The 67,969-nt window shown below is 45.0% G+C and overlaps 9 protein-coding genes and 3 non-coding genes across 13 annotated transcripts; 7 read left to right on the top strand and 5 right to left on the bottom strand.

The window, feature by feature from the left end:
* Positions 1–440: 440 nt before the first annotated feature.
* Positions 441–10,315, bottom strand: LOC101780561 (coatomer subunit beta'-2). Of its 2 annotated transcripts, none has more exons than XR_214432.4 (26): positions 10,073–10,315; positions 9,801–9,821; positions 9,620–9,681; positions 9,464–9,518; positions 8,853–8,889; positions 8,450–8,775; positions 8,209–8,340; positions 7,987–8,135; positions 6,837–6,905; positions 6,353–6,503; positions 6,203–6,268; positions 5,485–5,673; positions 4,859–4,999; positions 4,688–4,762; positions 4,320–4,496; positions 4,118–4,209; positions 3,912–4,028; positions 3,702–3,816; positions 3,556–3,627; positions 3,271–3,467; positions 3,090–3,183; positions 2,609–2,715; positions 2,276–2,408; positions 1,490–1,703; positions 909–974; positions 441–826 (listed from the first exon to the last, which is right to left on the bottom strand). XR_214432.4 is itself a non-coding variant. In XM_004951428.4 (26 exons), the coding sequence occupies exons 1-25, from the start codon at positions 10,073–10,075 to the stop codon at positions 955–957; spliced, it is 2,766 nt and encodes a 921-aa protein (XP_004951485.1). In that variant the 5' UTR covers positions 10,076–10,315; the 3' UTR covers positions 441–826; positions 909–954. The 2 variants fall into 2 exon arrangements, 1 of the variants encoding a protein (XP_004951485.1); XM_004951428.4 differs by having other exon boundaries at positions 1,538–1,703.
* Positions 10,316–15,070: 4,755 nt separating this feature from the next.
* On the top strand, positions 15,071–16,040 carry LOC101760602. The gene has a single exon (XM_004954599.4). It carries the CDS (start codon positions 15,071–15,073, stop codon positions 15,644–15,646), a length of 576 nt encoding a protein of 191 aa, XP_004954656.1. The 3' UTR covers positions 15,647–16,040.
* A 486-nt stretch (positions 16,041–16,526) lies between these two features.
* Positions 16,527–17,181, bottom strand: LOC111255838. The gene is made up of 2 exons (XM_022823273.1): positions 16,924–17,181; positions 16,527–16,810 (listed from the first exon to the last, which is right to left on the bottom strand). Exons 1-2 carry the CDS (start codon positions 17,152–17,154, stop codon positions 16,760–16,762), a joined length of 282 nt encoding a protein of 93 aa, XP_022679008.1. The 5' UTR covers positions 17,155–17,181; the 3' UTR covers positions 16,527–16,759.
* A 1,034-nt stretch (positions 17,182–18,215) lies between these two features.
* On the top strand, positions 18,216–18,286 carry TRNAG-GCC. Its single transcript has one exon. It is a non-coding gene; the product is annotated as a tRNA-Gly (tRNA).
* Positions 18,287–26,470: 8,184 nt separating this feature from the next.
* Positions 26,471–26,541, bottom strand: TRNAG-GCC. Its single transcript has one exon. It is a non-coding gene; the product is annotated as a tRNA-Gly (tRNA).
* A 4,931-nt stretch (positions 26,542–31,472) lies between these two features.
* On the bottom strand, positions 31,473–31,543 carry TRNAG-GCC. Its single transcript has one exon. It is a non-coding gene; the product is annotated as a tRNA-Gly (tRNA).
* A 476-nt stretch (positions 31,544–32,019) lies between these two features.
* LOC101779368 (syntaxin-124-like) lies at positions 32,020–33,547 on the bottom strand. Its single transcript, XM_022823724.1, is given in 3 exon segments — positions 32,020–32,571; positions 32,574–32,775; positions 32,862–33,547. Coding segments are annotated over 3 exon segments (942 nt in total). The 5' UTR covers positions 33,306–33,547; the 3' UTR covers positions 32,020–32,275.
* A 2,044-nt stretch (positions 33,548–35,591) lies between these two features.
* Positions 35,592–40,781, top strand: LOC101778824 (sterol 3-beta-glucosyltransferase UGT80B1). The gene is made up of 15 exons (XM_004951424.3): positions 35,592–35,698; positions 35,869–35,940; positions 36,019–36,112; positions 36,205–36,365; positions 36,635–36,705; positions 36,862–36,943; positions 37,426–37,527; positions 37,631–37,686; positions 37,915–37,949; positions 38,057–38,267; positions 38,853–39,068; positions 39,140–39,199; positions 39,309–39,348; positions 40,198–40,419; positions 40,533–40,781. Exons 1-15 carry the CDS (start codon positions 35,609–35,611, stop codon positions 40,593–40,595), a joined length of 1,575 nt encoding a protein of 524 aa, XP_004951481.1. The 5' UTR covers positions 35,592–35,608; the 3' UTR covers positions 40,596–40,781.
* A 241-nt stretch (positions 40,782–41,022) lies between these two features.
* On the top strand, positions 41,023–42,277 carry LOC111257993. The gene has a single exon (XM_022828668.1). It carries the CDS (start codon positions 41,304–41,306, stop codon positions 41,991–41,993), a length of 690 nt encoding a protein of 229 aa, XP_022684403.1. The 5' UTR covers positions 41,023–41,303; the 3' UTR covers positions 41,994–42,277.
* A 691-nt stretch (positions 42,278–42,968) lies between these two features.
* LOC101778425 (ABC transporter A family member 10) lies at positions 42,969–49,467 on the top strand. The gene is made up of 18 exons (XM_012846419.2): positions 42,969–43,069; positions 43,302–43,671; positions 43,783–43,868; positions 43,943–44,045; positions 44,312–44,431; positions 44,521–44,690; positions 44,973–45,134; positions 45,278–45,440; positions 45,846–45,971; positions 46,080–46,163; positions 46,264–46,631; positions 47,057–47,257; positions 47,472–47,581; positions 47,689–47,773; positions 48,171–48,299; positions 48,386–48,491; positions 48,735–48,823; positions 48,906–49,467. The coding sequence occupies exons 1-18, from the start codon at positions 43,010–43,012 to the stop codon at positions 49,200–49,202; spliced, it is 2,829 nt and encodes a 942-aa protein (XP_012701873.1). The 5' UTR covers positions 42,969–43,009; the 3' UTR covers positions 49,203–49,467.
* A 3,060-nt stretch (positions 49,468–52,527) lies between these two features.
* Positions 52,528–58,874, top strand: LOC101758979 (ABC transporter A family member 8). The gene is made up of 18 exons (XM_022826262.1): positions 52,528–52,593; positions 52,695–53,133; positions 53,233–53,312; positions 53,406–53,547; positions 53,926–54,054; positions 54,136–54,236; positions 54,407–54,565; positions 54,905–55,067; positions 55,375–55,500; positions 55,590–55,673; positions 55,758–56,116; positions 56,654–56,854; positions 57,182–57,291; positions 57,411–57,495; positions 57,920–58,048; positions 58,167–58,272; positions 58,401–58,489; positions 58,581–58,874. Exons 1-18 carry the CDS (start codon positions 52,528–52,530, stop codon positions 58,872–58,874), a joined length of 2,862 nt encoding a protein of 953 aa, XP_022681997.1.
* Positions 58,875–60,470: 1,596 nt separating this feature from the next.
* Positions 60,471–66,745, top strand: LOC101758572 (ABC transporter A family member 8). Its single transcript, XM_022825676.1, has 18 exons — positions 60,471–60,611; positions 60,943–61,309; positions 61,417–61,499; positions 61,587–61,740; positions 62,017–62,130; positions 62,233–62,384; positions 62,645–62,800; positions 62,910–63,072; positions 63,340–63,465; positions 63,554–63,637; positions 63,739–64,103; positions 64,358–64,558; positions 64,815–64,924; positions 65,050–65,134; positions 65,470–65,598; positions 65,713–65,818; positions 65,942–66,030; positions 66,127–66,745. The coding sequence occupies exons 1-18, from the start codon at positions 60,549–60,551 to the stop codon at positions 66,418–66,420; spliced, it is 2,841 nt and encodes a 946-aa protein (XP_022681411.1). The 5' UTR covers positions 60,471–60,548; the 3' UTR covers positions 66,421–66,745.
* The last annotated feature ends 1,224 nt before the right edge of the window (positions 66,746–67,969 follow it).

The following is a 67,969-nucleotide window of genomic DNA, read 5'->3' as shown; positions in this document are numbered from 1 at the left end:
AGAGGGCGGTAAGCAAGCGCTGTGTCACCTGACGGTACCTTCTCTTACCGCCGGTTGAGACGACGGTAGCCCGTTACCGCCGGTTGATCCGACGGCAAAAGTCTATTTATCCAAATTTTTGGATCGCCTATTTATTTATGTAAATACGTAAAATAAAAAATAAAAAATTGATAGCCCATGTATGCCCAAATCGGCTCCAAGCAAAATTTGATAGCCCATATCGGCCCAATTTGCAACAATTGTAGCACTGCTCGTCCTTAGTCCAATTCCGCTGTCCAAACCCCACTTTGCATCTTTCTACACAATACAATTCAACCGAAACACTTTTCTGGGGAGACTAGGAGTAAGCCGCACGACTATGAGCATGACGATGGGCACAAAATTCTGAAAGCTCACAGACAAAGCGCGATTATTTAACTAAGACAACTATAAACACAGGCTACCAGAAAACCACCAGGTGTAAACTTATTCGCTACCATTGCAGAGGTAAAACACAATGATACACAGCTCCCAAGTCCAATATACATCACAGATAAAACATTCTCAATTCGACAAGCTACTACCCTATGTACCTTGTAAAATATCACTCCTCCGATTGCCACTCATCAAATCTCGGTGAAACAGAATATCAGTCGGTACGCTATAAAACATCTGCAAAACCTAAAGATCTGATCTATATGTAAAAAAGGAAGCACAAAATTTCCTATCGGGCACAACGATGAAGTGCTGATTAATTGTGGTCCAACTTGGTAAGGGGACAAGCCAATCCTAGGGTGTGTCCAGTGCTTGGAGAAAAATGGCTTTCATGTCGGTAACAGTCAGCAACCTACAACCAAAAATTATAGATTTAACAACTCAAAAGGGTTCTGTGCTAAATGACTCACTGTATACTTGGAATACTATTTCACCTTTACAACTAAACCATTGAAGCAAAGTTGCTGTCCCATTGATCCACTATTGCTCAGGTGTCAGCACTGCAACAAGAAGACATCCATTAGAAACATTTTTATCGAATTGTACTGTTAGCAAACACAAATGCTAACAAAAATGACCTGACAACCAAATTAACACCACTACAAGAATATGCACTACCTCTACCACTTCGGTTGAAAAAAAACAAATTCTATCTCATTATAGTTTGCCTATCAAAGACTCATAGTTCATTTACTATATATGTGTATACATATTTCACACAATCAATCAGGTTAAAGGTAGCAAGAAATTAGCCACTAGTTACAGAAACAGGACCATTTTAAGTACAACACTCCAAGGGAAGACAAATGCAGGACATTTTTCTAAAAAGTTTGACCTAATCCCATAATAAAATTAATGGAATTTTATCTTGATCAAAACTCCCTGAACTGCCATACTGCTAAGGACAAGGGCAACTGAAGGATACATCCAGAACAGATCACCCAGCAGGAGTTTCCTAAGATCACTGGTGCACTGGGAGGGAAGACCAGGAAAAATAAGGTATTTAGGACTGTACACTTGCTCAACTACAGCTTTTATGCTGATGGTTCTTCATTTTTCGTACCCCACTGTTCCTCACTACTATTTCCATTCACAAGGACAGCACCATCAGTTGAACCCTCAGCCTCAACCTCAACGCCATCGTCTTGACTCTCTTCTACTACGTCATCCTCAGCATCAACCTCAACAGCATCTTCTTGACTCTCTTCTACTCCACCATCCTCAACTACCTGTAGAACAAGGATTAGTGTTCTCAGTTTTGCAAGAATAGTAGCAATTGAAGCAAGTAGTTGCAGCAAAATAACCAAAAACCTGAACGAATGAAAAATAGTTAAAGTTTTGAGCTCACACAGAACTTTAGAAATATAGATCAACTAACTGGTACTGAACTCAAACATACACCTTAACCACACTAACAGGAGAGTAGTCTTACAGTGTAAGAAGCTTGGAGTTTTTCAGATTGATAAAATTCAAAAACTCTGCTTGCTGATTTTTAAGCATAAAAGGAAACCATGTAGAATGTTCCACTAGCAAGCAATGATGTGAAACTCCACAAGTTCCAAAACAAACAGGTTCAGTTACAACTATAATATGCACACGAGTACTTGGTCTATTTTCAATATCAAACTAGTATTGCATTATTGGTATTCGTCATGTTATACAACAGATAAATAGACATTAAACAAGATGCAAAGTAACATCACAAAACCATCTAACCTCTCAACTAATAATAATAGTTGAATCAACCAGTCAATAATTGAATGAAAAACATAACCTATTTCGGTAAGAGTCATGGTAGTACCTCATGAACAGTATCTTCATTATCATCTGGCAGCACCTCTTCATCTACATGCATATTTTTGAAAGCTTCCACTAGACTCTCATTTGACCTTTCAGCATAATTCATGTATTCCTCTGCCGGTGGATAGATACCCCTATTCAAACATTTTTTTTGAGTGAGATCATCGATAAAAATGATAGCTTGGGAAAAGATACGAGTATTGGCATCAATTCCGATTTTCATCAAATGAACCCAATTAAAGCCAAATCTAAACCCTCATCCGATGCATGGAAGAGGTACCAGGGACAACTTGACAAAAGGATAGAGCTATATGAAGATAGAAATAACAAAAACCTTTTGGGTGCAACAGTAGCTTCTACGTTGAGAGCAATTTGCCAGTCATCAAATAAGTTCGGGTACTCGTTAGGATCAGCCAATGACTCTGCTGCTTTTGGGTTTACCTAAAAAGCAAATGGAACAAATAGTAAGCCCCTGCAATTTGAAGACTGAGGTAAATATAATACATGATTTTAGTTATTTTCTAGCATAATACATAACCATCCTGAATTTAGTGTATTAAGATTATCTGGCACATTTTGCTTGTCAAATTCGAAAGCACCCTTTATGAGTGAATTAAGAATAAACACCACAAGTACACTGTACCATAGTTATGCTAAAACATTATAATACTTGAATGTGTAACATAAGAAAAAGTGACAGTTTATGCTAAGGAGATACACGCACTAAGATCAAGTTAACATAATGAAGATCTGCTGAAAGATTTAGCATAAAACTGCGTAGAACGAAAGCAAAGGAGATTCGTAGGATAGAAGACCTTTTGGAGATCTTTTTTCCATAATGCCACAATCTCAGGGACTTTGCTAGGAAGATAAGATCTTGCCATCAATGCTGCTTCCGGAATACGGTTGCTGTACAAGGGATGGTAGATGATCAATATAAAATAAGGGCTAAGCATTATATCAAGCAGGACAGTCTTGCCCACTGCCTAGCTATACCTTTCTATTAACAGTTGAAGGCATTCTTCCAATTTTCCTAGCATGAAGAAACAAAGGAAAGAAACATTGTTCTTTCCTTGTTCTTTAGCTACAGATGCCAATTTTGTAATACCGTCAGCATCCCCAAGAGATGAGTACAAAAGCAACAAACCACTGAGATCCATAGCATGTAGCAGACACTCTTCTGCCATATCAAGCTGCAAAAAGATGTATGACATGTAAGACGAGTGGGCAAGCAGTGGGCTAAGCATTGTATCAAACAGGACACACACACACTAGCTGTACCTTTCCAGTTGACATAGCTAACTCCCCTAGCTGCTTCCACTTGGACTCACTTTGAACCTCAGTAGCAATCGCCTGCAAAGCAACTATTATAAGAAAAATGGAAAATGATACTTTCTAAAAAAATTGAACATAGAAAGCAACTATGCCTTCGCAATTTCAAGTTGACCAAGCTGCACAGCCAGGTCAAATCTGTAATTAGTGTCTGTTGCAATCTCAAGGGCTTCCTCCAACATTCCCCGTGATTCCAAGAAACGTGCCACACTGCCAAAATAAAAGGAGAGAGAAAGAAATAAATGATTATGTTTATGTGCTAAACCTAAATTGACGAGTACAACAGTTAGTTGAACATTGGTCACCTGTCATATTGCTCCTTTGGTATAGAAGATAAAACATCATTTGCACGGTCAAAATCCCCACGCATTACAAGTGTTTTATACTCGATCAAACTAAGGAGTAAGGTATACCCAACAACACTGCAATAAAAATTACATTAGCCACAGAAATTGTGCATGGAAAGTTGGAAACTGCAAGAGAATATTAGAGAACACAACGATGAACTCACTTAAATTGCTTATCGATAAGATAAACACGGCTTTGGTTTGCAAGATATCCTAATAAATACATTGGCCGATCCAAGTGAAATAAGGTTGTGACCTGTAACACACGAAATGGTTATGACATGATATAGCTTTTAGCTCTAACAACAAATGATCTAACTAAAAAGATATTTAAGAATTGTCTTTCCACGTGATGGAAACACTCACCTCTCCTCCTACACAGTAATTAAGCCTCCATGAAGAATTATTGTAGATGAAACAATCACCAACCCATAGCCCAGTCCGGACACGTTCATTGATCTCATGAAGCAGTTCAAAGGCATCTTCGACACCTTCCTCACCAACTGAACCCCCTCCATCCAAATGAGATGAAACTACATCCCTCTAGAAGCCAAAAAGTTACTTCTGTGTTAGTACATTTACATTTAACAAAATAATACAATTGTTTTGTAACTTCAAATTCAAATGTAGAGTTTCTGTTGCTAATAATTTTATGTTTAAAAAGAGTATATAAGCTGAGAACATAACAGAAAGAACAACTGAACGTAGGCAATTAAGTTAATAGCAGAACTCACATTATACTTCAGAATGTAGAATGATGTGTCACTTGCAATTGTTACTAAATCGCCACTGTCAGCCCAGTAAAGATTCTACAACAAAGAAAACAGATATTTTCAGTTGCATAACATTCCAATGGCATACATGTAACAACAGGTTTGAATCCATGAGGCAACAAATTGAGTTACCTTCACATTGACATCAATCCGGCGTATTAACCTGCATTCCGCCCAGTCATAGAAGCAAATGAAGTCATTTGTACACATAGCAAGTAACACTCCGCCAAATATGCGTTCTGCGGAAAATGACGGCCTTATACTTTTCTTCTCCTGAAATGGCCAGCTCCAGTTATCAGACTATGTTTCAGGAAACCATAGCAGAAGAGAATGATGCACTGAGCATAGTATGCTGGTTAGCAAATGTTCATTAAGCAACTTGATCTGAAGCAGTACAGTAAATACATATTAAATACCTTCTTACATTGCACATTACTTAACAAAAAGGGAGCTACCACAAACTATAGTACAGTTTATTTTATTTTAGTAAAAGACAATTAATTTAAAACTTCTATAATTCATTGTAGCAAATACTAGGCCACAGATTGAATATGAGGGCCGATTGGGCAAACATTTCAAGATTATCTTTCATGGTTATGATTCACCAGTGAACCCACAATCATAACATGGATGTTAGACATGGTGTAATATCCACCTCAGTGGGTGGTTGTCAGAGATAAACTTATGTCAGTGTAGAGAACTAGAGTAACTAAACAAAGTAGAGGAGAAAAGTGAAACAAGTTATATAGAGAAAAAACCTGGAAATTTTTACTGTATATCTTTATCCTGGAGGTGCTTTCTCTGACTGCATATTCTCCATCAGTTGACCAAACAAATTCAAGTGCAGACCCAAAAGATCTGTTTCTCCATGCTAATGCTGTGTATATTATGTACTCTCCATCTCCACATACAACAACAAATCTCCCATTTGGATTGTGCCTTAAGGTCTGAAACAAATATCAATATAAGTAACTTGCAAATGTAAACCAGCTCAAAAAGATATGTATCACATGTTCCAACAAGAAAACAAATCCATGATAGTTCAAACATTTAGCATTGTTCAAAAGAATCTGCCGTAACCCATAGGCATTTTTGTGATCCCACCAAGTTCAAAACAAAAACATCAGTTCCCCAAATGAGTTACCACTATGAACCACGTGCATTCCATTTTTGCATTTGAGCTTAATTTAATTATATTGAAACAAATGAAGGTAACAGAATCTCCATACATATAAATATACACATGGGAAGCATAAACATAAATATTTGGATGCACTACTTCAAAGTATAAATATTTTGGATGCATGATGAAATGATGTATTACCATAACATGATTATTACAATGATGATGCATTACCAAGTCTTCAGTATAAAGATTGCAAAGAAAATTAGAATTAATTTTCAAGCATCTAGTTGACTAGTGATCAAATAATATCACGATGAAGTATGCTTTCATTCTATAAAAAGTAAACATACTTGTGGGTACAGGTCACAGCTTCCCAACTCCTTCACGGCCAATGGTAACCGATCACCGTCCGCTATCTGAAGAATGAAACAGCTAAGGACCACAGAGAAAGCTTATAATGAACTTAAGAAGTTTACAGCACAATAGCATGGTGAACAAACCTCATTGTCCGCACCAACACTCTTGATATTAACTGTTTGGATTTCATTATGCTTTGCCCATATGATTTTTCCACTGCTGTCCATGCTAGCAACAGGAACTTCACGGCCAATTTTTATCATTATTGTCCCTTCATCATATCCGATTACGACCCTACACAAATTAAAACACTCCATATCATGAACTCAACATTTTGAAGGGGAAAAAACAAGTTAAATGAAAGGGTCACAATGTTTCATTGAGAGAAAATTCTCAAACAAACAGTTACGCAGACAAATAATTTTATTGTCACAACATATGGGTACGGGATACAGAAAAAAAAAGTATGCTAAATACTTATTTCCAGCAGACAATTGAGAAGGAAATGTGAAAAATACAACGTATGCAGCATGACTGGGACATGTGGTTTGAGTGGAGCTTTGATAATATATTATAAGACATGATGCTCAGTATCATCATGACAGTTCAGGGAGGGAGGGAGCATACCTTCTTGACCCCTTCATGTATCCTAAAGCCCAAACTCGTTCAAGGCCATAGTTAAGAGTGTTCTCAAGCCTGTAAAAGTATCAAGCAAATTGTTATTCCTTGTTCATAAGGGGAAAAATGCACTAGATGCTTCACAAAGCATAGAAACAGGATTGTGTTTGATATTCAATTCCACCTATGAATATGCATATACAGTAGCTAATTTACAACATTACTATTAATCTAAATCATAAGCAGAAAGCAGTTATTTTCCATATATGTTCTGAGTTTTGGCGTCAAATAGCAGTACCATAATTCGATATGAGAAACTGAGAATTCAAGGGATTTTATAATTACACCAATTCAGCAGAAAATGGTAAATCTAAGAGTTCCTTTTCTCAACACTGCAGGAGGAAGCACAGCTCCAAAAATCTCTTTTCTCAACACTTCTTTGTTAAATGAGCTAAAAGTTTTTGGATAAAATATTCTTGTCGTACATGTCATGATTGTTTAAAGCTCAACCACTACAACAAGCTCTGCTACCAATCAAGACAGGGCTAATATCACGCAACTCTATCATTCGCCCCTACTTCTAGTTGCATTGTTTTATCTGTATGTATCCCATTCCAACTGGTAGAGGACTACATTGTAATAGAAAACTAACATGTGTAAGTGTAACCTGGCACTAAACATTTTTCTACATTTATTTAAACATACAAGGCTGTGATAATTGAAGGTATACCACAGAAGAAATAAATCAATCTTCAAGTACATATGCAGGACAACAAAATCACAACTTAGTCTGGTCAGTACAGGATGTGACTACATAGAGCCAAACATAGATATTAGTTTAAGCCCATGAATTCAATCTGAAGTAACAAAATCTGCTGCTGCTGTAATCAACAAATCAAGAATTAAGCTCTAACCCTCTAGAACCTAGTGATGTGATGTCAGTATGTCACAAGTTTAAACCTCAGACGAACAATAACAAATTTTAGTGCCTTTTGTCCCAACCAAGTTCAGCCTCAAATTAAACAACATAAGAAAGTCTTATCATTAAAATTGCCGATAAACTTTAGCGACTGCCAGATTTGGACTCAAAACAACGGCACACTTGCATTTATAGGCAAGTGGCAGGCATCTGGGGCATTAACTAGATGAGAAGCAATACCTGTAGGTGGTAGAGTGCCACATTCGAACCGTCCCATCCTCTGAGCCGGTAATTATTATAGGTAGCTCCGGATGGAAACATACAGCAGACACATTATGTGCATGTCCTTCAAGTGTTTGAACGCAGCTCTTTGTTTGGTAATCCCAAACCTGATTTGACCAATAACATCACCACAATGTACATACACGCTCATAGGAGTACAATTCAGTGCATATAACAAACCTTTGCAGTCTGATCATCAGAGCCAGTAATTAAGTACGGTCGATCACCACCAGTGAAGTAATCAACACAGTTCACACCTTTTGAATGGCCATCTAGTGTAAAGTTAGGGTCAGGGGAACCAAGACTCCATATCTGAAATTAAAAAGAGATTAGGATATCGTGATCAAGCAAAGAAAAAGATAGAGACAATAATACACAGATTTTGGCCAACCAAAATTTACGAAAGGGAGATAAGACAAACCTTTATTGTGCGATCAAGGGAAGCACTAGCAAAAGTGTTGGTATCTTTTGGGTTAAATGTGACTTGCATCACATAGTGAGAATGCCCCTCAAAGATTTGAGTGCACACCCAGCCTTTATCCCAATCCCATAGCTTAATCAGCATGTCATCGGAAGATGACAGAACAAAAGGCTGGGTGGGATGAACAGCCACACACCTAATGTAGTCAGTATGAGCTTCAAAAACCTTGACCTTATCCATTGTATTGTAATTGTACACACGGATGAACATATCATCGGCACCAGCAACTACCCATTGCTTTCGTGCAATGAATTTGGCTGATCGAACTGAAATTAGCATGGGTATATTAGCATGATGCAGAATATCAGGGAAGAGAAGCAAGCAGAAAGTTGGGCGAGCATACCTGGTAAATCCGTGACTTCAAATGATTTCACCATTGTCTGCGGATAAATTAATACAAATTCATCATCTCAAGTTTAACGACAAAACTACAGGTAATACTTCTAATTTTAAAAAGTAGTTGCATTTCACTTGTCTTTTTTCTCCCTTCCAAATAATAAACCTACAAAGTGCATGCTTCTCTTTTCTACATTCCAATACTGGTGCCTATTCTTGTGTTTACCTTTTTCTTATTTACCATATGTAATCTGTCAACCCTTTACAAGTTAGTTATAAGCTTGTCGTATGCAACTAACACCTGTCCATCTCAGAAACCGTCAGGCAGGTGCTAGTTACTTTTGCCTTGAGAACATTAGACTTTCTTTTTTCAGATGCCAATAAATCTTTCCTTTATGGGTTTTATGTAATCAGTTATCCCTCCCTTCCTCTCTATCGCTAGCATATTGCAAAGTTCATTATTGCATACACCCTAAATGCCTGTGCCTTGATTTCTATAGTGAACGCAATATACAAGTAATGGATAGTCATCATCATAGCATAAAACGTTCATCTCCCGACCAGATTTAGTAGAAAAGCAGAGACATAAGCTACTGTGAAGCATGAACAACCACCTACCTGCGTTTGGTAGTTCCAGATGCAAACGCTCCCGGAGTACAGACTTGACAAAATCCTGCATTACACCACATAATAACAATAATGCGATTAGCTGTGGCTTGGTCGAAGCACTCATAATTCACACAGTATTTCTGTACACGGGAACCAGACACTCACCATGGCTCTGTCGGATGCAGATCCACGGACTTGACCCTCTCCGACCTCTGCGCGAGCTTCCTCTGATCCAACGAAACCGACAACCACCATCAGCGAAACGACCCAAAAACGCATTTACCGCCGAGACAAACCGCGAAGCAGAAAACCAAACGGATCCGAGAGAGAAGTGTCGCGACATTACCTTGATATCCAACCGGAGCGGCTGCCGCAGCACGCCCATCACCCGCCCACCACCACCACAGGTAGAAAAAAAAGGCAATAACGTCAGTACGCAACGCCGGAAACCGCCAGATCCACGCGGATTCCGACCAGCCCCGCCGCGGATCTCGCCGCCGCGCCGACACGAACGGCCCACAGCCCAACGTGCGCGATCTCGCGCTCGCGGCGGCGGAGAAGCGAGGCGGGAGCTGGTGACGAGGGTGAGAAGGACGAGAGAGAGGCACGTGCACGTACCATGGTGGCGCCCGCGACGGCTACGGCGGGGGCGGCGACGCGAGGAGGGCGGCGTGCGGAGGCGCAGCCGTGGGAGGCGGTGCTTCTAGGGTTCGCGGAGCGGGGGAGCTGGGTGGGAGCGCGAGGAGCGGCGCTGCGCGGGCGGTGGCCTCTCGCCGCCGGACCGGGGGGAGGTGCAGGCGCCGCGCGGGGAGAGGTGGGGAGATTTGCGAATGCGGGCCTGCAGGGGCGACGAGGCGGAGAGGGGGAGTGGAGAGGTAGCAAAGCGGGTTAACGGGTCTCCGAGGTAGGGTGGATTGGATCTGAAGGCCGTGTGTTTTCCGGTTGGCTTTCTGGATCGTGGGATGTTGACTTGTACTCCTGACGTGGTTAAGCAAAGCAGGGTTGTTCCGGTAAAGCTCAAGAGCACTCGTGCTAAGGGCTGTTTGGTTTGCCAAGCTTGCTTATTTCGAGGATTTAACTTGCTTATTTTGAGAGATTTAAGTTTAATCCCCCTGTTTAGTTTTAGGGGCTAAACAGTATTTAATGCTCTGTACAATGACCACATTGCCCACCCCTCGCCATCCTCTTCGGGAGCCGCCCATCCGCCGCCGCCAACACGTGAGAGAGGAAGGAGAGGGCCGTGGGGAGGAAGGGGAATAGATGAGAAGGGAGGAAGAGGAGAGGAGAAGGAGCTGAAGGAAGAGGGAGGCCGTTCGTGGAAGGGGAGCTGGAGCCGCCGCCCAGAGCGCCGCCCGAAGTCATCGTCGCGCCGCTCGCCACCGTCGCGCTGCCGTGAGCCGCTTACCTCTCCCTGCTCTTTTCTCCTCGGTAGAGTAGCATAGTCAGTAGGCCGCCGCCATCGCCGCGTTGCCGCTGGCCGCCGTGGACCCGGGTCGCCAGTGTCCCGCACGCCGCCACGGCCGTGCCGCAGCCGAGGCAAGCCCCATGCCTGCACGCCCGCGCAACGCTGCGGCCAAAGGCCCCGCCTTGGCCGGGCAGTGGCCACGCCGCGCCTTCGCCCATGCGCACGCGCGTGCCACTCGCCACTTGCTGTTTGCACCACCGCTAGCCCGTGCGCGCGCCATGCCGCGCCACGCCGAAGGGGATGGCGAGAGGATGTGAGAGGGGGGAACCAGGAAGGAGGTTGGTGGCGGCGACTGGAGGCAAAAAAATGGGAATGGGTGGGTGTGACGGAGGGGTGCGGGAGGGGTGGGGGAAAGGGAAACGGACAAGCAATTAATGAGGGCAGAGGATGTCCAGGGTGCACTTTAGCCCCCATAAGCAACCCCTTGGTGGCTTATTTGCTTATCCTTATGGGCTAGAGTTTAGTCCAAATAAGCAGGGGTGTTTGGAGGTTTAGGGACGAAAATGGAGTTCCTAAAGTTTAGCAACACCCCCTAACTTTGGATAGTTCAAACATTTTTTAAGTTACGGTGTTAAACTGACCTACATCTAGATGTATATTGAACATGATGATCAATATAGATTTAATCTTAACTTATTTTCTACCATATTATCCTAACTAGTCTGAATATAGGTAAAAGTTATTTGTAAAAGTTGTAGAGAATAACTATGGAACACATCATATCAAGCATGACAATTATAATTTATCTTACATATTAATCCTATAAGACAAAAAACCAAAAAAATAAATAATGAAAATTGAAACCGGATGTATTCAACAGTTATTTCAATAAAACATTGGCATAACTTTGTATTTGACTTCATCTAGTCCTTTCAATTTATAACAAAATGAATTGTACACGGGTCCTTCGGATCTATAACAATATGCAAAATATGCACAGAGAGAATTCAAAATGAAAACAATAAGAAATGCATCTGAATATGTGTATGTGAGTACACTAGCTTTGTCAGATATCCATAATACAATTTTATAGGTACTTAAAGATGAATTAGATATGTATTTTTCCAAGAACTAAATTTAATGCATAATTACACTAGGGAGCAAGATATTAGAGTTGTACATGTAAATTTTACTATGTATATTTTAACACAATTTTACATATCATCATTAATAAACCATGTGTTACGAAGTGGTGAGGGGAGTTATAGCTTAAAAACCGAGTGTTGTTGCAGTTTTTTTTTAACGAGTCAGCAGGAGAGCTGCTGCTAGATTAAAAAGAAAGGTTTAAACCATAGACGGGGCGAGGTTACAAAGAAACAGATTGTACAATTTGCCAAAAAAACACTAGAGAAGGAAAGAAAAGATCTTCAGCCGCCCTTTGAGACAAACAACCAAATCTGCTAAAACAAGAAAAATTGAGTAGGGACATATGTCCCCATGCAACTGTGACCTCGGAGTTAGATCAAATCAGTGAAAGATGGTACGGTGGACAAATAATACAGATATTATCCACAATTTTTGCAAGATGCAACAAGAACAAAGGATAATTATAGTCATGATCTTGGATGCAACTCAAATATTTCCATGCCAATCTCAAAACATTCCATGAAAGAGAAACATGACCCGATAACTTTGATATTCGCCCTAGTATGGATAAAGGTATTGGCAACACATGGTACCGTAGCCATGATGATAAAAGCATGCATGTAGATCTACCATGCGGTGTCTTTTCTTTATTTCAAATATAAATAGTCTGATTAACCTAATCAGTCAGTATTTTTCTCTTAGAACTCAAATTATTTAGACGTATATATACATTTCCCAAAAATTAACATGGTTTTCGCCTGAGGATCCATGTCACGTGGATCCTCTTGTAGTCTTGATCGAGGTATCATGGCACTGAAGTCGTTTTTCTTCTCGTGTGGGTGCATGTGCATCCTCTATGCTGCATGCAAGTATTGGCTTTTATCATTACTCTAATTTGAAACATAGTATGCATATTTATCGAGCATATATCACTTATAAATTGTTTGAATGTAGAAAAGATTCATGATGGAATACGATTTTGTTTTCTATGCAAAGCCTCAGTATCGTAAAATAGTCAATTTAAAGAAATATCTACAAAGTTAATCTAGTTTTATAAACTTGGGCCAATATGCAAATTTGTGCAAACTCAATTTAAAAGGAGACTTTGTCACCGAAAAATACTACAGAGAGTTTTTCACGATAAGATGAATTGACCATAGTTTTGAAACCTTCATATAAATCTAAGGCACAGTTGTAGGGTTGTACATAGGCATGCACCACATAGAAACTAAAGGTGGATCCAGAAATATAAGATTGGATGTACGGAGCTGCAGGAGGACTATTCCACAAAAGCAAAAGTTCATGCGAGCAAAATGTCTTCTTTAAAAAACAAGTAGTAGTTCTATGCAGTGATTTTGAGACAAGCATGGGCTACTTCGCAATTTTTGCTCCAAGAGTACCTTTAGCGAGCATAAGTACTACCTGTATAGTATATATATGTGTATTGTACCTATCAATAAATTGCGATTGTTGCACATGCAAATACTACCATGAAGCACATTGTTACTTTGAACTTATACATGTCGTTGGCTGCATTGCGATGCGGATTTCATTAAAAGTCATGAAGCACATTGTTACTGTGCAAATATCACCTAGGACTGTTTTAGTGAAATCCACGATGAAGGCAGATTTTGTCCCTCCACAAAGTATGAGTATCGAACCCAAATCTCACATTGCCACGTGCACAGAAGACAAAACTTTAGTGCCCTCAAAAAAAAGGAGACGACAAAACTTTAGTAATAGTAGGCTTCCTTGGCAACAAATGACCAGTTTGTACATATCGCACAAGAGAAGAATACATAGAAAAAGAATTTTATAATAGTATACACGGGCGTCGATCTCCATCTCCATACAGGTGGAGACGAGAGAAATGAAGTTTGGAGCTGGGGAACTCGATCCAAAACTCAGGCTGAACAGAAGAAGGCCAGCTCACAAGACAAGAGAGTATCCCTTCCATCACGCCGTGAGCTCTGCTCTGCTCTGCCGCCGGGGCAGCAGGACGAAGTTGAGCTCTAGTGAAGCGCGTAGGTGGCGACGAGCGCGGCGACCATGAGCGCGTAGGCGACGCCCCGGTCAACGGCCTGCCGGTCGATCCCTCGCCGCCCTCGCGCGGCCGGCGCCGCCGCCACCTTCGTCGTCTCCTCCACGGCCGACGATGACTTGCCAGCCGCCGCCATGCCGCTTCTGACGCCAAGCGAAGCAAGGATCCCGCGTGGAGCGTGTGTGGTGTGCACAGGGAGCTGCGGAGACGACGGAGAAAGCTAAGAGCTGGCAATCGAGGAATTTGGTGCGCTGGGGCAGCTGGCTGCGATTGTGCCTGTGTATATATACTTGCGCCCGTGCACGGGAGGAGGCGGCGAGCTGAGGGAAGAAGACTTACCCAAGCAAGTCCGGCCGGCCGGTCGGTAGCCGCCGCGTTTGATTGATCGGGGGCAGAGGACAAGTGTGGATTTGGGATTTGGCTTTTCTTTGCCGCGGTTGGAAGTCCTCATGGAAGCTGAACGGAAGCGGGCCGCGTGGAGGTGGAGAAGGTGCGACGGAAATGCTTCTAGACGCGAATGACGGCGACAATAGACGGCTGGAAATGCTTCTAGACGCGAATGACGGCGACAACAGACGGCTGGAATTGGTGTGGTTATTGCCGGGAAAGCGGCGTGCGCCCGTGCTGTGCGCGGGGCAGGCGCCGGCTTTGACCGGGCCGCCGCGCATTAGGCAGGCCCAGCGGGCGAAATCGCGGCCCGGGATGAGGTATTGCGGGCCGAGCTTGCTGGAACCAGGCCCAAGCGGCCTCTTTTGACTAGGTTGCCACTTGTTTGACTTCTTTTGATTCAATTTTTTTTTTGATGCTCAGATTCAAACTTCAAAGTCGTTACCGGACTGAGGTGGCACGCAGGACTGTTGCGACCTTTCTCGCAGCGTGTTCCCAGCAGCCAACGGCGCCGAGCCCCAACCCAACCGCCCTGCTCCCCCCCTCTACCTGCCGCCAGCCACGCCGTGCGGTCGCACCACGCACTTGACCCACTCGTCGGCCGCCGCCGACACGACCGGAACGTCACACCACACGCATGCATGGTGTTGTATGTATCCGCTTGTTCGCGAGCGGAGGTCCGCAGCACATCACATCCGCATCGCGCGCGGCCTCGAAGGATGCCCTCGAACCCAACCACCCGTGCCACCTCGTCCTACCTCCCGCCGTGCTGGACCTGGACCAGATGATAGCCAGCAGCGGCGGAACGGCCGGCGCCGCCTACAGCTCCCGCTCCGGCTCCTACGCCACCGTCGTCGCCAGCCACCGGCTCGCGAGGCAGAGGTCCATGCCGGCCGCCTTCGCTTCGTGCGGCCGCGGAGGCGAGCGGCCAAGGAGACTCGGGGACGGCCGCGGGCGAGCGCCCGCGTCCCCGGCAGCAGCTGGCGGCGGCGTGGTGCGCGCGCTGTTGGCGTGGGTCTGGAGAGGGAGAAGGAGGAAGGCGGCGGTGATGGCCCGGAGCGGGTCGTCGTCGGCGAAGGAGCAGCAGTACGGCCACGACGAGTACGCGCAGAACTTCGACGAGGGCGCCGCGGCGGGGGAGCCCGAAAACCTGTCGCGGTCGTTCTCGGCGCGGTACGCCAGGCGGGCGCTGCGGTGGGACGGGGCTCGCTGAGGTCGCCCGCCGCCGCCGCCGCCGCCAAGAGCATGTGGTGCGGCTACGATGCAGAGGGAATCAACTCCCTCTCGCCTAGCACTCCGACCAGGCCTCGATCGGCGGCGCCATGATCAAGTGTTCGACCGGTGCGCGCTGTGTTTTGACTTTTGAGCGGTGCTCTGAGCCCAGGCAAGTGACAAGTACTCGCACACCGCGGCGTGCTCGTTCTTCGGTAACCATGTCGAGGATGGCAGGCGGGCACATTTCTGTGTCGTGAAAACATTTGTATCACAGTTGCATATGGCGTGTTAAAAGCCGGTTAAGGTAGTATAAGTACATATGACAGTGCAGTTGTGCGTTCTTAGCTTTGATGTACTACGACGATACAATCGAACCGTTTGCATCTTCTATCCGTGTGCCTTCTCTCGATTCACTTCTAATTCTTGCTGTGAAAAAAAAATTATCAAGGAACGGGATCGAACGGTGGGCTGTTCTATTGTCCCAATTACCAGATGATTGATCAGAAACCGAGGGCAAATACATTGCTACACATCAGCGGTCTCATAGGTCGTCTCATGCAGTGCCACGTAGGATTTTTGATGATGTGGAGGAGAGAGAGCGAGGAGAGAGAAAGAGGTCGTTGCTTCGTGAAACAACCACCTCATGAGCTAAATTGTAGGACTACGAGGCAACTTAACAACCATTGTACGAGTTATTGTTGCCATACAACTCATAATATTTTATTTTTCTTATGCACAAATTAAGGAATTATATACCATTATCAGACAACTTATAGGACAACCCATTGTACGAGTTGCCTATTGAATCGTCTCAAGATTACGTGTCATGAGACCGCCTATTAGACGACACCAGTGTACTGATGGATGCGTTTGAGAAAAACAAACAAACAAACAAACTGATGGCTATGCGCAACCAAGAGCGTCAAGGCAAGGGTAGCAAATATTGTAACTTCTCACATCTTTCGGTTGCAAAAAGAAAAGCAGACACCAAAACACAGGATGAAAAGATGCAACATGTGCTGAAGCAAAGATTCACAAGTTCTAACAGCAAGTTCTCCAAACTCTTGCTTCGTAACTTCCGGATGGTTCTCATAAAAACGTGTTGCCCGACTCAGCTTTCCTTGCCGCTGCCTCCGCTGGTGCTCTCCACAGGTGGAATGGTCTGCAGCAGCGGAAAATGAAACGGAAATTGGAACAAAAAATTGAGCAGGGTCTCGTGTAGGAACGCGGTCGAACAGGTGGCGTGCATGGGAGCGGTGGGAGGGGTTCACGAACCATGTCAGGCTTGTAGATGTTGTGGACGATGGAGGCGCCGGCGAGGAGGGATGCGACGATGACCACGGAAGACCACGCGAGGGAAGGAGTCCCCGTCGGCGGCCGCCCGCCGCCGAACCTCTTTCCGCCGCTCATCTTCGGGACAGCTGACTTTTCTTTTTTGTCGTTGATGATGGTTGATGGAACTAGGAAGAGACTGGTGACGACGGTGTGGGTCTTGGGCCTGGGCATCTTGAAACGGAAGAAAGAAGGAAAGCGACGAGCACACGGGCGGACCAACGGCCGTCGGCCCACCATTAGCTACCCCCCCGGTCGGTACTGGCGGGAACTTAATGGGCCGTCTCCCTGCTGTCGGCCTCTTGCAGCACTCCCTTTTGGTTAGTTTAGGAAACAAGTATTTCACATTTATTTTCCTTAATTCTCCGTCTGGCTATTGTTCTATAAATCTCTTTTTTCAGCCAAAGGAAAAATTGTATTAAATCAAAGCTGAGTACATCTTCATGTCACACACAGCACTCTCGAAAAAAATAAAATTACATTTAAGAACAATCAAATACCGTTCTTCGTCTTCATTGTACTCACGTGTCATGCAACTCCAAATCTCAGTCTCAAACATGTATAAAGATTCATATAAAAGACCGCACAGGCATATGCTCAGCAAGCAGGCCGAGAACAAGCGTCCAAAAAACTATGACCAAATCTTCTTCTTTCTTCTTGCGTCTTTCTTCTTCCTCTTTCTGCCACTGATGAAGAAAAGAGATTGATCCCAATCTACCCAACTCAAAACTGATCAATATGAGCTCAAGGGGTAGAATTATTCTCACAAACCTTTATATTGTAACACCTCAGGCTCTTGTTCTCTAAATCTACTTCAGGTTATTTTAACCATCGATGCAACAGTAAAAATACGTCCTGCTACTGATAGCTGATCACATGTTCAGAAATATGAAGCAAAGATTGAGCACTCCATATATCATTATAGTAGTCATGATTTTCTGTTCTCGCTCTTATGATTAACAAATCCACTGGAGCCATGAGCCTACACCCTTAGGAATTTCATCATCCCCTTTCTTTGTTCAATCATCGTCATTGGCAACATGGATTTCTCAGAGCTCCATATATATATGTGTCCATCAATATTCTTGTCATCTCAGTTTCCATAATAAGGAAAATTGAGTTTGCCGTTCATGAAGCTGGGGAGATATCACACCCCTTTTCTAGCGTGGTGCAACGCAGTGAAGTTTTTTTTGTTAATGAAATCAATAAAGAGCTAATTAATGACACTTGTCTAAGCACCAGTGGTCTAGTGGTAGAATAGTACCCTGCCACGGTACAGACCCGGGTTCGATTCCCGGCTGGTGCACGATGGTTGATTCTTATGTTTTATTGGTTCTGCAAGATTTTTTTGACTTGGAAATGGTAAGTGTACTTTTTTCCCTGTTTTACTGGTTCTGCTAGATTCTTTTTGACTTGGAGATGGTGAAGTGTTGTTCGACTCATGTTTGACTCTACTACTTACCCATCTATGAATCCATCTATGAATCATGAATGTACTTGGAACGTACATGTACCATTAGCAACACGTGCCGGTGCCGAACTACCGATATACCATAGGCACAGGACTCGTCCCGATCGAGCGAATCTATATCCAGGTCCTCCTTTTTGAAGACCTCGATTTGTGGATCGCAAACCAACACCGCCACCTACGATCATGTCAATGATGGAACCCCAAGCGATGCGTTGCCTCCGCCGGAGGCATCGTCCAATGAGCCTTCGCACGGCCAGCCGGCACCGGTGGTGCTGCCTGAGGACGTGGTCGTCGAGCAGATCCTGACGCGTGTCCCGGTCGACGCTGCCGTCCGCTTCCAGGCGGTCTGCCGGGCGTGGCGCGACGCGCTCACCTCGGACCACTTCGCCGATGCCCACCGCGCTGCCAGGGCCGCCGGCGCCCACACACCCGAGATCGTCTTCTTCGCGCCGGCACCGGCCGGCACCGGCCGCCGCCGGCTCCGACGCCACCGCCTGCTACACGTGGAAGCTGGATCTGACCACCCATAAGAAGTCGCCGGACGAGAAGGCTGCTGCCGCGTCGGCCAGCGAGCTCGTCACCGTGGAGAACCTGCGCGCCAAGGACCTCATCCTGTCCGGAGGCATGGATCATGGCCGGAAACAAGCACCTCTGCAGCTGCCGTCGCTGGCTACTAGTGCTATAACTAGTAGTGGTGGTTCTTTGGGTCGCAAAAATGTGGATCATGTAATTAACTCTAATTTCTTTGCGTAATCTCCCAAGTGCATGTGTATCTGGATCGATTCTTCTCCTCTCAATAAAAAACATGTAAAGTCACATTCACGGAAAAAGGAATAATCTGCATAAACTGTGAATATGTCGTACGTACTTCTCTCTGAATTTTGGCACGGGTATACCTGCAAGTTACATAAATTTGAAAGGTGCTTACATATTTGCCTAGAAACAAATTCAATTTCTATTAAAACAGTAATTATAATCGGATATTACGTACTAGAATCGGAAAGGTACGGTGGCCCAACCTCCTAAAATCATCATAGAACTCCAAGAAGTAAAAATGTGTCACAATTCGCCGTGATGATCCTTTCCGCTGTGACAGTGGCCCTTTTCCCATCCTCGCTCTCTCACGATTCACGAATCCGCTGGAGCAAAGAGTCTACTACCCGTTGGATCTTGATGATTTACGAGCTGCAATGTGGTGGAATTGTGTTCCTGCATGGAGAACACACTGTCCACGCTGTTCCTCTCAGGGTCGTATGCGTACACCTCGTGGCGGCTCGTGGCGAGGAGTATCTTTCCTCCCGACGAGCCGAGCGGGAGCACACGGAAGCCACGGCCCAGGGCTTCTCTCATCGGCCGGGGCAGGCTCGCCAAGCCGATGCGGCAGCGCAGCGACCACGACGACGGCACCGTCGAGCCGGATCCGGCCGTCGTTGACCGAACCCAGAGCTCGTAATGCTCGACGAGGAGGCGCGTGTCCACCACCGCGCACAGGTCGCCGTTGAGCTCAGCGAGGTGGAACGCGTGGCGCACCCGCTCCTCCGGCGGGCGCACCCACCTGAACTGCCCCGTGCCGACGGAGAGCGACAGGATGGGCTCCGGCGTCCCGAAGCGCCTCTCCTCCGGGCCGGCGAAGCTGAAGCTCGTGTTGATGTGCCAGTAGAAGAAACAGCCGCCGTCCAGGTCCAGGAACACCGGAGGCCGGCCGTTGAGACCCTTCGCCGCGTGCGGCGGCACCCGTCCGGCGAAGGGGCGCCACCCACCGGACCTCAGGCCGTACATCTCGCAGCGCTGCTGTTTGCGCCAGTCCTCGAAGAGCCTGACCACGACGTGCTCGCCGGCCGCCGGGTCGAAGCCGAGGCCGGTGCTCGAGAGCACGTAGGGGCCGTCAGGGAGAGCCCTGTTGGCCCATGCGCACGGGGGCAGGGAGACGTGCTCGCCAGTGTAGAGGTTGCACACGTGGTACGCCGACTCGCCGGGCTGGAAGAGGAGGGTGAGCCCGCGGCAGGGCTTGGTGCCAGACATGACGAGATCCTTGGCGCGCAGGTCGCCCACGGTCATGAGCTCGCGGGCCGCCGTAAGTAAGTTATGTTCTCATATTTTCCTATATAGAACCGTACTAAGTTATGTTCTGTTCGGATGTATCAATTACCTCTATGCGAACACCACTGTTTTGGTACGCCACACTTTTATTGTCCTTTGCAGTGGTATAAAATGTGTATCCATTAATTTCATATGCTTGTCATAAGGTGACATTGCTTGATAGGCCAGATACCAATCTGGTCAATGTTACATAATTTGTGAATTTCCATCAAATAGCTACTCATGGTCCTTTAACCATGATGAGAAATGACGCTTTTGCTCTTTGATGGTCCAATCCTCGGAGCGACCATTACTTTCTCCACGGACCTTATTTAGATGTTTCTAGATGAAGGGCTCACTATTGCGAGCTGTTGTAGAAGGTTTGAATGCACTTTCTCCAATTGTTGGTTGTCCTCATCGATGAATCTTTTCATTCCAATAGTACCTCTCCCGGACAATCTACCCTCGTGTCGAGATTCTAGTAAACCAATAGCTCTCTTATCTTTTATGTAATCTATACAACAATCAACACTCTCTTCTGTATGGTAGCTCTAGATCATGCTGCCCTCTGGAAAGGTATTGTTCCTCATGTATCCATTGAGAGTCGACTGGAACCGTTCGTATGACATTTGATGGAAGTATATAGGCCCTAGTTCAGTTATTTGTTGGACCATGTGGACCATGAGATGTTCCATGATATCAAAAAAAGACGGAGGGAAGCACATCTCGAGCGAGGCCTGAGTTTCTAACACAAATAGTTGAAACCTAGCCAACTCGACACAATCGATCACTTTCTGCAAAATCACGTTGAAGAAGTAACACATTCGTGTGATAAACATCTTTACGAATAATGGTTTGAAAGCCCGTATCGCGTGCGAGAAAAATGGTGATCATCACATGGCAAGCATGAGAGTTATAACCAGTAAGCATCATGTCCTTCAATCAGACTAGTGATTGGATGTTGGATGAGAATCTGGTTGGCACTTTCAACCCGCACAAGCACTTGCATATAGGTGTTAATTTGTGGCTAGCTGGGGGAAGGTATTACTTACCATTAGGAAGTTCTTGCGGGTGGAGCTCTGGCTTGATTTGAAGGTCAACCAAATTGTTACATGATTTTAGTCTATCCTTTTACCTTGCCTGATAAGCCCAAGAACCCGATGGTGCTATCGAACACATTCTTATGAAGATGCATCCCATCAATGGCATGACGCACCGCTAGCTCTCACCAGTATGACAAATATTTAAAGAAGATAGACATCTTATTAAATGGCACGTCTGCGACGTCTGTAGTTTTAGCATGCTTCCTTCCTCTTTTCGAATTATCAGCACCACCTAAAGATTTTTTACCGAGTATGAACTTGACCTTCTTGCACATTTCAAATACTATTTTACCCGTAGCTAATTTTGAAGAAAAATCATTCTCATTGGTGCCATCGAAAAAGTCCTTCATCCTACAGTATTTGTGCGCCTCAGTAAGAAGCGCCTATGCAGCATGAACACTGTCTTCATAGATCCCTTAAGGTACGCATATGATGTTCTATCCAAGAAACTACGCATGTTGTCTTACCTTCTCCCTAACCTGTCCGGGTAAATAGGGGGGATAATCATTGATGGTAACAAAGATAATGGCTCTTAGTATGAAGTGCTCCTGTCTGTACTCATCCCACATTCGAATTCCATCTTCCCAAAGCTTCCACATATCTTCCATCAATGGCTCAAGGAAACTTCTATGTCGATACCAGGTTGCTTCGGGCCTTGTATGAGAATGGTTAGAAAAAGGAACCTTCTCTTGTGACATAGCTAAGGGGGAAGGTTGTATATGGTCATCAGCCCTGGCCATGTGCTGTGCGTCCTGCTTCTTTCACCAAACGGTGTACTTAAACGCGAACTGTGCATTCTTTTTTTCATTTAAAAACTTTCAATGATTGGCATCAAAGGTCCTCCATTGGCGAGCATTGGAAGGATGTCGAAGCTTTCTATTAGCCTTTACTGAGCGATCAGCATGCCAAGTCATCATTTCAGTGGTATTTGGGTTCAAGAACAAACGCTTCAGACGGTCCACCACCGACAAGTACCACATCACCAAGGCAGGGACTTTGTGCTAAGTCGTTGTGTCAATATCTATACAGGACTCGTCCTCCACATGAGCACCAACACTTTTCTTTACACCCTTCTTCCTCTTATTCCCTATGGAGGAACCGGCATGGTCCTCACAGAAATCGGCATTACTTTTGTAATGGCTAGTATCATAATTTGGACACTTTTCCAATGTTGCGTACTCACCGCGTTACAATATGCAGTGGTTTCTGCATGCGTGTATTCTTTGCACATGCATCTTCAATGGATTGATAATCTTCTTTGCTTCGTATGTGTTTTTTATCACAAAGTTAGACTTCGGGAGCAACTTGCCTTGCAGAGTAAGGAGATCATTAAAATTGTTGTCTGACCAGCTGAATTTAACCTTCAGGATCAGAAGATGAAGGATGAAACGCAATATTGTCCACTCCTTCCCACATCCCTCATACATACGGTCCTTTGCTGCCTTCTTGAGTGTCTCGAAATTCTCTAACTCTTTAGCATTCCCTAACAACACTTCCGGTTCAATGTGGCACAACATGTCCTCCATATCAACATCACATTCCTCGTCTACCTATGGTTCCACACGCGCATCTATTTGATCACCATTTTGATCTCCACGGTCATAACCATCATCCATTATAACATGATTATTTTCATTTGCATCATCACCACCCACTTCATCGGAGCCAGTATCGATATTTGTGTTGTTAAAAGTACCTTACGCCTCATCATGGTGGGACCAAATTGTGTATCCATCCACAAAATCTCACTTTATCAAATGGCTCTTGATGATATCAATATCCTCCCATACAATATTGTTGCTACAGTCAAAACACGGACAATGTATTTGCTTTGTCTTGCAAATGCGAGCGTGCTTCTCCGTAGCCTCCACAAACTTTGATACATCTGACATGAATGTATGTGAATGTCTCCGTATGCCATACATCCATACTTTATGATCCATCTTTAACAACCTATGACAACAATTATATGTTATATTTACTAATTTAATGAGCTATGGGTTGCAATTCTATAAACTCAATTAAATTATGGATGTAGTAACTAATAAGTAGAAAGAAATATAATAAAAAAATATTTCTATATTACCCTAAATGAAACTTAATTAAACCATGGAGGTAATAATTAATAAGTAGAAGGAAAAAAATCAAACTCAATTATAAATTAAATTCAATCAAACTCATTAATTAAACTATGGATGTAATAATTAATAAGGAGGAAAAATATAATCAAACTCAATTCTATATTACATTAAAATGACAAACATAGCATTGTAATGGTTATAATATAACCATAGAATTTTATTTAAAAAATAATCCATCTCTAGTTATTTTCTCTCTCTTCCTTCCTTTTTCTTCTAGGTCTAAATCGAGATCTAGATGACAACCTATTGATAGGAGCTAAAAAGAAGGTTGGAATGGCACAAACTTACCTTTAATAGCCATCTCCTCGAAGGAAAATAAGAGCAAAATCTTTCCGCCCTAGATTTGGTATTTTTTGGAGCTTTTCCCGAGCTCCTCTCGAGCAAGCTCCAAATGAAAACTTGGCTGGGGAATAAGCTGTTTGCGGCTTTATCTAGGCGATATTTGTGCTGGTGGGCCACCTAACGCACCCGCCAGCATGGATGCATCCCATCTGTGTTGGTGGGCACTAGCCCAGCGGCCCCGGTCACATTTGTGCTGGCGGGTGCCAATTCTGCCCCCCAGCATGCTAATTTTGACGTGCCAGCACAAATCGTTTCTGGCGTAGTGTAATGGAGTGCACATCCTTTACTAATCATTTTATTTTGGAAAAATCATGCATGACTGCTATAATATAAGGAGTGTTCAATCTTTGCTTGATATTTCTGAACATAGCTAGTTAGTCATTGTACATGTTAATGATGTTATGTATTGGTCCATGGCCGCGCCGAGCATCAGCTGGATCAGCTGCGGTGTGACATTGAAGCCGTTTCGGCGCTGGCCTGCTGCATCTCCTCCCCGCCTGCTGGCAACCATTCTGGTGCATCTTCAGCGTGCCCCGGTCGCCAGCCGCGGGGCGGCGGTGGCGAACGCTGGTAACGCTTTCCTCGTGCAGGGCCATGTTGAGCAGCAGGCCTCCCCACCAGGGGCGTCCACTAAGTCCTCCACGGAGAACACCCTGTCCGCCCTGTTGCTCCTGGGGTTGTAGGCAAACACCTCGTGGAGGCTGGTGGCCAGCAGGATCTTCCCGCCGGAGGAGTTGCCGAGCGGGAGCATGCGGATCCCGCGGCCCAGATCGCCCCTCATCGGCTGCGGCAAGGTCGCCAAGCTGATGCGGATGCTCAGTGAGAATACGACGGCCGCCGCGGCCCGGCCGGGTCGTCGTCGGGCGTCGTCCGGGTCCAGAGCTCGAACAGTTCCATGGTTAGGCGAGCGTCCACCACGGCGCACAGGGAGCCGTCGAGCTCCAGCCTTGGAGACCCTTGGCCGCGTGCGGTGGCACTTGGCCGGCGCAGGGGCGCCACCCGCCGGACCTCAGGCCGTAGACCTCGCAGCGTTGCTTGTTTTCCCAGTCCTCGTAGAGCCTGACCACCTTGTGCTCGTTGGCCGCCGGGTCGAAGCCGAGCCCGGCGCCCGAGAGCACGTAGGGAGACATAGTAGGGGTATCTCTCCAAGCCGGTGAGCACGGGTGCAGGGAGACGTGCTCGCCGGCGGAGAGGTTGCAGACGTGGTACGCGGAAGCGCTGGGCTGGAAGAGGAGGGTGAGCCCGCGGCAGGGCTTGGTGCCGGACAGGACGACGTCGTTGGCGCGTAGGTTGCCCACGGTCACGAGCTCGCGGGCCTGCGCGGGCGCATCGTCGTCCGCCGACGACGAACCTCTCTGCTGTGTCCTAAACTTATTATTAAGCCTTGACGACTAGAAGGTAGTGGAGCCTGCTTTGGCGGACGCGAAGAAGATGATCTCCGGCGGCTGGGCAGCGGCGGCTCTGACTGCTTGATACGCCTGGACGAAGCGATCGGAGGCGATCGCGGCGCGCCACTCCCGGCAGACCGCCTGCAAGCGGACGGTGTCGGCGGCCGGAACGCGCGTCAGAATATGGTCGACCGTAAAGGACTCGAGGCCAATTCCTAACATATATCCTATACCTACATGGAAACTGTGTTAAACAGAACTGCAGGACGTACATATACGTAGATAGCTAAGTTCATCGTATTTCTTACTAGTGTTCAAGTAGTCAATTTGGGAAGTGTACTAATAACAAGTATATCCGTGAGTTCTTTTTTGTGACACCTCTCATGTATCCGTGAGTTGAAATGGTAACGGCAACGAAACCTGTGCGTCAGGATCTGATCGACCATCACATCTTTGGGCAGCACCGGAGTCCGGAGGCGGCAATGCCCACTTGGGGTTCCACTGAAATGATCTGCCGTCGTGTCTAAGGAAGATAGTTTTTTCTAATGCGATGCCTACAAATACGATTGTGCTAGTCCACGTGATTAACGAATAGAATTGCTCTTGGTTAAAAAAAAAAGAGAGAAGAGGGAGCCAAACACGGGCTAGTTTTCGGCAGCGACTTGAATGTGATGGGAGTTCAATGTGTGCGCGACGAACTGGTGGACGACCAGTGGCTGCTGGGACTTGACGCGCACGTACGCATACGGCATAGAAGCACCGATATCTGTCGCCGGGACCAGCTGGTTTGCCTCCCGTGTGCACATCGATTTCATTGCCAACAAAAAGGAATGATGATTACATTCGATCAGTTCCAGTTTCAATTAGAAAAAGAAAAAACAGAGAATGTTGTGCACCACCAGGGAGCCGAACAACACTCCAAGTCATGGAAATGTAGCAGAAACAAAAAGGAAACACGATTTCTTTTGCACCAGCCGGGAATCGAACCCGGGTCTGTACCGTGGCAGGGTACTATTCTACCACTAGACCACTGGTGCTTCGATGTTATTAAAATAGAGTTTAGTTTAATTGTGGATCTTCTGATGATGAACATCCAACAGGTAGGCTCATTGCTCCAGCGGGATTCGTTGATCATGAGAGCAAGGACGGGAAAAATAAAAGCGTTTGTCACGGCTGAAGGACCATCAACCAGCGAATGGTGAATTGCATTGGTGACACTCGAAGTTATAAGTTGATTTTAGGACTTTTGGACTTACGGTCGTAGTCATCATCTTTCCGTTACTAGTTGGAGTACTATTTTAAAAAGATATTGAGGCCCCGTTTGAGAGGGCTTCAGTTTCGACCTCTTCACCAGCCAAAGCTGGAGGCCTACCAAATGACGAGATGGCGAACGATTTCGGCGGAGAAGCTCCGTGAATCATGCTGACCGGAGCCGATTGAGGGAGCAGGAGCCAAAAAAAAAATTAGCTCCCCGCGGCTTCTCGTGTCTGACACCCTTGTCCTCCGGTGGGGCTCGCGGGCGGAGGTGGCCGGCGGCAGGCGCAGACGAGGCTCGAGGGCGGCGGCGCGGGAGCAGAGGCATGGAGCGGAGGTGGCTGGCAGCGAACAAGCCGCGACGGAGGACGGCCGAGGACGACTGGCGGTGGCGGGCGCGGGACGGAGGTGGCCGGCGGCGCGTGCTGGGGCACGGGGTGAGGCGGAGCTGGAGCGCGGGCACGTGGACGGGAATGCTTAAGGAGGAAGAAAGAGAACGCGCAAGGAAAAAGGAGGAAGGAAAGAGAAATAGAAAGAAGGAAAAGAAATAGGAAGAAAAGAGGGAGGAAAAAAAAGAAGAAAAAAATGTAAGGGTATTATGAACATTCTACATTTTTATCCATTTTAAACAATTAGGATAAGTCGTTTTACCGAACATTTTTTCAAACGAACAAGCTAAAGCCAAAAACAAGTTGTTTTATTGGAGAAGCTACAATCAAAGCCATTTCAGCCACAGCCACTGAACGAGTCCTGTGTCGAAGGCGCTGGGAAGGAAAGGACCCGTGATACTATATAGCGCCTTGGGTTGCCATATATTGCGAGTTCTCCCAGTCCGGTCCGGCCTCTTCAGAACCAACACAAACGCAGCGCAGCCGCCGCGACCTCGCAATAATCCAAGTTTAGGGCTGCTTCCCGATTACCTTGCAAAGGCCGCGCATAACCAAGCCCGTGAAGAAGGATTTAGTGTCTACGCGCAAGATGATGGCGGAGGCCGGAGCAGGGAACCAGCCGACGGCGGGGATCGGCATCGAGACGGCACCGGCTGCGTCGGGGGCCAAGAAGACGAATGTTGTGAGGGTTGAATACATAAAAACGCTGCTTGCTCACAGGGGCTTACTGAGACGGCGCAAGACGAAGGTTGAGGCCTGGTTGATTTTTGTTGTTGTTGTTATTGTGTGTATGTGATTTCACAGGGGCTTACTGAATCTGTGAGTTGCATTTCTCATCTTTCCTACCATGTTGCAAACCCGCCAACACCACCAACCACCGCGAGACGCCGCATCATGTTGCGGCAAAAGAGCAAGGACTGCTCCCTGCCGCTGCCCAAGGCCGTCCAGGGAGCATCTAGGCTTCATCAACACCTCGACACCGTGCTCATGGAGAAACATGTTGCATCCTCTTCAATTCATCGCTTGAGACTACCCTGCTTCATTGCCATGTCAATCATCACCCGTAACATTTTCGGGCGACCAACGGTAGTTTGCATGTCCTTCTCACCTAGCGAGCGTGCTACTGCCGACCTTCACCTTCAGCTTGCCCCCGTCGTAGTCGTCACCGGCCGCAGGGCGGCGGCGGATGCCCGTGACACTCTCCTCGTGCAGGGCGACGTTGAGCAGCACCTTCGCCTCCGCCGTGTAGTCCACGAATCCCCCCATAGAGAACACCCTCCCCACGCCGCCACTCTCAGGGTCGTAGGCGTACACCTCGTGGTGAGCAGGATCTTCCCACCGCTTGAGGTGGCGAGTGGAAGCATGGTGCGCCCACGGGCGCAGGCCATCCCTGATCGCCCGGGGCAGTCTGCTCAAGCTGATGCGGCAGCGCAGCGACCACGACGACGGCGAGTCACCGCCGGAGCCGGCCGCCGCATGAGTCAAGAGCTCGGGCTCGCGGTGCTTTATTCTAAGGCGGGGGTCCAGCTCCACCACTGCGCATAGGGATCCGTTGAGCTCGTGAGGCGGCGAACGGAGTGCAACGGCCGCCGCCCCAGCGCGGGCACCTAGCTAAACTCCTCCGTGCTCACGGCGAGCGACAGGATGGCCCGTGCGTCGACGAGTGACCCAGCTTGGGCCTTGTGCGCTCGCGCAGGGTGCGGCGGCTGCCGCCGACCGCTCCCGACCTCGGCCCTCATCCGCTCGCGCAGGGCCCAACCGTCGTTCTCCTGCGCTAACGTCGGCCTCAGGCCCCTTCCACTTGCACAGGGCGTGGCGGCCGCCACTGGCCGTTTGCTCCAGCAAGGCAGTGCCCGTGCCTAGCCGTGTTCACCCCCGTAGGGCCACCGCTGCTGCCGGCCGCCTCGATGGCAAGCCCTGTCTTGCTACTCCAACATGGAAGAGACCGAGAGAGCCAGGGAAGAAGGTCCCACCTGGTGCCATGTCAGCGGATATGTGGATGTTTAATTTAAGCAAACGTGATTTGGACCTCAAGTTAACCGATTAGTAAGTTCGGAGGCTTCAATATGCATTTTAGGAGTTCGAGGACCTGGATGATACTTAAGTTCATGTACTGCTGGTGCATTTTACTTAAACACCAGCTTGGCAAGCAGAGACCACCCGTCAACGGGTTCCGTTGGCATTATCGTAGATCCTGTATTCGTGTTGGTTTGCAGCAGATTGAGGTCAAGTCAAAGTACTATGGCCCTGTTTGGATGTGCTATTACTACAGTTTAGCACTTGCTAAACTTTATCTGGCTAATGGGTAGAGGTGCTAAAGTTTAGCCCTCCTGTTTGGATCCAGTGCTAATGGCAAGGTAGCATATGGAGGAAAGTCTTCTCTAGCCCTGCTTTTGCCTCCCTGGTCCCCTCCCGTGCGCCCTGGTCCCCTCCCTAGCCACCCGCGTGCTCTCTGCTTGCCAAGCTACTATACAATTTCAAAATGCCAACCTTCAACATAAATTATAGCCACCTAGAGAACAAGCTGCCGAGATTCGAGGACGGCGCCGTGGAATCCCCCTAGGAGAAGAAGTCCACGAAGCCCTCGCCATCGTGCAGCCCATGTGGTTCCATCTTCGGTGATGGAGAACTGGGCTGGGCGAGGGGAGGAGGGAGGTGCTGCGACGCGAGTAGCGGTGGGGAGGAGCTAGCGGCGATGGCGGCGGCGGGGTGGAGCACGTGGCGGCAGTGGCGGGGAGGAGCACGGGATGGCGGCGGGAGGAGCACGAGGCGGCAGTGGGGGAGGAATCCACGGTGGCGTGTGGCGAGGGAAGGAGGAAGGGTGCTGTTGTGCGGCTAGCGGCGGGGAGGAGCACGCAGTGGCGGCATCTCGTGAGGGGGAGGGCGACATGCGAGGATAGGATAAGGTTGGTAGGGGTATTTCAGTCTTTTCACGAGTTCCAGGTGCCCATTACACCTATTAGCTCCTCCCCACCAGCTAATGCTTTTGCATCTTTTTGGAGGTGGGCTAAAGTTTAGCCCTCCCTATTAGCACACATGTTTGGATGTGCTAATGCATAAAGGTGCTAAACTTTAACACTTTCACCCATTAACACTTGGATCAAACAGACCCTATGTATATCGTATCGATTGTAGACGCAGGAATTGATATGGATGTAAGTGGTAGAATCCTGACGCACCGTAAGGTTCATGATTGTCCAATAGACTTGCTGTTGGTCAAAAGGGAGAAAAAAAGTTAGGGAGACAAGCATGTTTATTTTGGAGCTGGTTGTGACGGCTTGAATGTGATGGCAGCTCATCGTGCCTGCTGACGACGAATCAGATGACAGGTGTCATGGCACTCATGGACAATTGGCAATTGGAATGGGGCTGTCTATATACATTCGAGCATTTTCCCCCCTCTCCACGCTCGATTTTTTTCAACCGTCAGATGCACATTCAATGGATGGATGTCCTTCTTCTACCTCTGTCCAGGTTGTCTTCTCCCACTATCTTCCTCCTCTTCTACCTTCTGCTGCAACCCAAACCGCCGTCCCTCGGTGCCCCCACCCTGCCATGGTGGGCTAGGGTCTCGACGTGGAGCTCCGGCGAGACCCTAGCCCGCCCGCGGCAGCCGCCCTCAGACCCCGCCGCCGCCATTACCGTCGTTACCCCCGTCCAAACCCCGTCCACCAGTTGTCCCCCACCGCTCGGATTGGTGGCGCCATCGCCGTCGGCCTCACCGCCCTCGCACCCACCACCACCGCTGGGCTTGCCTGCCTCCCCTATCTTCCTTCTAAGGCCGGCAATGGAGGAACTCACCGGAGCCCGAACCCCAACCCCGAACCACAACCATCTAACTTCGGACCCTAAATCTTGCCGGAGACCTCGCTAGAGATGGAGAAGGAGGCGAGAGGAGGAGGAAGAAGTTGGGATGGGTTAGATAAGCAAGAAGCAAATTTCAGGTGTGAGGAGCAAAGGAAATGCTCGACTGTCATTTAGCTTTCCCCATTGGAATTCGGTGCCGGTGGCTGCTGGAGCATGGAATGCAAGCGCACGTACGCGTGGATCGATCCGAGGTGGCACTAGCACACAAAGATGTCACGGACCATCGTTCTACGCACAAAAAAGAAGATTCATTGATGAACAACTAAAACGAACGAAGATTTGAGTCCAATTTGAAGGGCGCTGGTATCTGGATTCTGTTAGTTTTTTTTTTATCGCTACGGCGCTGGCTGGTCCCTCTGATAATCTGATTCCGGTTGCAGCTCAGAAAATCAGAGAACGTTGTGCACGAACAACAGTTCCATTCCAAGTTACAAAAATCCAGCAGAACAAAAAACAAATGCACCAGCCGGGAATCGAACCCGGGTCTGTACCGTGGCAGGGTACTATTCTACCACTAGACCACTGGTGCTTTGATATTCAATATAAAAATCTTAATTTTTTTATAAGTAGCTATTTCAAGCAAACCGTCTCTCAAAGAGAGCACCATCCAAGTGCCGTCTGCCAACAACGCGCGCCCTCCATCCCAGTTTGTCCACAGATCCTCTAAAAAAAAGTTTGTCCACAAATTAGAGGACAAGTTGTTTTGTAATGTACAACCATGCTTAAATTCCCCCCGTCCATACAAAACTCTATGCTTCCTCATCAGAAGTGGTGGCGACCATGTCTTGGTTCCTTGCTCAAACACATGTAACGCACACCGGTGGTAATGGTATTCGCTTCCTGGATTTGTTTAGCCGTTGAATGTTGATGCAGACGGACTTAAGCGCACCACAGCCCCAGGCTCACAATCCAAGCACGACGCCACGACCTGAAGCCTGAACCTTGCATTCTGTGGAATGAATCGAGGAGATTACGGAATGTTATCTTCAGCGATCTCTTCGTTGCTGCAATATGCAACCATAACTCCACCAGTTACAATTCCACACTCCTCCCACTACCAGCTTAATTAAACGAATAACAATTAAAAAATAACACAACAACTCCGATGTAATTAATCAACACCGCTAGGCGCTAGTAGCTTAGCTTCTCTTCTCTAGCGACGATCAAGAAATCTCCACCACAATCCAAGAACTGTGTGATTCCACACAACAAGGCCGGAGAAATCGATGGCGGTGTCAGATGAAATGACAACGATGGTGATCTATCTGACGGTCAGGAGGTGGAGGTTGATGACGATGGGCAGCACGATGACAGCGACGAGCACGGCCCCCGCGACGACCGCGACGCAGGCCCACTTGCGGCTGCCCTTCTGGTACTCCCGCGCCGTCTCGAGCTCGACGGCGCCGCGGAGCACGAAGGAGCTCGCCCGCGCGACGTGGCTCTCGATGTCGTTGAGCTGGTGGCCCTGCGCCTCCACCAGCGCCGCCATGTCCAGGAACACCTGGTGCAGCTCCCGCAGGCTGCGCTCCATCTCCCGCACCGCGCCGTGCCGCTCTGGATCTCCGACACCGCGTCCAGCACCTGCCCGCGCCCGGCGGCCTGGCCCTGGCCCTGCTGGATCGCCTTCTGCAGGAACGTCTCGCTCGCGCCCGACGCGATGAGCGCCTCCACCGTGCTGTCCTCCGCCTTCTCGCCGGTCACCGTGTAGTACCGCCGCGCCACCGTCTCCTTGTACTCCGCCGCCATGCGCGTCCGCAGGCCCTGTTCCAGAGACGACCAATCGGGTTGAGCAGATCGGCGGCAGATGATAAAGCGATATCGAGCAAGAACACGGCGAACGAACGGACCTGGAAGTCGTCCATGAGGTCCTTGAGCTTCTTGCCAAGGCCGATGACGACGGAGGTGCGGGTGCGGTCGGTGGACGAGCCCGGCCCGCAGCCGGGGAGCTTGCGGGAGGCGGCGTTGACGCGGTCTAGAGCCTCGAGCCTGGCCTTCACGGCCCTGGCGTGGCGGAGCACCTGGTCGGCGTCGGCGTCCGCGCGGGCGCGGAGGACCCTCACGGCGGCGGCGTCGTGCGCGGTCTTGCCCTCCTCGTGCGCCGACTGCAGGCGCCGGTGCAGCGCCTCCAGCCCGCGCAGGTCCTCCTTCACCACCTCCACGTCCTCGAAGAACCGGTCCAGGTCCGGGCCCTCGGCCTCCCCGCCGCCGCCGGACTCCAGGTCGTCCAGCGCCACCTGCTGCTTCAGGTCCGCGTACTTCTTGAACGACCCCGACGTGAACAGGTCGTTCATCTTGCCGGAATCGAGAAAGACGGTGATCGCGCGTGCTGTCTCTACAAGGGAGGCAGCTAGCTTCGAGCTTCGGTAATGGCGGGCCGGCGCCTGTGAGTGGACAGGCGCCTAGCTTCTCGATTACTACTTGTGACAGCAACAGCAATGCAGCAGCAAGAGCAACAAAGATGTCTCGATGTCTTGTTTCGTGGCAATGGTGCAGATCGAGGAGGGAGAGGCTGCCAATTGGCGGGGGGAAGAAGAAGGCGTCGCACCCACATTTCCTTGGATTCCTAGAAGAGCTGGCATCCAGCAGAAGAAATGGACGTGCAGGGGTACAAGTACAACTGAATAGAAAGAAGCCCGCGCCGCGTCCCCTCGATCTTCTCTATTCTTGCGCGCGGCTCCGACATGTGTGGTGTGCACGGCGTCCGCGCCCCCCAATCATTTCACGAGGAACTAGTGAGCCGGCGAGCTCGCGACTTCGACGGGTGATGGAATCTGTGGGCTCAGAGATCCGAGTGTCACGTCTTGTTCCATTTTGGTAGGTAGCTCGACTCGCCGCGCAGCGCCGGTTTGCAAAATTTCAAACCCCTCACTACTGTCAGATCTTACTCAAAAAAGGCCCATTTTACCATTGTAGCAATTTGATTTGACTACTTAACCCCGGCCTTATTACTATTTGTTTGTGGCTCGTTTAGCTCTAGAAACCATTTAAATTAGTGAAATTTACGGCCATAAAAAAATTATATTTTTATGATGTGTGCTGGAAGGTGAAACTGAACTTAGGCAACCATGCATTTTTCTTAGCAGCTCCTAACCCTCTAATCTTTAGATGTGCTAGAAGGTGCATCCACACATTCATGTACACTTTTTTCTTGCGAGGAACATATTAATGTACATTTGTTTTTGCGAGGAAAACATATCGATGCACATAATGTGGTTGTAGCATATCATTGGCGCAATTTTACATTTTCACCTGCTTCACTTCACTCCATCATTTGCAATTTTGCCACGAGCCCCCTTAAGCGACGGGCAATTGAACGAGCTTATTTTTGGAGGAAAACGAAACGAGCTGAAGCGAGGTTTGTTTATTGATTGGGCAGACTCGGCCCATCAGTAGTAACCAACCCGACAGGGCCAGCCACACAGCCCGCGCCTCCCTGCATACGGGCCTATCTCGCTGCCTACCTGGCCCTGTGGCCCATCCGCCGCGGAGGTCCTATCTGGCTTCCGGAATTCTTTTCTCTCCGTAACTTCCAGTTGAGATTTGCGCGAACCGAGATGAACGAACATAATTAACGAGGTGTTTGATACCGCCCGCTAAAATTTAGCACCTGTTACATCGGATATTTGAATACTAATTAGAAGTATTAAATATAGGCTAATTACAAAACTAATTGCACAGATGAAGTCTAATTCACGAGACAAATCTATCAATTAATTAGTTTATGATTTGACAATGTGTAATCATTTGTTAATGATAGATTAATTATGCTTAATAGATTCAACTCGCGAATTAGCCCAGGGTTCTGCAATTAGTTTTATAATTAGTTTATGTTTAATCCTGCTAATTAGCATCCGAACATTCAATACGATACTGCTAAAATTTTTTAGCACGTAGGTCCACGCACCCCCTCAGGATGGTGGGAGAGCAAGCGGCTGTAGCTGGACAGCTGTCCGCGCATGGATAGCTGCACGGATGAGATGGTTGCCGAGATTCCTTTTGGTTTGATCTTTGAACTCGTTTTTTTTTCTAAACTATAAATCGTTCTGGAATCCGTTTAAACTATGGTCTTAGTTAGAATTTATGCAACAAAATAAGATATATGAATATATTCTGATTTTTCAAATATTTTTTCAAAAAATAAACATTTAGAATGTACTGTTTCAACCTTTTAAATAATATGTTCAGCAATTTGGATATACTATTTTAACATTTACATATAAAATGTTGAACTGTTTTATTGAAAGTGTTGAATTAAGTTCGGATACATGTTGAAATGTAGTAATTTAAAATGTTGAGCATGTTGATTTACTTTGAACATACTAGATCAAAAGTATTTTAAAACATATTGAATGGTTGACACGGACTATAAAAACGAAAAGTAAACTCTGCCACCAGCATGAAACGTCGGCTGTCCATTCCTTCTTTGTCACGATTTTGTACTGTCTGGTTGGGCCTGCAGTCTGCACGCTGCTTGCAGCAGCATAATGGGCCGTGGTGGGCTGTTTGTTTTCGGCCGTTCGTAAGGCACGGAAGTTATATAGGAGCCCCATCCGCCGCCGAAACACGCACGTGAGCCCCCAAATCTGGCGAGGCGATGCTGGCCGGCCGCGGCGACGGCGGCGGCCGCCGGCCTCGCGCCGTCTTCATGGCCTTCGGCACCCAAGGCGATGTCTTCCCCATCGCGGTATGTTTCTATTTCCTCTCCTCCCCCTCTCTTAGCTGACTTCTTGGAGACGATATTGCTTTCTTTTGCTCCACCTGTTACTGAATACTGAGGATATCTGAACAAAGCTCATGGGATCGAATTAGTTTGGAGCACTGTGCTTTAAATTTGACTCCTTTTCTATTCTGTAGGCGCTTGCTGCAGCTTTTGCTCGTGACCAAGAGGACTATGCAGTGGTGTTCATCACTCATTCAGCACACCGGGTAAGAAGCTTGCAAAAGGGGAACAGTTTTCGAACTTGGGTTTGCTTCTTGTGACATAATGTAATGAAATTGGTGCAGAGTTTGTCAGGACATCTAGCGGCCAGCAACGTTACATACATGCCTGTGTCAAGCCCACCTGTCCTTGCTGCCGAGCAGGTTGAGAATATCTCATGTAAGTGCCAGGATGCTAATCTAGTCACATACTTACATCTGGTCTCGTTATTTCCTGCAAAAACCAATTGGTCATGAAAACATTTTCCTTAGGTGATTCTATTCAATCAAATGAGGAGAATGAGTCCTTTTCGATGCGGAAAAAGGCCATTCAGATAGAGCACATGAAAGAATGTTTGTCTTCTGTGGAAGAAGTTTTTGGAAATGATACAAGCACTAATGGGGATTTTATTGTGATCAATTTCTTTGCTTTGGTAAGTAACTAAGTAGTAACTTTATTCATTCATCAGTTGGAACTTTGTGACAGTCAGTTGTATTATTTTCTTAAAGTATTCTGTCAATTCAAAGTTCTGCACAACAAGCATTGAAATAATGGATTTTTCCATCACGAAAGGTTGTGGGCATACCCACAACAAAATAAAGCAATCAATCTATATATAGGAAACCAGAATAATTCCTAATGTCCTAATTCAGCAACCATATGCATTGATGCTGTAATAATATGAGTCATCTCCTGATTTAGGAAGGTTGGCACCTTGCAGAATTGTTCCAAGTTAAGTGCATCGTTGCTGCTCCCTACTTCGTTCCATATAGGTAACTTGGGCTCTATTGATTCCAATTCACACAGATGTTTTTTTTGTTATGGGATTATCTATATCTTTTATTGGTCTATTATATATGCGTCAATAATTTTAATGCATTTATGTGTCGCTTTCAATAATTTTGCATGCTTACACTTGTTTTTTCCAGTGCTCCAACAACGTTTGAACGCCAATTTAAACATAATTTTCCTCTATTGTACAAGTACTTCCAAGAAGCTCCCACAAACACGGTACAGAATAATCCATAGTCACAATGTTTTACCTGTTTTTTTCCTTTTTTTTTACTCTTTGGAGTGCTCAGTTCTGGAACCTGCAACACTCTTTTAAGTTGATATTCTATTTAACTTACCTGCTATGGCATGTGAATATATTGGCTCATATTCTGGAGACATAGTTGCATGGCTGTTAACATTTTCTTAATTCACATGGTATCATTGTCATAGCAAAGTAAACAATAGAGCAATTTATCCTGTAGACAACAATCCCTGTAGATTTGTTGGGATATTCATCAGATCCTTGGGGCTGAATATTTTAACCATCATATGTAGTCATCAGATTTACCATTCTTATGGGCTGTTCCATTTTTGTTCAATCACTAGCTCCCCAGCATAGACATTGCAGATTCTCATATGTTAGTGTCTGAAATGTGCGAGTAATTATGTATGTCCCATAAGCATTGAGGTGGCAAACTTATGTTGTAAAACAATGGCAGGTCTGCTGGAAGGACATAATCCACTGGATGTGGGCGCTCTTCACAGAAAGTTGGGGATCGTGGAGAGAGAATTGTCTAAATCTTAGCGCTATTCCTTTCACAGTGGGTAGAATTGTCTATAATGACTATTCTTTTGTTTTTGTTTGCAATCCTGTTCTTTTGAGTCACTGGAACTCCACTGAGGTCAGATTTCTGTTAACTGCAGGATCCAGTAACAAATCTTCCGTTGTGGCATGTGCGAGAGGAGTCACCACTGTTGTTGTAAGTATCATGTCTTTGATGATAAATATGAAGCCTATACCCTGTAAGAGAATAACCAAGTTAGTTCACCTTCGCATGTTACAATCTGTGAGCTACTTATAAGGGGAAACTTAAGAAATGAAAATTTTGTGATGGATTGATAGTAAATAACTGGTGGACAGTAAACAATTCTTGAATTAGTTTATATTGGATAAATGACATCAGTTTTCTTTTTTTTTTCTGGTTCAGGTATGGTTTCAGCAAAGAAATTGTCGAGTGCCCCGGTGAGCTCTGATGGCCTCTGACATCTGTCTAAAATCATTTTTGATGTTTATAGTTCTTCAATGCTTATGGATCTAATTTCAACAATGCATACATGATATCATGGCAGGATATTGGCCATCCGGTGCTCATGCTTGTGGCTTTTGGTTTCTTCCTATGGCTTGGCAATTTTCTTGTGACAAATGCATGGAGTTGTCTGGAAATACTAATCCTTCATTTGGGGGTGTTTTGTGTGCAAACCATTCTTCCCTGGAACACTTCCTCATAGGGAATTCTTATTCATCAGGACCTATATTTGTAGGATTAAGTTCAATTGGTAGGTGTGTTTCTCATCTGATACAAATTTGTGTTTATATTTTTGCTTCTAGTCTCTTGCTAGCCTAGTGACTTTGCATTGCAATGGATCCTCGATACAGATTGGAATATGACCCTACTTTACTGAACCATTCATCATTAACAAATATTATTTTTAATCCTTGAAATTACATATTAATTTTCTGGCCTATCATTAAGCTATAAAGAAACCATTTCAGTACAACTGTGCACAAAGGACCCACCATGCATACACATTATGAACAAATCAATGCACAAAAAACCCTCCAGGTTAAGGCATATAACTGTAGGACCAACCTCTATGACAACCTTGTTTTTGTAATTAGTATATATATAAAGAAAAGTTATCAGAGTATGTGGACTATCTAGAACCAAAGTTTATCAGCTCTCATTGCCTCATTATCCTTTTAAATAAGTCCATTACAAAGTTTTGGACATGTTTTTGCACTTTGCAAAACATTTATCATTCTATCTTTATTTTAGGTATCTATATGTTTTTCTTAGTAATCATAAACCTTAGGTTCTTAAATTTTTTCTTATGAATTTCCTTTCATGACAACAATCTTCTACAGCATGGGTTTTCTTAGAAATCCTAAAGCATTTCTAATGGTGCTTAAGGTTGCCATAGAGTTGACAGACTACAGATTCATCCTCTTCTCATCTGGATACCAGCCATTGGATTCTGCAATACAAGGTATTGCTTCTTCAATAACCAAATCAAGTGAGGCGGAGACACCTTGTGATGACAGCACTCTCCTTTTTAATGGTCGGCTTTTCTGCTTTTCTGGGTGAGTACTTGATTGATGTCATATGTTTGTCCTGCCATTTGAAATTGGTAGTAAATGATGTTACCTTTCAGATCAATACCATACAGCTGGCTTTTTCCTAGATGCACAGCTGCTATTCACCACGCTGGCAGGTACACACAGCTAAAAAATATATCGCAGCGGCCAAGTGGCTGATTCTGAAGCTTTCATGTTACTGCTGCTTCCACAAAATATTTTATGTTTTTGCTGCTTTGATAACAGTGGGTCAACAGCTGCAGCACTACTTGCTGGAATCCCACAGGTGACAACAACATGTTCTATATAGCAACATATTCGATCCTGTCTTTCTGTGGCTCTTTTCATTTTCTTTTGATACATTGGTGATAGCTATGAACCAGTCCATGTGCTAGGCTCTACTCGGGGAATTGGGAGCTGGGGCTGGTGTTTTTAATTAAAAATAAAACATTTGTTTGACCTTTTGCCAGTCATCATCATGATATAATCCATTCTCTGAAATAAATGACAATTCTTCAAGAATCAACACTTTTTCACCCATGATAATGAAGAACGATCTTTACCTATCTTATATGTCATTGAGTCACTCAAACTTTGGACACTTGCATTATTCTATGAGTGTGCATTTGTGGTGAGCGAATTTCAGGCTGGGGTGAAAAAAATCCCCTCATCTATCCCACACCAAAGCATAGGTCTAAGGCCCGGCCCAAGTCGTTGGTCATCTCACACGGACTACGGTGCCACTATGTAAGGGTGGGGCAGGGGTTCGGGGGTTTTCTCGACCTGTGTGATAAGGTCATCTTCTTCTTAGCAAAAATGCCTAGGGGCTGTCTTGCCCCCTGCAGGTCGAGTTTTTTTTTAGACACTGAAAGTTCTGATGCAAAAACAGCTGGCATTAGTTTTTGGGCATTGATATCTTTGAAGTAGTGAGAAGGAAGTAGTTAAAAACTTCTGAGCAAGGAACATTCATATCTTATTTCCAAAAAAACATCTTGTACTGATTTTTTTATATACTGTTGAAGTTCTGATGCTGATTCGAACAATACAACATCATCGAGATTATGTATTCTTGATTGTTTAATAATATTGCCGTTTATTCGATGATTCATTATACTAAATGTATCCTATGATGCAGTTAGTGTGCCCTTTCCTGCTGGATCAGTTTTATTGGGCAGAGAGGCTACACTGGTTAGGAGTGGCACCTGAACCCCTACAGAGACAGCATCTAATCCCAAATAATGATGATGCCTTGAGTATTCACAATGCTGCAGATGTGCTACTTGGAGCTATCAGATCAGCATTATCACCGGAAATTAAAGCTCAGGCGACCAGAATTGCTCATAAGCTCTCTTATGAGGTGTGTTGTCTGAATGCAATTCTACAATTGTTGTATAAAGGAAATAGGTCAACGATCATTGTATTTGAAAAGGTTGAAAACTTAATTATTGTTCGCTTTGCTATTGTGCCCAGGACGGGGTTGGTGAAGCCATCAAGATCTTCAAGGAGAGAGTGTTGACTCAGAATAAGACCTGAGCTGCGGTAACTGTGTGACAGTACAGAGCAGAACAAGATGCATGTAAAATTACTGATCATGAACTCTTAGAATTTGTGTCTGGGTCTGAACTCCTGACAAATCTGCACTCCTGAAAAATCTGAGCTGGATTTTTATGTTCCTTGATTGGGGAATGGAAATAATGATGTCATGAAGTAATTGTATGACTCTTATGGTTATACAGAGAAAAAAACCAGACTAAAATTATCCAGCTGTTCCTGAATCCTGACCCACTGATGCTTCGGAGATAGCAGCAGAAATGACAACACATCGTCTATCTCAGCGGGTCAACTGATCCAAGCTGAGATGGTTTCCGCCCTTTCAACCTCTCTGTGCAGCCATTTTTTTTAGACTTTTTACAGCTTCAGGTTTCGTTCAGAAAGTCAGCTGAATTCTGCAAAGCTTTGAGGCAGAATGGTTCAGGTAGGACTCCACCTGGAGAAGTTGGAATTATTCTTCCTGACCCACTGATGCTTCGCAGATAGAAGCAGAATTGGCAACGTATTGTGTATCTCAGCGGGTGAATTGATCCAAGCTGAAATATTTTCCATCCTTTCAATCTCACACAAAAAAGGTATCATAACTCATGATATGAGTAATACATCTGTTACAAGCTGCAGTCGTTAGACTTTTTACGGCTTCCATTACTCTCAGAGAGCCAGCTGAATTCTGCAAGGCTTTGAAGCAGAATGGTTCAGTTAGGACTAAGACCAGGAGAAGTTGGAACTTGCAGAGCTAGCAAACCAGTCTTCGCGCCACCACCAACTCCACGCAGCTCTTCACTGGCAGAGCAAGTAAACTACTCCCCCAAAAAGCCTGGGAATCTGGCTTCATTGGCTTGCCGCTATATATTTCATCAAATCCAGCATGCTCCAACGCAGCAGAATCCAGGGCATTCACCATCTCAGCAGTCAGCTCGATCACCCGATCGCTCAGAGAGAAAACACTTCCGGGATTCCGTGACGCAAGCAAGCATGCCGCGCCACCTCGCGCTGCGCCTGCACGCGATCGCCGCCGCGCTGCCGGCGTCGTCCGGCGGCCACGGCCACCCCGGCGCCGCGGTGGCGGCAGTGGCGGCGTTCCTGGCGCTGTGCGCGCTGGCGCTGGCTCTATGCGCGTCGCACTCCGCGCCGGGGCCGGGGCGGCTGCGGCGCGCGCTGGCCAGCGTGAGCCGGCGGCGGACGGAGCCCGTGATCGCGGCGGTGCACCAGGTGCAGCCCGGCGGCGGGGAGGCGTCGCCGTGCGTGTGGCAGAGGGGCATCCTCATGGGCGGCAAGTGCCAGCTCCCCGACTTCTCCGGCGTCATCAACTACGACCCCGCCGGCAACCTCGTCGCGCCCGCCCGCCCCGGCCGCGCCGTGCCGGCGCTCGGCTGGTGAGGGCCTGAGGGGCAGAGGGCGGTGGCGGCCAACGTGAGACGACGCCTAAACATAACAGAGGGTTTGGTCGAGCGGTGTTGGACCATTGTTAGTTCATGAAATTCGTGTGCTCCGTTTTCTTTTTGGATGTTCATTCCTTGATAATTTCGGCGAATAACTAAGTTGCCATGTGGAATTTGTGTTCTTGGGTTTAACTTGAGTTACCTGGTGTAGCAACATGAAAAACCACTATATTTTTGAACCAATTGCACCAAATATGAGATCACCGTATCGGTTTGGTTGAACTGAATTCAATATTATGGAAAGTGACATGTCAGATTGGCTGCGCTTGCTGGTTTTGTTTGATGATATAGTTGCTCGAGAAAACCAAGAAATGGACACATGTCCGTACCACCAAATCCAACGTTATCTCCCCTGTGTTGGTGAAATGCCACGAAAGCACTGTTTTTCTTTGAAGAAGAAAAGGATAGAGTTTTCCTGCTGTTCACCATAGAAGAAAAGATGTGACACAGATTATGAGAAAAATTGGGTCCGAAAACCCTAACACTCATGCCGGCACTGTAACAGCATGTGAACTAGTAACATCTAACATGCAGCTTGTGTAGGAAATTTGAACAGAAAAGATTTCAGTGAATGGAAGTATGGAACAGCCACAATGGAAAAACATTATGATACATGCCTTCGTCAGAGCAGATTTCCTTCGTCGATTAGTGTGAAAAATCGAATACAATCAAAACGTGAAATTAAAACGGTTTTGCTAAAAAAAACGTGAAAAAATTATTACGTTCGACTTATGTTTTGACATCGACGCTTTGCGCAAAATCGCTCAGACTCTGACTAGGAGTCAACGGGAAGACCGAGGATGTGTCTGCTCGGCCGTGACGGCCACGACAAAACTCCAAGGGCAAAACCGCCATTCCATACGGCCGGCCGGCTGCTAGAGTTACCCGCCAAGCTCAAAGCCAGTTACCTGACCGGAGTGCAGCATCTCTTCGGCTTCTCCAACTCCAAGGGCGATGGGTGCAAGCCGTCTTGAGCAAACCAATGCTCTCTTCAGGAAAAACCTCGTGATCCAGGTGAAACGCGCCTCCATCTCCGGTTTATTTTCAAAATTCTTTCCTATTCAAACCTTTAAAACTGGCCGAGCCTCGATTTCAATTTGCGGGGTTGCACGAAGATTCATTTTTTCGCCTCTCTCATCATAGATCAGTGATCACTCATCTCGACGCTATTTGCTTTCAAGTTTGGTTTATCCAAGATCAGTGATCACTCATCTCGACGCTCAATTCTGACTCTGCTGTGACGCAGCGGCGCGCCTGCAAGACCAACTGCTGCCTGGTCCTGTTCCCGCTGCTCCTCTGCTCCGTCATCGGCGGCTTGCAGATCGCCATCGACCGCTCTTCGTCGTCGTCGCCGGAGCCCCCCACCCACTTCGACTGCGGGTGCAGCAACGTCAGCGTCGACGGGAACGCGTTCGGAGGCTTGGTGTGCCCTTCAGAGTGCCCGCTGCCTCGCGCGCCCAGATGGCCCCCTGTCCTGCAGATCCCGCCGCCCGAGTACCGGGCGGCCGGAGACGGGCTCTTCCCCTTCACCGATCTCCCGGACGCCTCGTGCAGGGCCAGAGGGACTTGCCCATCGACGTTCCTTGTCACCGGTGGCAACCAGTCCTTTGTAAGAAGTAAGGAAGCTGTTCATCCCAGTGCAGTCACAACTCGCAAGGTCTCTAGTGCTAGTTTGCCTGTCCGTGGTTTCTGAAACTAAACCTTTCTTCTTTTTTTTTACCTTGCAGATGTGATGGATAACATGTTCTTCCCTGTTCATGATGCTTCGGTGAACCTGTCGGCCGGTGTTTCCGCGCTATCTGATTTTGTCCTGGTAGGTTGTAATCTTTGGGTTCTCTTCGTGATCCTTGGTTCTTTGAGCATCGTGTGATGTCTGGAAATCTGCAGGCGACTGATGGACATTCCGAGCAAAGCTTTCTTCAGAACAAGTGCATTCCGAACCTCACGCTTTCTTACCCAACTCAATATGGCAATGAAATCGCGAATCAAGGTAATTCTCTCCGTGCAAGATCAGACGCTCACTGACGATAAACATGCTAGGTTCAACTACATAAAAGGCTTTACGTTACAATGAGCCAGTGACAGTGGCCCAGCTGCTGTTGGTTCTGGCAGTGACAGTGACAGTGCGGTCTATGAGCAGTTGAGTACATAGCAAAACGATAAAAAAAAATCGCAAGAGATTTTTTCTGTCTTCGTATTTAGAAATTCTATTACTACATTTTACTTATTCCTAATGAATATCGAAACATGGAACAGATGTACGATGCACAGAAGGATTAATGCTCTGGCGTGATAGTTCGTGGCTCATTAACGATGAACTATATAGAGGTTATTACCAAGGGAATGATAAGAACATGACCGACGAAATTGCTGCAGGTCATATTAAATCCAACTTTATGCTTTTAATCAGTTATTTGAACCTGCTGTTCGTTAACATTTAATAAGTGCCCCATCTCTACGTGCAGCATATGACTTCTTAAGTTCTGACCAGGGAAACTTCAACTTGATCATCTCATATAATGCATCAAACGACTATGATGTTTATTATGGCGCAGAAGACCCTGTCCCTCTTCTTAATCAAGGAGGATCAGTGCAAAAGCCTCATTCGGTTCAAGTTACACGACTGGCTAATATGGTATATATCGCTTTTCTCAAAGGAGAGAAATAATAGATTCTCTCTTTTTGAAAAAATTTTCCTCCACTTTCTTTTATCCGTGTCTTTTAGTTCTCTACAAATATGTTCATTCTCACTCGCATGCCATTCTTGATTCTTCATTATACATACTCTTTCTTATGCACACTCTTTGTAGTCAAATTATTTGTGGCGGTACCCTTTTGTCATTATTTTACTTGAACAACACGTGAGAACTGCTCTTTCACCATTATTTTACACTTCATAGAGTTTCAAATTTTACAGGCTTCAAATGCATACCTTCATTTAAGAGGAAATGGGCTCAGGATGTCATTTGATTTTGTCAAAGGAATGCCTAGAGTAGCTATACACTACCTGGACCGGTTTGATATCTCTCCATTTGTAGGGAAGTTGCCTTTTGTATGGACTATGGAGCTTCTTTTTCCGGTATGAAATACATTTTTGTGTGTTTTTTATATCTCTGTTTCATTTGAATATTCTGATATATTTTTTGTTACTTTTAGAGGCAAAGAATTGTAGTAGTTATAAATATTTTTAATAGCTCATGAAGCACAGAGTTGGTTCCACAGGTAATTTTAACAAACATGGTATACGAGAGGCAAAAGAAGCTAAGGATAATGATGAAGATGCATGGCCTTGGAGATCTTCCGTATTGGATTATATCCTACTGCTATTTTCTACTACTATCACTGCTTTATGTGCTATCCTTCATGCTATTTGGTTCTGTCCTTGGTATGATAAGTTGCTCTTAAGACTAGGAAAATGCACTTATCATCATCAAAATGGAATTAAGGTTGAATTTAAAGTGACTCTGATCATGTAAACATTGACACTGCACAAGTTTTAGCTAGTTATTGACTTGATTTTATCACAATTTGTTTTTTTCTCGAATACGTAGGAGAACTGCGTATCATTGTATTAATAGTAGAGAAAGGAGTCATACAAAGACCCAAACACACCCACACACACCCACTTACTGACTGAAACTAATCACCTATGATTGAGATGAAAGACCTGACCAAGTTTATCACAATTTGTTGATGTTTTATTTTTTAATTTTTTTTGAAACTGAAAGGAGTCTCATGTTACTATTATAAATTGGAAACAACCTAATCATAATCCAATCTCTCTTTTTAGGTTTAAGTTTCTTCCGCAAGAATAGCTATGGAGTACAGTTTGTATTCTATTTTGCCTATATGAACTTGCAAATTTCATTTGCGTTTCTTATGGCAACGTACTTCTCTAGTGTGAGGACAGCTACTGGTATGTGTCCATAAATGTCTTCAGTATGTCCATAAAGTGGACATTTTCCTTCATTTTACCAGAAAATGTGGAGTATCCACACTGATTATTTGGCATCTCTTCATGCAGTGACAGGATATTTGTATATAGTTGTGTCTGGCCTTCTAGCAGAAGTTTTGTTCAGATCATACGTTGAAGATGTTTCCCTCTCAAGTAAGTGCTTAGTTCATTTCCTATTAATGAAGTCAATTAAGGGTTTATTCCTCTTTTCCGATAAGTTGTGTGGAAATTCTTTTTTTTTTTTCATTCCAAGGGAGCTGGATCAGACTTATGGAACTTTTACCTGCATTTTCGTTGTACCGCATTATCTATGAATTCTCACAATCTCTACGGGTTGAGAATTATATGACCTCCTCCGGGATTCAGTGGATAGACATGAGCGATCCCAAAAATGGATTGGCAGGTGTGCTAACCATAATGATACTCGAATGGTTCCTATTCCTTTTATCTGCATTCTATTTGGATCACTTTGGTTCCTTAAGAAATGGAACGAGAAAAGCAGCAGTACTTGTGCGCACCTGCATAGATGGGAATCGTTTTCAAGCTGTTCAGCAGCAGAACACACAACTTCAGGAGTTCAGAGCTTCCGTTGAAATGGAAAGAACAGATGTTATCAAAGAGGTGACCTCTGCTCTCTTCTGCAGTACACTCGGCTCTGTTTCATATAGCGTCAAGAGACAAGAGTTAGTTGAAATATCAGTATTCACAACTGATAAGTTTAAAGCATACAATCTACAGCCTAAAAAAATTACCAAGAATAGAAAATTTCCCTTCGGAGTTAATATTGCCCTATAAGTGGTTATCACAAGTCCCTTATGAAGCAGAAGAAGTTAGGATTCACTAAAATGTTGGAAATAATGGAACTTAAAAATATTTTTTTTGAAAATTACTGCAAGAATATTGCTGTAATTTTATTAGAAGAATGTAAGGCCCACTTAAAGATGTAATATATAAAAATCATATTTGCCTAAACAAAATCACCTTGTGAAGTAGGTCTCTCTTACCTCTTTCTGAGAACATACCAATTTAACCTTTTCACTTTCCAGAGAGAGGTAGTTGAACAGCTCCTACAAGAATCAAGTAGTGGTTATTCAGTCATATGTGACAACCTCAAGAAAGTGTACCGTGGACAAGATGGAAATGCAGATAAAATTGCAGTTAGAGGGATATCACTTTCCATGTCACGTGGGCAATGTCTTGGTGTTCTTGGGCCAAACGGTGCTGGGAAAACCACTCTTATTAACATGGTAAGTTTGGATTTAGATTTAATAATGTTATGGTATCGAAAGCATGTTCCCAAAAGGTGACCATCATTTATATGAAAAAACATGTTTGTGTGTTTATGTAATAATTTAACTGAATTCCATAAGTTTCTGCTAACATATGTTAGCTGTTATACATGTGTAGTTATCCATCATTTATACTGTTATTAAGTTTTAATGACACTTAACCTTTCAACAGCTGACTGGATTTAGTAAACCTACTTCTGGCACCGCATACATTGAAGGGATGGACATACGCTTGGACATGGACAAAATTTATACAGGGATTGGTGTTTGTCCACAGGATGAGTAAACTGTTCTCACTCACTCAGATGTTTCTGAACTAGTTTTTCAGGTTAGTTTATGTAGTTGCAAACTCGTGATAACTTTCCTCTTTCTTGGATCACCTCATGCAGCTTGCTATGGGAAAACCTCACTGGTCGAGAGCATTTAATGTTCTATGGCAGGCTTAAGAAATTAAAGGGCACATCATTAGCTGAGGTAATTTGTGAACTGCTGCTTGTTTATTTTGGCATTAATATGAATATGAGGGATTCCATTTCCATCTTTGTAAACCACTTGACTACATCCAGTCAATTCCATGTACAGCTTTTAATATGAGTGCGTCATGGCAGATTGGACTGAGTTGTCCTGAGCTGACCAATATAGACTTAGAAGTATCCTATGCAAGATCCAAGGGGCGTCATCATCTCTTCGCAAATCTAACAATCAGTATCTGTAGGAGATATGATCTTGAATATTGAGCCATTTGTGTTCTTCAGTCATGATTCCAGGCAGACGTTAAAATATTTTATCAGCATTTTATTTATCTGGTTTCAAAACCAAATTTTAATATTGTGCAAGGGACTAATAGAAAGCAATTGTTTGTTGTTTGCAGGCTATCGAACAGTCTTTGAGAAGCGTGCGTTTATTTGCCGGTGGCGTGGCTGATAAGCTTGTAGGAAAATACAGTGGGGGCATGAAACGTCGTCTCAGTGTTGCTATCTCTCTAGTTGGTGACCCCAAGGTATTTTTATTTATTAACTGAGATCATGATTCAGAATCCAATATTTGTGAATTTGTAAAACTAATTACATATGTAACATTTTGCAGGTTGTTTATATGGATGAACCAAGCTCTGGCTTGGATCCAGCATCTAGAAAAGACCTATGGAAAGCTGTGAAGTCTGCCAAACAGGAGCGGTCAATAATTCTCACCAGTACAGTTCTTCACTTCACCTCCATGGGGGTATTTTTGGACTAAGGGATTGTTTCAAGAATCTTTATGGTTTTGTTCAAAATCGAGCTAATCCTAAAGATTTGGATCCAGTTCCCTGCTATCCAAATAGTTCCTTGTTCTCATAAAACAGTTCGTCTTCAGTGCATTTAATCACTGCATTTTCACATGTGTTCTTGAGGTTCACATCACAGGATCACAACATCATACTTGAATCTATTTTCAGCGCACTCGATGGAAGAGGCTGAAGTCTTATGCGACCGGATAGGAATAATCGCCAACGGTAGCCTGCAGTGCATTGGGAGCTCCAAAGAAGTATACTTACACACACGCCTTTAGTCATATATCCAGACATGGCCAATGATCTCAAATCCTTACATGACCACCCTATTTTCAGCTGAAGGACAGGTATGGAGGCTCATGTGTACTCACAGTAACAACTCCGGCCGGCAAAGAGGAGGAGGTTGAGAGATTGGTTCGGTCCTTCTTGCCCGCGGCGAACAGGGTGTACTGCGTCTCCGGGACGCAGAAGTTTGAGATGCTGAAGGAGGGGCTGAAGATCTCTGAAGTGTTCCGGGCCATGGAGGATGCGAAGAGCAGGCTGAACATCCTCGCCTGGGGCCTGGCCGATACGACACTGGAGGACGTCTTCGTCAGAGTTGCCAAGGACAGTGACATGTCCACTGTGACCTGACCTGAGTGCCTGGCTGCTCCCGGGTGCAATGCGGTGTCTGAACTTTCTGAAGTCAGGGTAATAATTCACCATGGAGATGCAGATTGAAATGTATCTGTTACTAATGGCAGTGGATTTTGCTACTCTTGGGTCGGTCCAATTGCGGCAATGAATGCGGCACTTGGACTAGAGCAGCCTGAAGCCCTGAACTTTGCTAAACCTGACAGTGCAAAACGCTATAAGAAGGAACATGGTCATCTGGTTCCAACCTGACACACCGTCACAAGCTTGCATACACATGACACATCATCCTGTTCCTTTGCAAAACCTCAGAGATGTAGAAATGACTTTGCATTGCACTGGTTGCTGCTTGCCTGCAATCCAGCGCTTTATAACTGGGATGACAGCTATGGTTCCATTCATCGAAGAATTAAGAAACATCGGTATACTTCACAACCTAAACACTGACATGGTACCCAACAAAAAACATGCTGATATCACTGACATACAGAATCTGTTGTGAAATTATGTTGATATCAACTCAAGGCCTGGCGTTATCCACTCACCTTACATGCCTTGACCTCCTCTTCATCCGCCATGTCGTTGCTTCCATCCTCCTCCAATGATACCAAATGCTTGTAATGGTCGTATACGCCAAGGCTGTACCCAAATAGTCCAGCCATTCCAATCATGCCGAGGGAGTAGGCCAATGTCCCAATCGCCTTGCCGAAGAAGTAGGAGACACTGATGTCCAATAGACAAAGCGATGCGGCGGCGATCAGCGCGATGTAGGACACGGAGAAGAACACGGTCCGCCGTGCGCGCGTCGTCTCGGTGAGGATGATCGTCCATAGGACGAGGTAGGTGGTGGTGAAGATCGAGAACACCCACACGACGCTCTCTGGTCGGCCGGCGACGGGCCACAGCGCCAGCGACGTGGTGACGGCGTACAGCACGGACGCGCGGAGAGCGAATGCCACGGACACAGTGCGTCGTCCCTTGAAATCGGCGGCGGCGGCGGCGGCGGCGGCGCGGTGAAGTCCCCGGTCTTAAGGGAGCCACTGTCGACGGTGCCGTTCTCTATCACGGTGGGGGCCGCCATGCCGTCCTCCATGACGACGATAGGTTCGACGGCGAGGACGATGGGACCATTTGCAATGTTCTCGCCATCAGGCCCTAGGTAGTTCGGCCAGTTGGAGCGAGGCCCATTTGTCTCTGATCTGGGCCTCAGAACCATTCCAGATCATTTTCAGTTATATATGCCAAACGAAAAAAGTGATGGCTATCTAGCCAAAAGAAAATCAATTTTTTTTTGGCTAGGTCAAATAACCGTACGTCTCTCACAACCAGTAAGCCATTTTCAAAAGTATTTTTGAGAGCCATTCTAGAACTATCGAGCAATGAATATTGACCCTTACGACTATCTAGTCTATTAATCCGATCAAATATGATCCTCCAATCACCTCTTAATCGGTAAAATAGAAAAACTCTATTATATACCTTTGCATGCCTTAAGCTTTTCATGTTGAGATCATCTGAGCTATCGCCATAGCAACCATTTAAGCCCAATTCAATCTTGGATTAGCCTACCCTCATACCTCAAATAAATTTATTAGTTTATAAATATTGTGATTAATTACCAAAACCTGAATTACAGACTTAGATGCTTTCAGCCGCGCCGACTAATCCAATATGGAGTACCGGGCACGAATCGACTACAATTTGAGGCATTTCAAATATAGGTGGCGTGTAAAGAGTACATCTCTTGATGTGTACATTCTCTCCGGATTGACCCGTGGAATTCTAGGAGCACATCTCCAATGAAAGTAACAAAAACCCCTTGGGATCCCGACAGAATTGATATTAGACATCAGCTTGGGGGCAAGCCGATTCTTAAGAAAGGGGGAATGTCAGGACTCCACTATCATATGCAACATATAGGGGCAGCAGGAGGCAGCCCAAGCTACATATGGACCGCTAGTCGGCAGAAGGCCCAGGGAACCCAACACAAGACCTGGTGGCCGAGAAATGGATCCGCTATGTGCGTGCACGAAAATCGGGCTGAGCCCATGTACTACTATATGGTCTTCTTCCTGAGCGAGAGAGAGAGGGAGGATCCATGTATGAACAAATCAACTTTACTTGCAAGTAAAGCATTCCTCTGCTCACCATTGCTCTGCTCTTCCTTGATCTTACTCTGTTCTTCTTTTAATTCCCAGATTCTCTTCTCTGATTCATTCCCCAGCTACCCTCCTATTAACATAAAGTTGTTGAAGAAGCACTAAATATATAAAAAAATATAAATTTTTGCGTATCTGTGTAGTGCAAGTTTTATCTTTCAAGCTAGTACTTGAAAAGATAAAAAGATAAACTTGTACTTCAAGCGTCTTGACGCAAATAGGGGGGCCATGGCCGCTAACGGCCCCTGGCTCCATCCCTACGCCAAAAGCCCACAGCGTGGCGGTGTGCCTAAATATTTTCATTAGATCAATTTTACAGTCAAATCTAGATTAAATTCTTGCAGACTTTTAACCGCTAGTGAAATATTTTTGTTCACACTGCCTTCCACCCGTCTATGCTGCTCCCACCTCTGCCGGCTGTCGCGTTAAACTGGCTCCGCCGGTGCTGTTGACGAATGGCAAGCATCCCTGTCTTAAACTGGAAGCTGGAACCCTAACCTTATCCAGTTTGACACTAGTTTGCACAAATCGACTACAATTTCATGTATTTCAAGTATAGGTGGCGTGTAAAGAGTACATCTCTTGATATGTACGGAGTCTGTCCCGATTGATCCCTAAAATTCTAGGAGTAAACATAAAATGAAAGTAGCAAAATCCCTCTTGAATTTTGATCTACAAGCAGTCGCCACGTTGGTGGAATGTTTGAATCCACTGTTCGCGATCGAGCGTCTGCCGCTGTTCGCAGCGGCGGAGATGGTTCAGCGTGTGCATACTGCATGGCAAGCAGGAGTGTCTGCAGTGGGCGGCGGCGCCGGCTACGTGCTGCTGTTGAAGCGCCCTGAACTTTGAAAACACGACCATGCAGAGTAAGAACCCCCGCCAAACACGCCCAACCCCCTTCACAACCAGTGGAGGTCTATGCATCCTGTGTGGATGGACGTTGCCAGATTTGACCTTGCTCAGAAGTCAGAACTCAGAAGGCCTCGAGGCCACGTTGAATTCCAAGGGCAGGATCGTCTTTCTACACGCCCAAGCCCAGGCGCTGCATTGCTAGTGGGACCCCTCCTCTCTCTCCATTCCAATTGCTGCAGCAGTAGCATCTCCTCCTGAGTCCTGCCTCCTCCCTCTCGTCGTGCCTCGGGCTCTCTCAGTCCGATCCATGCAAGATGACGGGGGCGGCGGACTTCCATGCCCAGGCCGACGCGCTCTTCAGGAAGAACCTCGCCATCCAGGTCTCACATCCTGCGTGCAGCCTCTCAAGGACCATTCCATTATTCCCGATTGTTTCTTCGCATCGAATTAATAATCCAAATCCAGCAACAATCTTCTGCAGAAGCGCGCGTACAAGACGAACTGCTGCATCCTCCTGTTCCCGCTGCTGGTGTGCGGGCTGCTCGGGGCGGCGCAGAACTTCATCGACAAGTTCTTCAAGGACGACGGCGGGAAGGTCGACTGCGCGGGCTGCGACGGCGGTGTCCGCCCCGCCGGCGTGCGCCTCAGCGAGGCCGCCGTCGGGGGCTTGTCGTGCCCGATGGAGTGCCCGCTGCCGATAACCCCGCGCTGGCCCGTCGCGCTGCTGCTCCCCGGGGAGAAGGCGGAGGACGTCACCAAGGAGGACAGGGAGGCGCCGCCGGCCGACGCGAAAGAAGAAGAAGAGTCGCCCGAGGAGCTCCTCGAGTCCCTGACGAAACCGCCGCCGTGCAGGAGCCCGGAGTCGTGCGCCGCGCCGGCCAGGTTCCTCGTCACCGGCGGCAACAAATCCTTCGCACAAAGTACATGTTCATGCAGCCAGCCAGATCATGATGGATTCCTTTGTTCGTTGCCAAAAAAAATGGCCCCCCTCCCTAAATCAAAACCTGATGCTCTTGCAGGTCTCACGGGCAACATTTTCCCGCCACACGCGTCGCCGAACCTGACGGCTGACATCTCCGGCTTGGCTGATTTTGCTCTGGTTCGTTGCATTGGACGGGCTCCATTTATCTGTAGATGATGAGATCATTGTTTGTGTGGTGGCCGTCAGTCTACTAATTGCTATTGCATGCAGGCAACAGATGCAACGGGTCCTGGCTCTGGTGGCTACGAATCTGCATTTGGCATGGGGGCGCTTTATTTTCTTCAGAGCAAATGCACTCCGAATTCCACACTTTCTTTCCAAGTCCAGTACGGTCCTGAAAGTTCGACCAAATGTGAGATATTTATATAATCTATATATATGTATGTGCAGAGAAAGCTAATAATAACTTAGTGTTTATTATGAAGTGATATATAAATGCTGAAAAAACATATATTGGGTATACTAATGCAAGCTTTTTTCTCAAAAAAGGAAAGGAAAGTGGGAACACAGCTAAAATATACTCCCTTCGTCCCAACTTATAGGTTGTTTTGGGTTTTCTAGATTCATATTTTTTCTATATATTTTTTCTATGTATTTAGACGTATGTATATCTAAGTACATAGCAAAATCTATGAATAAAAAAGAAAGCCAACGACCTATAATTTGGGATGAAGGGAGTATTATTGGATTTATCCTAACTGCTATTCCTAACTGAAAAAAGTCTGAACAGATGCAAGATGCACTCAAGGATTGTTTGATTGGCGAGAGAGTTCGGCAGTCATGAACAAAGAATTGTATAGAGGTTACAAAGAAGACAAAATCAAAGAAAGGATAGAGAATAATAATGATGTTGTTTCAGGTGTTACCATCCCATTAGTATTTTTCTACCCATAATTTATATCTCTAATTGATTATGTAACTTACATTCTTCTGTTTACAGCATATGACCTCAAAAACTCAGACATCAAGAACTTAAACTTGATTGTCCAATATAATCCTGAAAAATCAAACATGCTTCGGGTTCCACGGTTAATGAATCTGGTAATATTTCTTTCTCAACTTGAAAGAAAATATCAGGTCATATCTTTATAAAATACTACCATTTTCCCAACCCTTTGGTAGACCTTGTGTACATGTAATAAGAAGCTCAGATCTAAAGTCAAAACTTCAGTTTATATTTTGGTTTTATAGAGTTTGTAGCTACTTTGCAGGCCTCAAACGCGTACCTTCAATTGAGGGATAATAATAAGAAGATGCAATTTGGGTTTGCCAAAGACATGCCTAGAGATGGTCACCCTATGAAGCCTCCTGATATATCTTTCCTAGTGGGAAAGCTGATTTTTGTATGGATTGTAATGCTTCTTTTTCCGGTATGACCTGTTTTACTCTAGAGTTAGTTACAACTTTATGTTATGAATACCTCTGGCAGTCCCTCCGTTCTAAATTATAGGTCATTTTTTCTAGGTATACAATTTTTATTATGCAGCTAGATATACGCTATGTCTAGATATATAGTAAAAACTATGTAGAAAAGTCAAAATGACTTATAATTTGAAATGGACTGAGTAGTCATCTGAGGACTCTAGGACAAATATATGTATGTGCATGATATATGGAGAATATACAAAATAACCGTCATATAATAAGAAAATACCAAAGATGAAAACAAACAATCTATATACTCTAACCATATTATATTGGTATTGTAGGTCATCCTGAGCAGTTTAGTCTATGAGAAGCAGCAGAAGCTAAGGGCTATGATGAAGATGCATGGCTTAGGGGATATGGCATACTGGATTATATCCTATTGCTATTTTCTTCTTATATCGCTAATTTATATGCTCTTATTGGTTATATTTGGCTCCATTGTTGGTAAGATGATACCTTTAAGAATTGTATGAAAAGTGCTCCATTAAGTTTGTTTTTTTTCTAAGCTAGCGTGATTATGATTGCACAATTAAGCTAGGGTGATTATGATTGCACAATTTCCAAAATAAAACCTACAATAATTTTATGTTTTCTTTTATCTCTTATGTTAGTAATTACTGCTTTGTGATTTTAGAAATGTTACTTGGAATATCTTCCAAAACACACATCACGTCCATCTATATATGCTCTTTTAATCATGGGTTGAACTACTTCACTTCTGAAATTAATTTACTTGTCTTTCTATTTCCAGGTGTAAAGTTATTTGCGTCGAATAGCTACGTGTTACAGTTCATAGTCTATTTCACCTACATGAACTTGCAAATATCATTTGCTTTTCTTATGACATCATTCTTTACTACTGTTAGCACTGCTACTGGTACGCTTCTACTTGAATGCTCATAATTTTCGTTCAGATGGTTGCAACAAAGTATCTAGTCTCATTACATTTGGAACTGCTTGGTGCAGTGTCAGGATATCTCTATGTAATTGGATCTGGCTTTATAGGAGAATATTTGTTCAAGCCTTTTGTTGAAGATACATCCGTCTCAAGTCTGCACCCAACTTTCTTCTTTTATTATGGCTATAAAGTTTCAGAAACTTAATTTCTATTCATTATTTTGTCCTGTGCTTCAGGAAGCTCGATTGTGCTGATGGAGTTCTTCCCACCATTTTCTTTGTACCGCATAATCTATGAACTCTCCCCACCTCCAGCCACGGGATTTTATTCAGACTTTTCTGGTGTACAATTGGGAGACCTGAGTGATCCGGAGAATGGAATTTTAGTCTTGCTAATCATAATGGTACTCGAGTGGGCCACATTCCTTTTCTTCACATTGTATTTGGACGAATTTGGGTTCCTCCAAACTGGAATTAGAAAGTTGGTAACAGCTTCTCGCCCCGATGGGAGCTGTCAGGCTCTTCAGAAGCCGTCCACACAGCCTCAAGAATTTGAAGCTTCAATTGAAATAGACAGGACTGATATTATGAGCGAGGTGCACCCGAAATCTTTATATCTGCATATCTGCATGTTATGTCATGTGGGCCATAGGGCTTAGAAGAGGGGTTGCATACCTGGCCTGTTCACCCACATCCATTAGATGCATGCAGTTGTGCCCCTAAGTCAGTTAGGTACTATATTAGGAAGTTGCCTCTCTCTAAACTTCTAGATATGGATTGTTAAAGAGTAGATTAATCTCTTTTTACCGTTACTTAGGGGTCAAGTAATACCTTCTGTATAAAGAAAGACAATCTTTCAATAAAGGTGCAAGCAAGTGCTAGAAGGGTTAAAATCCCTCTGGTAATCCGACACATAACACTATGTGTTTTTATGTTATACTTATCATGATCTTTTTAATACTGTAGTCCCCCCTCCCATGCAGATACACACAACCAAACTTGGATACTGTACATTTTGTGATATTATTTAAGTTAAATTTAGGTACTGGTATTTTTTTTTGATTTTACTCCTGCGTGGATGTATTTTTCACTAAATACGTTGATAATGGTGTAGTTTCGCTTCTTCTTTTCAGAGAGAGATAGTTGGTAGATTCTTGCAACAACCAGATAGTAGTTATTCGGTCATAATTGACAACATTAGGAAAGTGTACCCTCCAAAAGATGGAAATGCAGAGAAAGTCGCTGTCAAAGGTTTCTCACTTTCTATCCAAAGAGGACAATGCTTTGGACTTCTTGGTTCTAATGGTGCTGGAAAAACCTCTCTCATTAGCATGGTATGTAAATCATATTATTTAATTGTAAATTTCTCGAACCTTTTTATAAATTCTTGAGATGTAGCATGTTATTGTTTGGTCTGTACAGTAGTATTTTTGGCCTCTTGGTGATCGGAAAAAAAACTATCAAACATCTCTTTTAAGAAATGTGACCGATTTTAAGAGTGGAGGCATACATTTGTCTAAATAAAGGGTGATCAATTTAAGAGGTTCATGTTGAAATAGAACTAAAACCCATGATTTGGAAAGGTTTCTAGCTTCCGTTCATGTGCAAATATTTTTGATTTTCGGTTGCTACTTCACATGACAAAATTTTCCTAATCTCAGCTGACTGGATTTACTAAACCGACATCTGGCACGGCTTATGTTGATGGACTGAACATACGAACGGACATGAATGAGATATATACAAGAATAGGTGTTTGTCCACAATTTGAGTAATTGCAGCTTTTCACCCATACTATTGTGTCCTTTCTTTATTTCAATATGAGAGAAACCCCAGATTAATGTGTAATATTTGTTAATTTGTGATCGCTACTTTTATATTTCCATGCAGCTTGCTGTGGGAAACACTGACTGCCCGAGAGCATTTGATGTTCTATGGCAGGCTTAAGAGATTGAATGGTGCCGCATTAGTTGAGGTAATGTCAAGCAGCAGTTTACTCTACTATTGTGTTTTGGCATTGTTTACGAGTCCAATATATTCCATTTCCAATATCATTATTGGATCGATCGATTTACCTTATATATCATTGATAGTTAACCATCTGTGGTACCTCTATGATAGATGTTTCTAGAAACGTCTGTGATAAATCTGGGTTATCATAGACACTAAATTACAGTTAGTACTATAGCCATCTCTTGTTTACAAATTTTTGAAAACAATCTCTTTTTTACAAATATAAGTTTGAATTTCTCTCTGTTTTTTTCTAAAAGGAAGTTCTCATATATTGTGGTGTTACTGATAACTGTTCATCCATATTTTTGGATGCATACCAAAATAATTTGTCCTGGTGTAGCAACTAGCAATAGTCAAATGCTCAGCTTTCTCTTTCCTTTTGCCAGGCTGCAGAACAATCTCTAAAAGTATTAAGGATATTTGAGGGTGGTGTTGCTGATACTCGTGTGTCACAATACAGTGGTGGCATGAAACGTCGTCTTAGCGTTGCTATATCTCTAATCGGTGACCCTAAGGTACTTTGTTCTATAAAGTTGTCCATGATCCATGAAACAGACTGTATTTCTTTTAGATAGAAAAAAGTAGGTATTTGATCAAATAATGAAAGATTATGTATTTGGAGCGTGTTTGTAGGTGGTTTACCTGGACGAACCAAGTTCAGGATTGGATCCAGCATCAAGGAAAGCCTTGTGGAATGCTGTGAAGTTTGCCAAAAAGGACAGAGCCATAATTCTCACAAGTAAGATTTTCACGCCAACATTTTCAGACACTGATCAGCCACTTTTATCACTGCTAATCACAACATTTTTCATCTGCTACCATAACCGGACTTGAATTAATAGTGAAACTTTTTCCTTCAACTTTCAGCACATTCGATGGAAGAGGCTGAAGCTCTATGCGACCGGATAGGAATATCCGCATATGGGCGCCTCCGGTGCACCGGAACATCCAAAGAGGTAAACTTGTACCTATCAGAAGTTGACTCTGTTTTCAGAAAGGACCACTGACCTACGGTGCTAAATATCCCCTCAACATGTGTTCTCCCAGCTGAAAGCCAAGTATGGAGGTACATTTGTGTTCACGGTAACGGCTGCGGCCAGCGAGGATGAGGCAGTGGAGCAGCTAATCCGGTCCATCTGCCCTACCGCGAAGAGGACGTACCACATCGCGGGGACGCAGAAGTTTGAGATGCCGAAGCAGGGGGTGAAGATCTCTCAAGTCTTCCAGGCCATGGAGCAGGCAAAGCGCTCGCTGAACATCGTTGCCTGGGGCCTGGTTGATACAACGCTGGAAGACGTCTTTATCAAAGTTGCCAAGGAGAGTGAGAAATGCCCTGATTAGAACTAGCACTTGGACTTTGATCGCACATGGACTCTTGGACATTACTTGGGGGTGTGTTTTTGGTACTTTGGATTGGGGGAAGGGCCTGGATCGGCAAGGTTATGCATTTGGTAGCTGCTCAAAAGCTTGGTTTTCTCAGACATTTGAAAGAATCTTGCTTTGCTTTGATGACCGAGATCTATGAGCTAGTCGAGAGTATTCCAAATAAGACCTTACATTTGGATTTAATTTTTGAACAGTTAGTTTGGATTTAGTAATTGTTCATATATTAAAGTTTTTATTTGTTAGACAATCTTTTTTTTCAAATGATCTACGGGGCTATTTAACTAGTTATGTACACTAGCCATTATTGGTATGTATAGTATCCATAATAACCCATAGTCCTACACCGTCCTGTCGTAAATATATAAACAGTATTTTAGACATTCATATGGTATATAAAACACAACTTTTATTACTTCCTTTTAATTATAATATATCAATAAGATATAGCAAATTAAAGTATACTTTTATGAAATTGTTTTCAAGGCAAATTCACTCAAATAATTTATAGTCAAGGTTTAGAATGATTGATTTTAGACAAAAGCACAAAGTATTACTAGCTTATTTGTGGCTTTGCACCGTTGAGCCCGTGATGGCCTGATGTTTGGGCCAGTCAACGCGTGCAGTCCGACACTAGGACACACACTGTGGAGCATCCGGCAACGACGCAAGCGGCATAGAGCGACGGCATCCTGTCTCAGGATAAGCAAGCGTGCAGCGCTGACGGATACGCTTGGACAACCCAACCGAAGGTTGTTTCTCTCCTTCCATCAATAGCTAAACAGCTTTGGAACAAGATATCCCTGATTTCTTGGTTTGTTTTGATCTCGTGACAACAGGCACGATGCGACTTTTGCTTTCTAGCTAGGTCACTAGGTAAACAAAGTGTTTGTGACCGTGAAACTTCCACGTACGTTGCACAACTATTTCCGTATATGCATACATTTTCATGGAAGCTTCGATCAAACCAGGACCATTTCGTGTGAGTTAAACCTTTGCCCAATTTCAATCGTTCATGTATACCTGTTTCGATCACTAGGCCACCAAACACATTGCAAAAATCGGAGCAAACAAGTTCCACACGAATTCCCACGAACGGAAAACACCAACCTAAAAGTTGCACTTCATTTAAAAACGGCGGGCCCCACACCCATCCCAAACCCAGTCTTTCAATGCCCATTTCAATAAATGCCAAATCTTTTTCCGGAACTGGATTCCAGAAATTGGTGTTTTGCTGCCGTGGATGAAATCAAATGCCATCGAAATTTGATCTGATCAGGTCAGGGCCAGGGGGCACACTGCTAAATCTGGCCATGCACAAAAGCCAAACCCACCCACCCCGTGGAATCAATGCCACGGCAAGCCTCAGCGACGTCCTGCTGCGAGTTGCCGAAACTGACCTTGCTTCGGGGCAAAGGAAGGGCGCTCTCCTGCCGTGTGCAGGGTGGAGGAGTCCAGGGGTAGAACCGTCTTTTGCACGTGGCCTGCTGCTGCTTATGTAGCGCTAGTACACTACGCCGGGCCAGTTCACACTTCACACGCCTCTGCTCCCATTCCAAGTGTAGCAGGCAGCAACGTCTCTTCTCTTGTCCTCTGCAAGCAAGGTGAGGAGGAGGAGGAGGAGGAGCGGCGATGGGCTCGGCGAACTGCCTCGCGCAGACCAATGCGCTCTTCAGGAAGAACCTCGTGATCCAGGTGATGCGTCGTCCTCGATCTGACTCCTGATGATCAGTCGAATCTCTCTTCGTGCTTCTTGAATCTTGGACTCCTTTTTTTGTTGGAAGATTTTTTTCGTTGTGTTTTTTTTTTTGCTTCTGAAAGATTCAGTACTTCGTGCTCGAGATTCTGTGAATTTCGAGGAATTCAGGAATGCAGGTCATGTGTTTTGGTTTAGCCCCACGATTGCATCTTTTGACCTCAGCGCATATGAAAAACCCCCAAATTCTCATTTCACCGCGCTGCAAAGCTATTATTTTTCACTGATATCACGCTTATCTCTGACGTGTTCTACACTGCCAATCTGCAGAGGCGCAACTGCAGGGCCAACTGCTGCCTCGTCTGCTTCCCGTTCCTCATATGCTTGCTGCTAGGAGGGACGCAGCTGATCGTGATACTGGCTTACCGCAGTTCAGGGGCGCACAAGTCCGGGTTCGACTGCGGCTACTGCACTGCCAGCACCAAGAGTTCGATCGAGAACAGGGTTGGAGGGCTCCAATGCCCGATCGAATGCCCCCTGCCGATCGCACCGAAATGGCCCCCAGTGCTGCAACTGCCATTAGATTCAGGCCCTGAGGATGAACTCGGTTCCTTCAACTCTACCAACGTCACGGATACGCCGAAACACTCTCCGGAGAGGTTCCTTGTCACCGGTACCAACCGGCCATTTGCAGAAAGTATGCAGTGCATATTTTTCAGTAAAATTTAGAAGTTTCTTTCTTGCAATATCGTTTTGGTATTCTTGTGGGTTCCGATTTTCAAGGTTTCTGGCCCTTGCTTGCAGGTGTCATGAGTAACATGCTCCCCAAGCATGATGATGGGTTGAAGTTTGTAGCCGACATCTCCACCTTGGCTGATTTCGTGCTGGTTGGTTCCCTAAATTGACCTTAATTTGTGTGATGCTCACTGGTACGGTTCACTCATTGATCTTACTTTTTTGTAAAACTTTTTCAGGGTACAAATGCAGTGCGCGCTCTCTCTAGAGGTGCTGATGAACTTGGTTCTGATTTTGATCAGTACAGCCACCTTTTTTTTCTTCAGAGCAACTGTACCGCGAACTCAAAACTTTCTTTTCCAGTCCAAGAAGGTCGCAGCAATTTCACCAAAGGTGAGATTCTCACAGGCACAGCCACACAGGAGCTATGTAGAGAAATCAAACGATGACTTAATATTTACAGAGTTGTGCTTATCACACGCGAACAATTATGCAATTTTTTTCTGATTTTTTTAGAAAAGGGAAACAGGATTACTATTCAGAATTTTACCCAGATATTTTCTCTCCACAAACATTCGATGATTGGTTGAAATATGAGCAGACTGTGTACCGTTTCTGAAATATGACCAGATTAAGACCTGTTTTCTTTACTAAACCGGCCTGAAGCAGATGCAGAATGTATTGAAGGATTATTTCTGTGGCGTCAGAGCTCATCAATCATGAACAGTGAATTATACAGAGGTTATTGCCAAGAGGATAAGGAGACCAATAAAATTGCTTCAGGTTTTACCATTCGTCTCCTTGTTCTTTTCTTCCCCCCCCCCTCCCCCCCTCCTTAATTGACCACTCTAATTGATTGTGTAACTTACGCTGTTCTGTTTACAGCATATGACCTCACAAGCTCAGACCTCAACAATTTTAACTTGGTTGTCTCATACAACTCAACTTACAAGGGTGTTACTCAATCTTCAGTTTTGCCATTATCTCCACTTTCATTTGCACCAATCATGCTTCGACTTCCGCGGCTACTGAATCTGGTAATTTTCTTCCTTCAATTTGAAAAAAAGTATTTTTCCAGCCTAAATATATTTGCCACAACATATATAAATGCAATAAGGATATAAGGTTTAATCCCCCACCCCACAAAATGAAAGGAAAATAGTTATGATATTGACTGTCCATTAATTTTAAAGTCAAAACCTTCTGTTACTAAATAATTTCATCCTCAAAAAATAATTCAGATTTTTTATATGCATTGTGCTACTCATTTTTATGGAGCCCCTATCTGCTTTTGCAGGTCTCAAATGCATACCTTCAATTGAGGACCGGTGGTCCTAAGATGCAATTTGAGTTTGTTAAAGACATGCCTAGAGCTCAATCTGAAATGACTATTGATATATCTTTCTTAGTGGGGAGGGTGGTTTTTGTATGGATGATAATGCTTCTTTTCCCGGTATGACCTTACCATATATTTAAATGCACCTAGATTGACACTTCTTTTCTTTTTCTTATAGTAGACATTAGCTACTCAGAGAATCTCATATAACATGTTGCTATTGCAGGTCATCCTAAGCAATTTAGTCTACGAGAAGCAACAGAAGCTAAGAACTATAATGAAGATGCATGGTCTAGGAGATGTGGCATACTGGACTATATCCTATTGTTATTTTCTTCTTCTATCGCTACTGTATATGCTCATCTTGATTGTTTTTGGCAAAGGGGCTGGTAAGACAATACATTTCACATTTTGAAGAGATGTGCTTCATTAATATTCCAAATAAAAAGGACATCAATGTTAAAGTTGTCAGGGTTGCACAAGTGGTTGATAATACACATATGTTAGTTTGATTTTGTTTTCTTCTAATAGTAGCTGCTTTAGGCTTGTGCAAAATTTACTTGGAAGATCTTCAAAGTATACATCAGAGACCATTTGTGTATTTTGAATCATGGAACTACGAGTTTGCCACTAATTACTTGTCTTTCTGTTGCAAGGTATAATGTTATTTAAATTGAGTGACTACAAGGCACTATTCGTGGTCTATTTCGCCTATATGAACTTGCAAATTTCGTTTGCTTTCCTTATGGCGACATACTTTTCCAATGTGAGGACTGCTAGTGGTATGATTCTACTCAAGTATTCACATTTCTTTTCCTTCAGATGGTTCCAGCGAGCTATCGACTCATTATATGATACTGTTTCGTGTAGTGACTGCATACCTCTTCACAATTGGATCGGGCTATTTAGGAGAATATTTATTCAGGCCTATTTTTGAAGATATGTCCCTCTCAAGTCCGTGCAAAAACTTCTTGCTATATGGCTCAGTCTATTGTGATATATCTTATATCCCTACTATTATTTTAAGAAAAATATCATTTTTTCATGTGCTTTAGGAAGTTGGACTACACTGATGGAGTTCTTCCCGCCATTTGCTCTGTACCGCATAATCTATGAGTTTTCTCCACCTCCATCACCTTTCTATCGTACGGACTTTTCTGGAATACACTGGGGAGACTTGAGTGATCGTAAAAATGGAATGAAAGATATTCTCATCATAATGGCACTCGAGTGGGCCACGTTCCTTTTGTTAACATTCTTTTTGGATGAATTCGGTACCCTCGGAAATGGAATTAGAAAAATGGTATCAGTTTGTCCCTCACACGTCGATGGGAGTTCTCAGGCTTCTCAGAAGCAGACTATTCAACTTCAAGAATTTGAATATTCGGTTGAAATGGACAGGACTGATGTTTTGAGAGAGGTACGTGCACCTCCATGTTATCAATATGCTTGATTTAATCAGAATAATAGATTGAAGTATGCCATGTGTTAACTTGATATTTCAAACATCATATCAACCCTCAATACCTCAAACCCTCCCAGCAAACTTGGACGTTGTTGATAGTGTGATACAACAAACTAAGATAAAAAATATTATGTGGAATTACTCCTGCATGAACGTGCTTCCACCAAATTATTGGCATAATAATCTTGCTTTCCGCTCTTTCCTTTCAGAGGGAGATAGTTGAACAACTCTTACAAGAATCGGATAGTAGTTATTCGATCATATGCGACAATCTTAAGAAAGTGTACCATGGACAAGATGGAAATGCAGAGAAAATTGCTGTCACAGGGTTATCACTTTCTATGCAACATGGGCAATGTTTCGGAATTCTTGGTCCAAATGGTGCTGGGAAAACTTCTCTCATCAGCATGGTAATAAGTATGTATAGTTCTAGATGAATAATCAGTTTTTTATACAGCATGTTGAACACTGCAGTTTCTCTTTTCAAGGAAATATGACCGATTTTAAGACTGTTGTATACACATTTGTTTGAATCAGGAAACATCATGTTTTTCTCTTTATTCCAAAAGGTTCTAGCTATTGTTCATCAGTTCATGTGCATATATAATTGACTTTTCATTGCCACATTACATTATCAAATTTGATTAACTCCTAACCTGACAACAGTTGACTGGATTTACTAAACCTACATCTGGCACGGCTTATATTAATGGAATGGACATACGATCGGACATGGACAGGATTTATACAGGAATTGGTGTTTGTCCACAATTTGAGTAATTTTACACCCCCCACCTCTCAACTTCTGTTTCAAAAGAAAAGGCTTACATGATTCTGACAAATATTCTTGTATAGTTTATGGTGAATTAACTACTCCTTTCCATTGATCATCTCCTTGCAGCTTGCTATGGGAAACACTGACGGGTCGAGAGCATTTGTTGTTCTATGGCAGGCTTAAGAATTTGAGATGTGCAGCATTAGACAGGGTAATGTCTGCCAACATGTTAATTTTGTGCTGTTTATTTTGACATTCTTTCCACGAACCTGATAAATTCCATTGCCACTACAATTCACCCCCTTGAATCTGATGCACCATGCTATCTGGTTTGAAGTCATACCGGATCTGTATATTTTAGGATTGGGTCCGTCCTGAGCTCATCCACACAACTTGGAATATCATAATTCTGAACTTCGAAGACACACACACACACACACACACACACACACACACACACAATTCACATTGAAATAAAATCAACTGAGTTTTATAATGATTTCCTGTATAGCAATTAAATCAAAGTTTACTATTCCTTTCCTCCAGGCTGTAGAACAATCTCTGAAAAGTGTACGCTTATTTGATGGTGGTGTTGCTGATAAGCGTGTGGCAGAATACAGCGGAGGCATGAAGCGCCGTCTCAGCGTTGCTATATCCCTAATTGGTGATCCTAAGGTACTTGTATTTCACCATCTGTCCACAATTCAGGAGATAGAGTGCATTTCTTGTACAGTTAGAAACAGTAGTATTTGCCCATGTCAAAGGTTATGTGTTGGGAGCATTTTATAGGTTGTTTACATGGACGAACCAAGTTCTGGATTGGATCCAGCATCAAGGAGAGCACTGTGGAATGCTGTCTTGTCTGCCAAACAGAACAGGGCCATCATTCTCACAAGTACCATATTCCAGCTATAATTTTTTTCAGACACTACAGTCTATTCTCATCTTAGCTAATCACAGCATTTTTCATCAGCCATCACCATGAACTTCAAAACATAATTACGCCTTCAATTTTCAGCGCATTCCATGGAAGAGGCTGAAGCACTGTGCGACAAGATAGGAATCATGGTAAACGGGCGTCTGCAGTGCATTGGGACATCTACAGAGGTAGACCTTATACATGTCACTTAACTCTGTTTTCAGACATGACCACTGATCTATGGTAGGTGCTAAGATTTGTCCACCGTAACATGACTTCTCCAGCTGAAAGCCAAGTATGGAGGCACATATGTGCTCACCATAACAACTGCGGCGGGCGAGGAGGAGGTGGTGGAGCAGCTGGTCCAGTCCCTCTGCCCTGCGGCGAACAGAATTTACCGCATCGCGGGGACGCAGAAGTTCGAGATGCCGAAGCAGGGGTTGAGGATCAGCCAAGTGTTTCAGGCAATGCAGCATGCGAAGGGCTGGCTGAACATCGCTGCCTGGGGCCTGTCTGATGCAACGCTGGAAGATGCCTTCATCAAAGTTGCCAGCGAGAGTGACATATCCTCTGTGTAGAAGTGTTATCTGGACTTTGATCGTCCATGGACTCTTTGATAGTTTGATATGGATTCAGGACCTATTTATTTACCTCTAGATTATATAAGTTAGATTATGGTTGAAGGGTAGTAGGGTAAAAGATCATCTTAGAATCACAAATAACTTGAGACTACTTATTTTAGATTATTTGTGGTCCCAGTGTGATCCTAAGATAGTTTTTTACCATAGTACCTATGATCCATAATCTACCTTATATAATCTAGGTGAATTATAATTCCAAACAAATACTATATTTGGATACTCGATTGGTGTACCCAGGGTACGTAGTAACCCACATGTGAAATTCTACTCAATACTCCATTGGCATGTCCTCACCAATTCGTATAATCTCTTTCTTCGAAACCTGAGCCAAGCTCAGGCTATCCATTGGGCCACGTCATCGCGCATTTCTCGGCCGTCGGATCCTATTTCTACGGTGGAACGAGGGCGTAGGTGCGAGCAGCGTCTCGACGCTTCGCCCAGCGTCGTCCCTCTCGTGCGCGTCGCGGGCGTGCTGTTCATCCGCTTACCTTTCAGCTAGCTCCGCGGCCCTCGGCCACCCATGTATGTCGCGCGCCGCCCATCGCCGTTCGCCTATATTTCCAGCCATCGACCTCGTTTGCCCGGCCCCAACTCCCTTTCCCTTGCCGGCTTGCCGCTGTCGCTGCCTCGTTCCCCACCTCGCAAGGCCATCGCATCGACCGCCACCCTGAGTCGGTCCCGACCGCTTCACCTCCCGCCTCTCCGCTACTCCTGACCTTCTCCACCCGAGCTGGAAGGCGAGGAGGACGATGAGGGCAGTGCCTGTGCAGCGCAGGGGAGGCAGAGCGCGAGCACGGAGCCTGCTAGCGCTCCAAGTCCCATGCGAAGGAAGCAAGGCGGGCTGGTGCCAAATCCCAAGCAAACCAACCCTCCAATGGCCGCGCCCGTGTCGCAGCTCACGCGTGCACTCAAGCCAGCGAGCTCGGAAACGCCTGCGAGCAGCCGCACATGTTGAGTCGATGTTAACACAGGAGATGCACAACATGTGCTCGATGATTTGCTTATGAGAGCTGATGTTAAATCCCTTGCAGTGTGCAGTGTATTTATCATATTGTACTACAGGTTGCCGCAGATGACAGATATAGCAACAAGTGCAAAGGAAGCTTGATTAGGTGCTACTAGAAAATCCAGCTCGAGTGCCACCAGGTTCAAGCAACTAAAGCTGCAAGGCGTTCTGCTGCCTTCCTCAAGATCATGGTCAAGAAGGTGGCTCATAATTCCCTGCTAATTCGTTTGTTCAAGGTAGATTTCTGCTTCTGCATCTTGTCCTTTTTGCTTGTCATAGAGGAATAATTGAAAGAAAACAGAGAAAGAAAAATATGAATTGTCTCTGCTAACAAGTTCCCTTCTTATGGTCAAGGGAGAGAGACTCGAAAGGAGAAGCAATCGGTGTGGCTCTCACCTCCCTTGCTTAATAGGTCCACTTTCCTTGAAATGTGTTTACTTTAAGCCAGTGAAAACAAAATAAAAATAGGTAGCAAAGAAA

The sequence above is a fragment of the Setaria italica genome, chromosome I, assembly GCF_000263155.2.
Source record: "Setaria italica strain Yugu1 chromosome I, Setaria_italica_v2.0, whole genome shotgun sequence".
Lineage (NCBI taxonomy): Eukaryota > Viridiplantae > Streptophyta > Magnoliopsida > Poales > Poaceae > Setaria > Setaria italica.
The sequence above is the reverse complement of the archived record's forward strand: the minus strand, read 5'-3'. Positions and strand labels throughout refer to the sequence as shown.

Bases quoted from the DNA above. Each gene is read 5' to 3' on its own strand.
- LOC111257993 (XM_022828668.1), top strand. From the start codon at position 41,304: ATGGTTCAGTTAGGACTAAGACCAGGAGAAGTTGGAACTTGCAGAGCT.
- LOC101758572 (XM_022825676.1), top strand. From the start codon at position 60,549: ATGGGCTCGGCGAACTGCCTCGCGCAGACCAATGCGCTCTTCAGGAAG. The intron at 61,500-61,586 runs GTTGGTTCCCTA...AAACTTTTTCAG, and splicing joins CCTTGGCTGATTTCGTGCTG to GGTACAAATGCAGTGCGCGC. The intron at 65,135-65,469 runs GTAATGTCTGCC...CCTTTCCTCCAG, and splicing joins GATGTGCAGCATTAGACAGG to GCTGTAGAACAATCTCTGAA.
- LOC101778425 (XM_012846419.2), top strand. From the start codon at position 43,010: ATGGGTGCAAGCCGTCTTGAGCAAACCAATGCTCTCTTCAGGAAAAAC. The intron at 45,972-46,079 runs GTATGTGTCCAT...CTCTTCATGCAG, and splicing joins TAGTGTGAGGACAGCTACTG to TGACAGGATATTTGTATATA. The intron at 48,492-48,734 runs GTACAGTTCTTC...ATCTATTTTCAG, and splicing joins GCGGTCAATAATTCTCACCA to CGCACTCGATGGAAGAGGCT.
- LOC111255838 (XM_022823273.1), bottom strand. From the start codon at position 17,154: ATGCCCAGGCCCAAGACCCACACCGTCGTCACCAGTCTCTTCCTAGTT. The intron at 16,811-16,923 runs GTTCGTGAACCC...CCGCTGCTGCAG, and splicing joins ACATCTACAAGCCTGACATG to ACCATTCCACCTGTGGAGAG.
- LOC101760602 (XM_004954599.4), top strand. From the start codon at position 15,071: ATGCATGGTGTTGTATGTATCCGCTTGTTCGCGAGCGGAGGTCCGCAG.
- LOC101758979 (XM_022826262.1), top strand. From the start codon at position 52,528: ATGACGGGGGCGGCGGACTTCCATGCCCAGGCCGACGCGCTCTTCAGG. The intron at 55,501-55,589 runs GTACGCTTCTAC...TGCTTGGTGCAG, and splicing joins TACTGTTAGCACTGCTACTG to TGTCAGGATATCTCTATGTA. The intron at 57,496-57,919 runs GTAATGTCAAGC...TCCTTTTGCCAG, and splicing joins ATGGTGCCGCATTAGTTGAG to GCTGCAGAACAATCTCTAAA.
- LOC101778824 (XM_004951424.3), top strand. From the start codon at position 35,609: ATGCTGGCCGGCCGCGGCGACGGCGGCGGCCGCCGGCCTCGCGCCGTC. The intron at 36,706-36,861 runs GTAACTTGGGCT...TGTTTTTTCCAG, and splicing joins CCCTACTTCGTTCCATATAG to TGCTCCAACAACGTTTGAAC. The intron at 37,528-37,630 runs GTGGGTAGAATT...TGTTAACTGCAG, and splicing joins TTAGCGCTATTCCTTTCACA to GATCCAGTAACAAATCTTCC.
- LOC101780561 (XM_004951428.4), bottom strand. The intron at 4,497-4,687 runs GTGAGTTCTGCT...TTTGGCTTCTAG, and splicing joins TCTACATTCTGAAGTATAAT to AGGGATGTAGTTTCATCTCA. The intron at 3,628-3,701 runs GCATAGTTGCTT...GTTGCTTTGCAG, and splicing joins GTCAACTTGAAATTGCGAAG to GCGATTGCTACTGAGGTTCA.